The 70,890-nt window shown below is 40.3% G+C and overlaps 5 protein-coding genes across 10 annotated transcripts; all 5 read left to right on the top strand.

Moving 5' to 3' along the window:
* The first annotated feature begins 2,784 nt into the window (after nt 1-2,784).
* Nucleotides 2,785-11,360, top strand: LOC144586082 (alpha-1-antiproteinase-like). Its single transcript, XM_078383750.1, has 4 exons — nt 2,785-3,466; nt 4,928-5,196; nt 8,664-8,811; nt 11,052-11,360. Exons 1-4 carry the CDS (start codon nt 2,831-2,833, stop codon nt 11,235-11,237), a joined length of 1,239 nt encoding a protein of 412 aa, XP_078239876.1. The 5' UTR covers nt 2,785-2,830; the 3' UTR covers nt 11,238-11,360.
* A 3,193-nt stretch (nt 11,361-14,553) lies between these two features.
* Nucleotides 14,554-19,636, top strand: LOC110090684 (alpha-1-antitrypsin). Its single transcript, XM_020814434.3, has 5 exons — nt 14,554-14,689; nt 16,739-17,392; nt 18,268-18,538; nt 18,730-18,877; nt 19,293-19,636. The coding sequence occupies exons 2-5, from the start codon at nt 16,759-16,761 to the stop codon at nt 19,476-19,478; spliced, it is 1,239 nt and encodes a 412-aa protein (XP_020670093.3). The 5' UTR covers nt 14,554-14,689; nt 16,739-16,758; the 3' UTR covers nt 19,479-19,636.
* A 10,314-nt stretch (nt 19,637-29,950) lies between these two features.
* Nucleotides 29,951-38,705, top strand: LOC110090683 (alpha-1-antitrypsin). Its single transcript, XM_020814433.3, has 5 exons — nt 29,951-30,076; nt 33,366-34,077; nt 35,134-35,440; nt 37,159-37,306; nt 38,283-38,705. The coding sequence occupies exons 2-5, from the start codon at nt 33,399-33,401 to the stop codon at nt 38,487-38,489; spliced, it is 1,341 nt and encodes a 446-aa protein (XP_020670092.3). The 5' UTR covers nt 29,951-30,076; nt 33,366-33,398; the 3' UTR covers nt 38,490-38,705.
* A 3,074-nt stretch (nt 38,706-41,779) lies between these two features.
* Nucleotides 41,780-59,121, top strand: LOC110090675 (alpha-1-antitrypsin). Of its 6 annotated transcripts, none has more exons than XM_020814410.3 (5): nt 41,780-47,191; nt 47,928-48,614; nt 52,426-52,696; nt 57,158-57,305; nt 58,744-59,121. In XM_020814410.3, the coding sequence occupies exons 2-5, from the start codon at nt 47,945-47,947 to the stop codon at nt 58,945-58,947; spliced, it is 1,293 nt and encodes a 430-aa protein (XP_020670069.3). In that variant the 5' UTR covers nt 41,780-47,191; nt 47,928-47,944; the 3' UTR covers nt 58,948-59,121. The 6 variants fall into 6 exon arrangements, with proteins under 6 accessions (XP_020670069.3, XP_020670067.3, XP_020670068.3 ...); XM_020814408.3 differs by having other exon boundaries at nt 47,925-48,614; XM_020814409.3 differs by having other exon boundaries at nt 41,780-47,289.
* A 2,163-nt stretch (nt 59,122-61,284) lies between these two features.
* On the top strand, nt 61,285-70,485 carry LOC110090676 (alpha-1-antitrypsin-like). The gene is made up of 5 exons (XM_072986611.2): nt 61,285-61,476; nt 63,827-64,504; nt 65,962-66,232; nt 66,652-66,799; nt 69,382-70,485. Exons 2-5 carry the CDS (start codon nt 63,844-63,846, stop codon nt 69,574-69,576), a joined length of 1,275 nt encoding a protein of 424 aa, XP_072842712.2. The 5' UTR covers nt 61,285-61,476; nt 63,827-63,843; the 3' UTR covers nt 69,577-70,485.
* The last annotated feature ends 405 nt before the right edge of the window (nt 70,486-70,890 follow it).

Below are 70,890 nucleotides of genomic sequence, written 5' to 3'. Positions count from 1 at the left end.
CTCTTCCTTCCTCCGCCTTTTCACTGACAGAGCCCTGTTACTCATTCCATCCAGGGCCGTATTGCCTAAGTGACTTCAGGATTCTTAGGATTACAGCCTTTATGGCTCTGCTGAGACCTACGCACTCAGAAAGCAACTACTGGGCAGTTCATTGATTTCTAAACAGTTCCAAAAGGGAATGGGGAACGTGATGTGACTTGAATGATATTTCTGTTGCAAGGTGGAGCAGGAGGCCAGACGGTGCACGTCTCATGCACCCCATCATTTTGCACAGAACCTTCACTCTTGGGGAGAGAAAGTTCTGGACTTGGAACTCTTGGTCATCCACAAATGCTACTTTTGATCAATATTTGCTCTTTGTGGATCAATTTGCTCAGCTTAATGTTTGTTAAAGAGCATACATTTCTTAAGGGTGCCCCACTGTATAAAGGAAAGCCCAGTGTGAAGAATTTGCACAGCTCCTACCAAAACTCCCTTTTCCATGTAAGTATCAAATTGACTTTTTCGAATCTAATCTAACCTAATCTAATCTAATCTAATCTAAGGAAAATGAATTGCTTACTAGAGTGATCTGCAATTGCATTAATTAATGCTCCTGATTCACCAAAACGTTGGCAATTCCACTGATTGCTGTCACTGTCCTTCCTGCCCCTCCTCCTTATTGTGCCAAAAAAGCTTTCAAAAAATGGATGATTTAAAACAGATCATAAAGCAGGTGGGGGCAATGCATATAGCCCTCCTGGTAGTTTTTGAATAGTAGTGGTTATTCTTGGGTTATTTTTGAAGGAATTGATAGGGGTTTCTGTCTAAGAAGACATGAGTTTGTGTCACATCTTCCTTGAGGTTCACATTCTATGGAATTTACACTTCTGAGGGTATACAGTTCTCTGAGTACAGTGGACCCTCTACTTAAGGAATTAATCCATAGTGGAATGGTGGCTGCAAGTCGAAAAGTCTGTAAGTCGAATCTCCATTGACCTACAATGCACTGAAAACCGATTAATCCCATAACCAGTGGTTTTTATTCTATTTTTATTCCATTTTGGTTTTTTTCTGGTCTGTAAGTCGATTCTCTGGCTGCAAGTCGAATCTAAATTTTGCTGCCAGAGAAGTCTGTAACTCGAAAAGTCTGTAAGTCGAGTCGTCTGTAAGTCGAGGGTCCACTGTATTCAGAAAATTGTCCAATTTAGCATCTAGCTTTCCTTTCCAAAGCCAAATGCTGGTCCTGCCTCCGAGCACAGAGTCCCATCCCATCTCTTCCCTTCCCTCTTCCCCCAAGACCACCTCCTCTACCTTCTGGTTTCTTCCACTTCCAGCAGTGTCATTTGGCCCTTTGGGTTGTGTCAGCCTTATATTTCCGCTCTATAGTCCTTCGGTACACTGTTTCCACTTTCTCTCTCTTCCTCTTCTATTGGACATTCAGCATTCCTAATCTTGGCATGAATTTCCCTTGGATCTTCTGAACGAGATCTCGTTTTCTCCTTTAGTTATTCTCCTCTATTTCTTTGCACTGATTCTTGTAATGGTTTTCTTTGTCACTCTATGTGAGAGTCACTGAAAAACTGCATTCAGGGTTTGGATCCTATTCTGTCACTTTTTAGTCTTGCTTCTTGTCTGTCTTTTGAAATTCTAAGTGTTTCTCCTTTCATTCATTTAGGTTCTTCTTTTTGTTTTACTACGTGAATTGTCTTTTTGCATTTCTCCCTAATAATATTCCTGGCGTCAATCAACAGTTCACCGGTGAAGTTTAGGAATGCAAATTACATGCAAATTGAGTTCAGAGTTGCCAATATCTCCTTTAAATGTACTTTAAATTCATCTGGAATATTCTTTAAATTATATTTTGGCACTATTAGTGTTGAGCTCTACTCTAATATAGAATACGAAAGAGTTCATGATCAGTCCAACAATCTGCTCCTGATCTTGTTTTGGCAGAGAGAATACAGCTTCTCCATCTCCTGCTTCCAATTATGTACTCTATTTGAGTTCTCTATTGACATCTGATGGTTTCCACTTGCACAGCCATCTATTTGGTTGTGTGAAGCATGTACTTACAATAAATATAAGGTTTACAGATTCACAGAAATATAAGAATCATTGATTCATTTCTGTCCCCAAGGCGAAATTTTATTTATTTTATTCTTTAAATTTTTACCCCACCTATCTACTCGCCATACCACAATTGTCTGCAGCTTACACAAACCAAGATTCAATAATAAGCAATGATAAAAAAATCAAATAACATTTGGTGCTACTTTGCTCTCCCTATTTTGCATTTCGGTTGTGGCCGATAATAAGTCTTGTTTTGATGTGTAGTTAATTTCCTTTTAGATGTCTGCATAAAACTTTTATTTTGTCTTCTTCTTAATTGGTAGTTGCATGGTAGAGGTTAAGCATAGCACAAGTAAATGTGGTGAATTGCATTAGTCTACTTAAACAATACAGATGCAATAAAATGTGAAAAATTGAACAGCCCATTGGAAGCTGACCATCAGTGAACAGGATTATAAGATCTTTGTCCTCCTCACACACCCACCCCCATCCTCACTGGGTAATTGTAATTATCTGTAAAGGTCATTTGTATTGGGATAAGCCCCCAATGGACGCTATGGTTTTTCACTAAACAGGCACCCAAAATCATCTCCCCAAATCAAGCCAAAAGAAAGAAATACCTCAAAACCTACAAAAAGAATGGCAGCAAAAGACATACAAATCGCTTCCCCTGTTGATGTGAGGCCACTTGCTGTACAAGGAGAACTGTGATCACATTGCTTTTGCAACCAGTTAATAATGTGATTCTTTCTTTCCAGATTAGTTCCCATTCAACACCATGTCGAATTTCTACCTCTGTTTGCTTCTTCTGGGGATCTGTGGTTTTGCAAACAATCACCATGTCCCTGGCTGTTATGGAAAAGATGTTGATGACCACCATCATCCAACTGAAGCTCCTGACTATTTGTCTTATCAAAAGATCTCCAGAAGCAATGCCAACTTTGCTTTTAAATTCTTCCACCAAATCGTTTCAGAGGCTGGTGACGAGAATGTGTTTTTTTCTCCTCTGAGCCTTTCCACCGCCTTTGCCTTCCTGTCCCTGGGAGCTAAATCCACCACCCTGAGCCAGATTTTGACAGGACTTGGCTTCAACGAGACGGAGATCAGCGAGCAGGAAATCCATGACGGGTTTTGTCACCTTCTCCAAATGCTAAACCTCCCCAGGGCTGAACTTGAGCTGAACATTGTAAATGCCCTTTTCACTCATGACCAAGTGGAACTTGTGGGGAAGTTTGTGAAGGATGCCAAACATTGTTATCAAGCAGAGATTTTTCCTGCCAACTTCACGAATCCTTCTGAAGTTGAGAAGCAGATCAATAGTTACATAGAAAATAAAACCCATATAAAAGATGCTATCAAGGGTCTCCGCCCAGATTCTGTGATGGTTCTTGTAAACCAAGTTTTCTTGAAAGGTATGTCTGGTGGTCTTTATTTTTCTAAAGACATTTCCTTACTTTTTCTATTGGATATTTTTGAAATTTTCCTTTTTTCTGCTGTTATAAATGACTTCATTGTTTAAGCGGTGCCAGAAAACAGTATCCTGCCTGGTAGATTTGTTGACACTTTTTTTCCTGAGCGATAATCCAACCCATTCTAGGGATGAGAAATACAAACCTCTCATTCCTACTTGTAGAGACGTTTTCTAAGCTGAGAAGGGAAATGACACTCTACAGTCTTGTCAATACTGCATCAAGTCAAAAGAATAATATTTTTTGTCATACCTTTAATGTAAATGAAATGTGTTGATTGGGAAGTAAGGATGTGATTACGGGGGTGGGGGCACAGTTTGCTCTGCTGTGATTTACATGTATAGAAATTCAGTTTGTCTGGATGAAATCTCTGTAGTCTTCCAAACAGTTTTCAGGATTCAGCAAGGCAGGGGCAGGTTGCATTGAGCTCCAACACTAAAGGCTGCCTTAAAGTGCTCACAAGAGCAAATTGGCCATTGCCACCACCACCACCACCAATCTCACTTTCTCTTGTCCTATATCCCTCATGATAGCATGGTTCAGTGGTGAGTGAAACCCATCTATTCCCATATTTTTAAGGAAACAGTTTGGACACAGTGGGCACCTGCTTCAGGGAAACATACACTCGTGTGAGCACCCCTTTGCACTGAATCAGGCAATCACAGTGTCAGCAAGCAGACAAAAGGGATGATAAAGAGATGAGACCAATCCTCACCAAATTTAGTCTCGTAGATAATCAAGCATTTGTCCAAATAGGACTTGAATTTTTTTTTACATCCCACACTAACCTTCATGCTTGTGTCTTTTGCTTCCTATTATTATTATTATTATTATTATTATTATTATTATTATTATTATTATTATTATTATTATTATTATTATTATTATTATTATTATTATTATTATTATTATTATTAGTAAGTAAGTAAGTAAGTAAGTAAGTAAGTAAGTAAGTAAGTAAGTAATTTATATGCCGCCCACACTACCCAAAGGTCTCTGGGCGGCTTACAGCATTTAAAATACAATAAAGATATGTACAATTAAAATACAATTAAAATATATATAAAATTGCCATCTGACCCACAGTTAATATTATTTCAGTTAAAAGCCTTCTGGAACAGGAAGGTTTTGACCTGCCGCCGAAATGTCATCAGTGTCGGCGCCAGACGAATCTCAGTCGGGAGGGCATTCCATAGTCTGGGGGCAGCTGCCGAAAAGGCCCTTTGTCTGCAAGCCATCCCTCTTACCTCCTTGAGGGATGGCTCTTTCAAAAGGGCCCCCTGGCTAGATCTTAACTGCCGGGTAGGCTCATATGGAAGGAGGCGGTCCTTCAGGTATCCAGGGCCCAAGCCGTTTAGGGCTTTATATGTCAAAACAAGCACTTTGAATTGGGCCCGGGCAGCAACTATTGGCAAAATCCTTTCAATTCTCAGGCAACCCGTGAAGCTGATTTCTTCGTGGATAAGAAGGCAATGGTAAAGGTTCCTATGATGCACAAAGATGCATATTTTAAGACTTACCGTGATGCAGATCTGTCCTGCAAGGTGGTGGAGCTTCCTTACAAGGGTGGTGCCTCGGCCCTCTTCATCCTTCCTGATCAAGGGAAAATGAAACATGTGGAACAGGCTCTGGGAAAAGACCTTCTGTTCAAATGGGTGAACTCATTGCGAGGAAGGTGAATAAGTCTTGTGTAATAGATCAAATCACAGATCCAGGGTCGTCGTTTAGTCGTTCAGTCGTGTCTGACTCTTTGTAACCTATGGAACAGAGCAGGCCAGGCCCTCCTATCTTCTACGGCCTCCCGGAGTTTGGTCAAATTCATACTGGTTGCTTCAATGACACTGTCCAACCATCTCATCCTCTGTTGTCCCCTTCTCCTCTTGCCTTCACACTTTCCTAACATCAAGGGCTTTCCAAAGGATTCTTCTCTTCTCATGAGATGGCCAAAGTATTGGAGCCTTGGCTTCAGGATCTGTCCTTCCAGTGAGCACTTTGACTTGTTTTCCTTCAAAATGGATAGGTTTGTTCTTCGTGCAGTCCAGGGGACTCTCAAGAGTCTCCTCCAGCACCACAATTCAAAAGCACCAATTCTTCAGTGATCAGCCTTATTTATGGTCCAGCTCTCACGTCCATACATCGCTACCAGAAAAACCATAACTTTGACTATGCAGACCTTTGTTGGCAAGGTGATGTCTCTGCTTTTTAAGATGCTGTCAAGGTTTGTCATCACTTTCCTCCCAAGAAGCAGGGGTCTTTTAATTTCAGGGCTGCTGTCTCCATCTGCAGTGATCCTGGAGCCCAAGAAAGTAAAATCTGTCACTGCCTCCATATCTTCCCATTCGATTTCTCAGGAGGTGATGGGACCAGTGGCCATGATCTTAGGTTTTTTTTTAATGTTGAGCTTCAGACCGTTTTTTGCACTCTCCTCTTTCACCCTCATTACAAGGCTCCTTAATTCCTCCTCACTTTCTGCCATCAGATTGGTATCATCTACATATCGGAGGTTGTTGATATTTCTTCCGGCAATCTTAATTCCGGCTTGGGATTCCTCCAGTACAGCCTTTCGCACAATGTATTCTGCATATAAGTTAAATAAGCAGGGAGACAATATACAGCCTTGTCGTACTCCTTTCCCAATTTGGAACCAATCAGTTGTTCCATGTCCAGTTCTAACTGTTGCTTCCTGTCCCATGTATAGGTTTCTCAGGAGATAGATAAGGTGGTGAGGCACTCCCATTTCTTTAAGGACTTGCCATAGTTAGCTGTGGTCCACACAGTCAAAGGCTTTTGCATAGTCAATGAAGCAGAAGTAGATATTTTTCTGGAACTCTCTGGCTTTCTCTATAATCCAGTGCATGTTAGCAATTTGGTCTCTGGTTCCTCTGCCCCTTCCATCCAGCTTGGTTCCTCTGCCCCTTCCATCCAGCTTGTACTTCTGGGAGTTCTCAGTCCACATACTGCTGAAGCCTACCTTGGAGGATTTTGAGCATAATCTTGCTAGCGTGTGAAATGAGTGCAATTGAACGGTAGTTGGACCATTCTTTGGCACTGCCCTTCTTAGGGATTGGGATGTAAACTATTCTTTCCAATCCTCTGGCCACTGTTGGGTTTTCCAAACTTGCTGGCATATTGAATGTGGCACCTTAACAGCCTCATCTTTTAAGATTTTAAATAGTTCAACTGGAATGCCATCACCTCCACTGGCCTTGTTGTTAGCCAAGCTTTCTAAGGCCCACTTGACTTCACTCTCCAGGATGTCTGGCTCAAGGTCAGCAACCACATTATCTGGGTTGTCCGGAATATCCAAATCTTTCTGGTATAATTCCTCTGTGTATTCTTGCCACCTCTTCTTAATGTCTTCTGCTTCTGTTAGGTCCCTCCCATTTTTGTCCTTTATCATGTCCATCTTTGCACAAAATGTTCCTCTAATATCTCCAATTTTTCTGAACAGATCTCTGGTTTTTCCTTTTCTATTATTTTCCTCTATTTCTTTGCATTGTTCATTTAAGAAGGCCCTCTTGTCTCTCCTTGCTATTCTTAGGAAGTCTGCATTCAGTTTTTGGTAACTTTTCCTATCTCCCTTGCATTTTGTTTCCCTTCTCTTCTCTGCTATTTGTAAGGCCTCGTTGGACAGCCACTTTGCTTTCTTGCATTTCCTTTTCTTTGGGATGGTTTTTGTTGCTGCCTCCTGTACAGTGTTACGAGCCTCTATCCAAAGTTCTTCTGGCACTCTGTCCACCAAATCTAGTTCCTTAAATCTGTTCTTCACTTCCACTGTGTATTCATATGGGATGTGGTTTATATTATACCTGACTAGCCCAGTGGTTTTTCCTACTTTCTTCAGTATAAGCTTGAATTTTGCTATGAGAAGCTGATGATAAGAGCCACAATCAGCTCCAGGTCTTGTTTTTGCTGACTGTATTGAGCTTCTGCATCTTTGGCTGCAGAGAATATAATCAATCTGATTTCGGTTCTGCTTATCTGGTGATGTCCATGTGTACAGTTGCCTCTTGTGTTGTTGGAAAAGAGTGTTTGCGATGACCAGCTGGTTCTCTTCACAAAACTCTATTAGCCTTTGCCCTGCTTCGTTTTGAACTCCAAGGCCAAACTTCCCTGTTGTTCCTTTTATTTCTTGACTCCCTACCTTAGCATTCCAATCCCCTGGAATGAGAAGAACATCTTTCTTTGGTGTCACTTCTAGAAGGTGTTGTAAATCTTCATAAAACTGGTCAATTTCAGTCTCCTCAGCATTGGTGTTTGGAGCATAAACTTGGATTACTGTGATGTTGAAAGGTCTCCCTTGGATTCGTATTGACATCATTCTATCATTTTTGAGATTATATCCCATTACAGCTTTCCCCACTCTTTTGTTGACTATGAGGGCTACTCCATTCCTTCTACAGGATTCTTGCCCACAATAGTAGATATGATAATCATCTGAATTGAATTCGCCCATTCCTGTCCATTTTAGTTCACTGACGCCCAGGATGTCAAAGTTTATTCTTGCCATCTCCTGTTTGACCATGTCCAGCTTCCCATGGTTCATAGATCTTACATTCCAGGTTCCTATGCAGTATTTTTCTTTGCAGCATCGGACTTTCCTTTCACTTCCAGGCACATCCACCGCTGAGCGTCCTTTCGGCTTTGGCCCATCCACTTCATCAGCTCTGGAGCTACTTGTACTTCTCCTCCACTCTTCCTCAGTAACATGTTGGACGCCTTCCGACCTGAGATGCCCATCTTCTAGCGTCATATCTTTTAGATGTCTGTTTCTGATCGTGGGGCATTCTTGGCAAAGATACTGGAGTGGCTTGCCAATTCCTACACCAGGTGGATTGCGTTTAGTCGGAACTCTCCACTATGACCTGTCCGTCTTGGGTGTCTCTGCACGGCATAGCCCATAGCTTCCCTGAGTTACTCAAGCCCCTTCACCATGGCAAGGCAACAATCCATGAAGGGGGGATCAAGGGGTAGACCTCAACTAATGAGACAAGTCCTGAACCAAAGAGTCCAAGGACCACCACACCTGACAATGCTTTCTAACTACTTACACAGAAAAGTTTGGTGTCTGCATTGGCTTTTGCATAACCTACATATATTATATCAGAATGACTCCTTACCACTCTGATTTTCTTTCCACAGGAGAGTAGAACTATTCCTTCCAAGGTTCTCAATATCTGGTAGCTATGATGTTAAGAATACATTACAAAAGATGGGGATAACTGATGTATTCAAAGACTGTGCAGATTTATCTGGAATGACTGGGAAACCTAAGCTGAAGGTCTCCAAGGTATGCTCCCCTGAATTCATCATGTAACAAACATCAACCCAAAGATTTTGTGTTCACTTGCTTTCCAGTTTTGGGGGTACAAGTATAAAGCTGCCTTGAATTAAAAAGGAATATAATGATGATAATAGGAGCAGAGTACTTGCATCTCTTGCTGAGAACTCCTTTACATGAGAAGATATTCTTCATGTGGGGGGGAGGTGAACCCTTCTTACTTTAGCCCTCCTCCTTTGGTAATGCACCCCCCAGATAGCCAGACAATCTGAAAAATGTCCGTCAGCCCCACTGCAAAGTTGAACGGCATTTTTGGTTGGTTTGGGTTCTCAATGAAATGCAGGCCCGCAACTGCATGTCACTCATGGTGCCTGGATATCATGTGAAGTAAAAGAGATAAGAAGATTTTGTAGACTAGTAGAGAATGTGAGATGAAAGGGCCTGCTCCACTCATGTCCAGCAGGCAGGTTTCCCCTAAGTAAAAGGCAGCCATTGGCTTTAAACAAGGTGCTGGACTAGAAAGACCTTTGATCTAGCCTAACTCTTATCTTCTTACACTGAGAGTAATATCAGTGGATGTTGGGACAAATGACAATCAAAGAATCTCTCATTCTGTTCTGAGTATACCTGCTATACTTTGAACGTGTGTACAGAAACATGTACTAGCAGAAATGTTTTAAGCTGATTCAAGAAAGAAAGTGGCTCCCTTGGGAGAACTGGTGGAAACTTAACAAAATTCAGTGCTCTTCCTTTAACTCTGGATGCAAAACTTAAGACAGGTCATACTTAGTTTAGAAAAATAATTTGTATTTACATATATAACTTATAACAATTTATCTTCAGCATAACATGATAACATAACAGCATATCCATATACAGTATCTGGTTATTCACAACCCAGTACAGTGGTGCCTCACAAGACAAATTAATTCGTTCTGCCATTAATGTCTTGCAAAATGCATTTTCCCATAGGAATGCATTGAAATCTTACTAATGTGTGCTTATGGGCAAGCAAAATCAGAACAAATTCAAATTTGGTTCACAAAGGGTTTATGAAGTGTTCTTTAAAGCCATACATATTGTGCAGATGATTTCAAAAATTCCAATAAAAGCTTTATAACTTTTTAAACATCATAGAAAAAAATTAAAAATCAGCAAACATGAGGAAGGAACAAAAAACAGAAAACATTCTTCTTGCGAAGCATGGCCATAGGAACATTTGTCTTGCAAGTCATCAACCCTATTGCCAAAACCATTTGTGTTGCAAGTTTTTTGTCCTGCAAGGCATTTGTCTTGCGAGGCGCCACTGTACAATATAGCAGCATGATTGCTCCTATGCCAGAGCAACCTGACTGCTCCTGAACCAGAGCAGTAAAGTAATGCTCCCACAGAGCTACCTTTATACAGAGAAAAAGCCTCTGTATTAGGCTTACATGTTTTGGTTGTTGTGGGTTTTTCAGGCTCTTTGGCCGTGTTCTGTAGGTTGTTCTTCCTTAAATTTCACCAGTCTCTGTGGCCACCATCCTCAAAGGATAGCACTGAAGATGCCGGCCACAGAGACTGGTGAAACGTTAGGAAGAACAACCTACAGAACACGACCAAAGAGCCCGAAAAACCCACAACAACCATTAGATCCAGGCCGTGAAAGCCTTCGTGCTTACATGTTTTACTTACATGAGTACATCTCATATGTTCAAGATTTTAATTTACAATATAGTGACCTGTTCCATTACAAATACCTTGACACATTAAACATTGCAAACCTACATTTGAAGCACTGCAAAGGAACTACAAAATAAAATCCTAGACCAAGTAAATATTAATCCTTGGTTTCTTTCCTCTCAGCCCCACTTAGTGTTGGTTTGGGTCCTCAACAACAGGTAGGCCCATAAATTGTCTGACAGCCGTGGTGCTTGGAGAGCAGAGAAAAGACATTTCTGTAGACCAGTTGCTTTGGGAATGTGAGATGGCCGGAGGGACTCCATTCGTTTCCAGCTGGCAAGTTTCCCAAAATTACTAGCAGCCACTATCTTTAAATAAAGTGGTGGACTAGAGATACCTTTACCTTAATCTAGTCTAACTCTTATTTTCTTATGTTGGGCAATTAATATCAATAAATCATGGGACATATGAAAAGGAAACAAAACCTCAGAATACATTACATACCTACATTGTGAAACACCACAAATAAACTGTATAATAAAATTTGGGGAAATGTCAATACTAATTATTGCTTTCTCTCCTTGTAGGCTATTCACAAAACTTACCTAAATGTCCAAGAGAATGGCACTGAAGCTGCAGCAACCACCCTGATGGAAATAAGACTCACTTCCGCTCCCCTTGTAATCAGACTCGACAGGCCCTTTTTGTTGTTAACCACTGAGGAGAGAAATATATTATTTCTAAGCAAACTTCAAGATCCTACCAAAAATTAATACCAAGTAGCGCTGCACAAATGCAAACTGTGTGTGAAAAGGTGCCCAGGTGTCTTTTAGTTTGAACAAACTCTCCACGTTACCTGTCTGGGAGAAATAAACCACTGCCATCATCACAAATGTAAGGATTTGCTAATTTATTCTCATGTACAGATGTTCTAACCTAAGGATTGGTGACAATTGCACATAACAAGTTTCTTATTTAAAAGAAACTGAAAAAACACATTGTCACTTGTCCTCAAAAGCAGTCATTCATCTCACTCTTGGTCAGAGACATCAGTTTTTGTGGAGCTTTCTAAATCCTCATATATATATGAGGATTTAGAAAGCTCCACACTCCTCTGTGTGTGTGTGTGTGTGTGTGTGTGTGTGTGTGTGTGTGTGTGTGTGTTTGTGTGTGTGTGTGTGTGTAATCACACATATATGTGGTGTAACCACACAAAGACGTATAATGAATCGAGGCAGTCTAAATTTAAGAGGAGAAGCGATTTCATGAGTATTTTTCCGATCTCTCTTTTAGAAACATATTGGGGAATCCTTCACATAACCGGGTTTTAACCAATTAGAGTAGGGCCAACAAAAAGACCAACAAACTCCACAGAAATTGACTGAGGCAGGGGGTCTTCCAAGCATCCTTATGCAGGAGTAAAATATATGAATCATCTCCAACTCCGATATAAGCCATATGTTTGCAGCTTGAGACCATCTGGCTTCCCCACATTTAGGGAGAACATTCTAGCTCATGACTCTTTTCCACATAGCACCGTGATGTTTAAGGATGGACCATTAGCAAATCTCAAAGAACCGGTCTTTTATTGACCTTTGTGCTCTTACATCAGGGAAATCAAGGTAGGCAGATTTGTATACAACCCCATCAAAACCATCTCTGTGTCGGGGCCTTTTATAAGTGGGTGTGCACAGTGATACTGGTTAGACTGGAAACCTCTTTGGAAGAAGAGGGGCTGCTGTGGATTCCAGAGTTCCAGAATAGAAATAAAAAACTGGTAATGTGGAAGACTGAAGATGATCATCTCGGTATATCTCTGTCTCAAGGGCGACACATACACAATCATAATGAGTCGCTGAACAGACCAGATGGGCAGGATATAAATCAAATAAATAAATAAATAAATGGCTCTTCAAAGGCGATTAATAATATATTTCCTTGTTTGCCTGGGAGTGCTGAGGAAGAGGTTCTCCCAGGAGGCAGTTTGGTTTATGTTAGTGCCCCTCCTGCTGCCTTTCCATCAGGAGGGGCACTAACAAGAAGACTTGACTCTCCCAAGCACTGGATGGCAGGCCTGTACTTGCTTACAGACAACCCCACAATCTCAAGCAATTGTTGACACACAGCAAGTTACACAACATTGATGTAATGATGAGGACCAACCTGCTTACAAACCCAGATCCCAGATCTGCCCCTACATTTGCTCTGATAACAGGATCACAGGATCCAGCTATGTCACATAGACCTTCAAGAGCACTTTTATTTGTCTGTCTGCCCACGTGATCTGTGTCATCTTTTCCCAAAAAAAGCCCCATTGCACTCTCCATATGACAAACGAGACAATCTCTATGCAGAAGAATGAATGGATTTTAATCAGACATCAGAAACTGCACTACACAGAAACTTATGTCAAAATACTTTATAATCTACCAGGATACCCTTCACAAAATATGAACATTTCTATTCCAGAGAAGAAATATTACAGAAGAACCTAGAAAAAACTAGAGGAATCCAGAATAAAGCAGCTGAGATTAGATATATGTACATGCTGGACATACATCTAATCAGACTAAACCATTACCAAATGTTATTTTATGTTGTTGTTACCTTATAGTTATTTTCTTTTCCAAATCATACAGTCATAGAATAATGAATTTGGAAGGTGCCTCTAAGGTCATTGAGTTCAAGCCCCTGCTCAGTGCAAGCACACAAAAAAAACCCATATCTCCCAGGGGCTTCTCTATATTTCTCTTGCTTAATGACTCCAGACTCACCATTTCAAGCTAAGGCTCAAAAGTAAAATCTGTAATTCTTATCATAACCACATGTTGTTTCTGCTTTTGCTTCCTTTAACCATTGTTGCTGTTCACAGAACCAAGTTTCAAAAGAACTAAATACCAAACAGGGGTCTTAATTCATTACTTGGTGTGAAATGCAGCCTAACATCACTGTGTGTTTGTAGTAGAGACTTTCATGAATGATTTACCATATAATCTCTGTATTCTGACTCTTCTGTCTGAAGAAGTGAGCGAGTTCCATAAAAGCTTTCATTAAAATAGAACAGTTAGATTTTAATGTACCACAATGTCATTTCGCTTGTTTGTTTCTTCTTTTATGTTTCTTATTCCTGCGCAGCAGATTCTACTTCTGCTGGTGAACTAAAGTTCTGCTTCCATCCTTGATGGTTTTGATAACGCAAATGTATATGCAAAGTAAAGTAAATCATGACGTTCATCCTTATTCACTCCCACTTACAAGAAGGGAAATACAGGAGTGTGTGGAGTCTGAAGCATATCCTTAACTCATGGAATTCACTGCCTGGACAGACTCATCAAGGTAGACATAGCCAAGGAGATAACTTGGCCCCCAACCCATTTAAGACTTTATAGATTAAAGCCAGCACTTTAGATTCTGGCCGAAACATGGTTACATGATTCCTGCAAGCAGTCTTGGTTTAGCCATCTGGCTGCAACATTTTGGACTCCCTGAAGTTTCCAAACCCTTTTTGAAGGCAATCCCACATGGAATGTGCTCCAGTGATCCACCCAGGATGTGTCCCCATTCCCAGATCAGACCCCTCCATCAATGGGTGCAGCCAGCATACTAGTTGCAACTATGCAATTGCACCCTTGGCCACAGCCAAATGCTTGGCTTCCAGGCTCAGAGATGAATCGTGGAGCACGCCCAACTTGTATACTTGTTTATTCAGAGGGAGTGTAATCCCAACCAGCAGAGGCTGTGTGCCTATTCCTTCCTCCGGCTTTTCACTGACAGCCATATTACTCATCCCATTCAGGGCCATATTGCCTAAGTGACTTCAGGATTCTTAGGATTACAGCCTTTATGGCTCTGCTGAGACCTACGCCCTCAGAAAGCAACTACTGGGCAGTTCATTGATTTCTAAACAGTTCCAAAAGGGAATGGGGAACGTGATGTGACTTGAATGATATTTCCGTTGCAAGGTGGAGCAGGAGGCCAGACGGTGCACGTCTCATGCACCCCATCATTTTGAACAGAACCTTCACTCTCGGGGAGAGAAAGTTCTGGACTTGGAACTCTTGGTCATCCACAAATGCTACTTTTGATCAATATTTGCTCTTTGTGGATCAATTTGCTCAGCTTAATGTTTGTTGAAGAGCATACATTTCTCAAGGGTGCCCCACTGTATAAAGGAAAGCCCAGTGTGAAGAATTTGCACAGCTCGTACCAAAATTCACTTTTCCATGTAAGTATCAAATTGACTTTTTCGAATCTAATCTAACGTAATCTAATCTAATCTAAGGAAAATGAATTGCTAACTAGAGTGATCTGCAATTGCATTAATTAATGCTCCTGATTCACCAAAACATCGCCAATTCCATTGATTGCTGTCACTGTCCTTCTTGTCCCTCCTCCTTATTGTCACAAAAAAGCTCTCCCAAAATGGATGATTTAAAGACAGAGCATAAAGCAGGTGGGGGCAATGCATATAGCCCTTCTGGTAGTTTTTGAATGGGAGTGGTTATTCTTGGGTTATTTTTGAAGGAATTGATAGGGGTTTCTGTCTAAGAAGACATGAGTTTGTGTCACATCTTCCTTGAGGTTCAAATTCTATGGAATTTACACTTCTGAGGGTATACAGTTCTCTGAGTATTCAGAAAATTGTCCAATTTAGCATCTAGCTTTCCTTTCCAAAGCCAAATGCTGGTCCTGCCTTGGAGCACAGAGTCCCATCCCATGTCTTCCCTTCCCTCTTCCCCCAAGACCACCTCCTCTACCTTCTGGTTTCTTCCTCTTCCAGCAGTGTCATTTGGCCCTTTGGGTTGTGTCAGCCTTATATCTCCGCTCTATAGTCCTTCGGTACACTGTTTCCACTTTCTCTCTCTTCCTCTTCTATTGGACATTCAGCATTCCTAACCTTGGCATGAATTTCCCTTGGATCTTCTGAACGAGATCTCGTTTTCTCCTTTAGTTATTCTCCTCTATTTCTTTGCACTGATTCTTGTAATGGTTTTCTTTGTCACTCTATGTGAGAGTCACTGAAAAACTGCATTCAGGGTTTGGATCCTATTCTGTCACTTTTTAGTCTTGCTTCTTGTTTGTCTTTTGAAATTCTAAGTGTTACTCCTTTCATTCGTTTAGGTCCTTCTTTTTGTTTTACTACGTGAATTGTCTTTTTACATTTCTCCCTAATAATATCCCAGGCGTCAATCATCAGTTCACCGTTGAAGTTTAGGAATGCAAATTACATGCAAATTGAGTTCAGAGTTGCCAATATCTCCTTTAAATGTACTTTAAATTCATCTGGAATATTCTTTAAATTATATTTTGGCACTATTAGTGTTGAGCTCTACTCTAATATAGAATACGAAAGAGTTCATGATCAGTCCAACAATCTGCTCCTGATCTTGTTTTGGCAGAGAGAATACAGCTTCTCCATCTCCTGCTTCCAATTATGTACTCTATTTGAGTTCTCTATTGACATCTGATGGTTTCCACTTGCACAGCCATCTATTTGGTTGTGTGAAGCATGTACTTACAATAAATATAAGGTTTACAGATTCACAGAAATATAAGAATCATTTATTCATTTCTGTCCCCAAGGCCAAATTTTATTTATTTTATTCTTTAAATTTTTACCCCACCTATCTACTCGCCATACCACAATTGTCTGCAGCTTACACAAACCAAGATTCAATAATAAGCAAGAATAAAAAAATCAAATAACATTTGGTGCTACTTTGCTCTCTCTATTTTGCATTTCAGTTGTGTCCTATAGTAAGTCTTGTTTTGATGTGTGGTCAATTTCCTTTTAGATGTCTGCATAAAACTTTTATTTTGTCTTCTTCTTAATTGGTAGTTGCATGGTAGAGGTTAAGCATAGCACAAGTAAATGTGGTGAATTGCATTAGTCTATTTAAACAATACAGATGCAATAAAATGTGAAAAATTGAACAGCCCATTGGAAGCTGACCATCAGTGAACAGGATTATAAGATCTTTCTCCTCCTCACACCCCCACCCCCATCCTCACTGGGTAATTGTAATTATCTGAAAAGGTCATTTGTATTGGGATAAGTCCCCAATGGACGCTATAGTTTTTCACTAAACAGGCACCCAAAATCATCTCCCCAAATCAAGCCAAAAGAAAGAAATACCTCAAAACCTACAAAAAGAATGGCAGCAAAAGACATACAAATCGCTTCCCCTGTTGATGTGAGGCCACTTGCTGTACAAGGAGAACTGTGATCACGTTGCTTTTGCAACCAGTTAATAATGTGATTCTTTCTTTCCAGATTAGTTCCCATTCAACACCATGTCGAATTTCTACCTCTGTTTGCTTCTTCTGGGGATCTGTGGTTTTGCATACAATCACCATGTCCCTGGCCATCATGGAAAAGATGCCGATCACCACCATCATCCAACTGAAGCTCCTGACTATTTGTCTTATCAAAAGATCTCCAGAAGCAATGCCAACTTTGCTTTTAAATTCTTCCACCAAATCGTTTCAGAGGCTGGTGATAAGAACGTGTTTTTTTCTCCTCTGAGCCTTTCCACCGCCTTTGCCTTCCTGTCCCTGGGAGCTAAATCCACCACCCTGAGCCAGATTTTGACAGGACTTGGCTTCAACGAGACGGAGATAAGCGAGCAGGAAATCCATGACGGGTTTCGTTACCTTCTCCAAATGCTAAACCGCCCCAAGGCTGAACTTGAACTGAACATTGGAAATGCCCTTTTCACTCATGACCAAGTGCAACTTGTGGAGAAGTTTGTGAAGGATGCCAAACATTGTTATCAGGCAGAGGTTTTTCCTGCCAACTTCAAGAATTCTTCTGAAGTTGAGAAGCAGATCAATAGTTACATAGAAAATAAAACCCATATAAAAGATGCTATCAAGGGTCTCCGCCCAGATTCTGTGATGGTTCTTGTAAACCAAGTTTTCTTGAAAGGTATGTCTGGTGGTCTTTATTTTTCTAAAGACATTTCCTTACTTTTTCTATTGGATATTTTTGAAATTTTCCTTTTTTCTGCTGTTATAAATGACTTCATTGTTTAAGCGGTGCCAGAAAACAGTATCCTGCCTGGTAGATTTGTTGACACTTTTTTTCCTGAGCGATAATCCAACCCATTCTAGGGATGAGAAACACAAACCTCTCATTCCTACTTGTAGAGACGTTTTCTAAGCTGAGAAGGGAAATGACACTCTACAGTCTTGTCAATACTGCATCAAGTCAAAAGAATAATATTTTTTGTCATACCTTTAATGTAAATGAAATGTGTTGATTGGGAAGTAAGGCTGTGATTATGGGGGTGGGGGCACAGTTTGCTCTGCTGTGATTTACATGTATGGAAATTCAGTTTCTCTGGATGAAATCTCTGTAGTCTTCCAAACAGTTTTCAGGATTCTGCAAGGCAGGGGCAGGTTGCATTGAGCTCCAACACTAAAGGCTGCCTTAAAGTACTAACAAGAGCAAATTGGCCATTGCCGCCACCACCACCACCAATCTCACTTTCTCTTGTCCTGTAGCCCTCATGAAACTGTGGTTCAGTGCTGATTAAAATCCGTTTATTCCCATATTTTTTAAGAAAACCGTTTGGACACAGTGGGCACCTGGATCAGGGAAACATACACTCGTGTGAGCACCCCTTTGCACTGAATCAGGCAATCACAGCGTCAGCAAGCAGACAAAAGGGCTGATAAACAGATGAGACCAATCCTCACCAAATTTAGTCTCATAGGTAATTAAGCAATAGTCCAAATAGGACTTGGAATTTGCTTTACATCCCACACAAACCTTCATGCTTGTATCTTTTTCTTCCTAAGCCTATTGGCAAAATCCTTTCAATTATGCGGCAACTCGTGAAGCTGATTTCTTCGTGGATAAGAAGACAACGGTAAAAGTCCCTATGATGAACAAAGATGCATATGTTAAGATTTACCGTGATGCAGATCTGTCCTGCGAGGTGGTGGAGCTTCCTTACAAGGGTGGTGCCTCGGCCCTCTTCATCCTTCCTGATCAAGGGAAATTGAAACATGTGGAACAGGCTCTGGGAAAAGACCTTCTGTTCAAATGGTTGAACTCATTGCGAGGAGGGTGAGCAAGTCTTCTGTAATAGATCAAAGGCTAGACCTCAACTAATGAGACAAGTCCTGAACCAAATGGTCCAAGGACCACCACGCGTGACAGTGTCTGCATTGGCTTTGGTGTCTGCATTGGCTTTTGCATAGCCTGTATATATTATATTAGAATGTCTCCTTACCACTCTCTGGTCTTTCTTTCAACAGGAGAGTAGAACTATTTCTTCCAAGGTTCTCAATATCTGGTAGCTATGATGTTAAGAATGCATTACAAAACATGGGGATCACTGATGTATTCGAAGACTGGGCAAATTTATCTGGAGTGACTCGGAAACCCTACCTGAAGGTTTCCAAGGTATGCTCCCCTGCATTCATCATGTAACAAACAAAGAAATATAATGATGATAATAGGAGCAGAGTACTTGCATCTCTTGTTGAGAACTCCTTTACATGAGAAGATATTCTTCTCTTGGGGGGGGGGGGGCAAAATCTACCTCCTTTAGCCTTTCTCTAGTGGACCAGTGTCTCCTAAGTAATGTGCGGTCACTGTCTTTAAAGGAGGTTCTGTAGTAGACAGACCTTTGCCCTAATCTAGCCAGACTCTTGTGTTCTTATATTGGGAGAGTAATATCAATGGATCATGGGACAAATGACAAAGAAAGAGTGCCTCATAAAACATTACAGACCTTCATTTTGAAGTATTGCAAATAAGAATATAGAATAATATCCTAGACCAATTACGTATTAATCCTTGATTTCTCTCCTTGTAGGCTATTCACAAAGCTTACCTGAATGTTCATGAGAATGGTACTGAAGCTGCAGCAGCCACCCTACAGGAATGGGGACCCCAATCTCAACCCCCTATAGTCATATTCAACAGGCCCTTCATAATCTTAATCACTCTGAAGAATTATGTATTATTTCTAGGAGTAGTTCAAGATCCTACCAAAAATTAATACCTCAAGGCATGTTTTTGTTGCATCACTGACCACGTAGCACTGCACTAATGTAACTGTGTCTGAAAATGTGACCAAGGTGCCTTATAGTTTGCACAAACTTTCCATGTTAATGGTCTGAGAGAAATAAACCACTGCCATCATCACAAACATAAGAATTTGTTATTCTATTCTCATGCATAGATGTTCTAACCTAAAGACTGGTGATAATATAACAAGTTTCTTATTTTTAAAAATCTCTGAAACATTAACAAAAAAATCTGTTTGGTTTATATGAATGATAGAGGAAAAGCCAGTGAATGCATTGAACATAATAGACAGGAAGCAATGTAGGATCCTAATTTGCACCTGAAAGAACACATTGTCACTTGTCCTCAAAAGCAGCTGTACATCTCATTCTTGGCTGGAGACAACAATTCTTGTAGAGCTTTCGATATTCTCTTTAAAAAAAACACCTCTCAATGAATCAGGGCAATCTAAATGAAAGAAGACAAGCAATTTCATAAGTATTTTTACCTTCTCTGTTTCAGAAACATGTATTAGGGGAATGTAGCCATTGTTAAAGTGTTAAAGGTTCCCCTTGACAATTTTTGTCCAGTCGTGTCCGACTCTAGGGGGCGGCGCTCATCCCGCTCTTCAAGCCATAGAGCCAGCGTTTGTCCGAGGACAATCTTTCCGTGGTCACATGGCCAGTGTGATTTAGACACGGAACACTGTTTACCTTCCCACCAAGGTGGTCCCTATTTATCTACTCGCATTTGCATGCTTTCGAACCGCTAGGTTGGCGGGAGCTGGGACAAGCAACGGGTGCTCATTCCGTTGCGTGGATTCGATCTTACGACTGCCGGATCTTCTGACCCTGCAGCACAGGCTTCTGCGGTTTAGCCCACAGCGCCACCATAACTGCGTTTTAACTGATTACAGTAGGTCCAGCAAAAAGACAAACAGATTCCACATAAATTCACTGAGGCAGGAGGTCTTCCACACATTCTTATGCAGGCGTATAACGTATGAATCATCTCTACCTCAGATATCAGCCATTCGATTACAGCTTGAGACCACCCCATATTTAGGGAGCCCTGTTATGTTTAAGGATGGACCATCAGCAAACCTCAAAGAATGGGCCTTTTCCTGATCTTTGTTTTCTTACAAACCAAAGACACCTCTGGAGAACCAAGATCTGTACAGAACCCCATCAAAACCATTATCTCTTTCAGAGGCTTTTATAGGTTGGTGCACACAGAGATATGGGTTAGAGTGGAAACCTGTTTGGAAGAAGATGGGCTGCTGTGAATTCCCGAGTCCCAGAACAGGAATAAAAAACTGTCATTAGTCATTCTGTTGTCCTTTGATGTTTCAATGCCCACTAGCAGAGTTGGGCCGTCATAAATTGTTAACCAAGTACATGAGGCCACAAGGAGACGGAGGAGGAGACTCAGCTGCTTCATAAGGCAAATACCAGACATGGCAAAGGTGAGACATATCTCCATATCCCAGGCCTCTCCAGATCAATTTGGACAAGAATGCTCAAAGCAAAGGGTGAGTAGATGGAGGGTAAGTTGCAAAGGAGTGTTAACACCTTCCTTAAAACAGCAGGCCTTTTATAATGGAATTTCCAGGGATTTTAGAAAGGCAATTTATATAGTGAGGATTTTGCAAATCACACTCAAAATCACCAAAAACCACACTGTACTGAGTCAGCCTTTGTAGCCAGGAAATACGTTTTATGGCAGGGATCCTCAAACGTTTCAAACAGGGGGCCAGTTCATTGTCTCTCAGACTGTTGGGGAGCTGGACTATAGTTTGAAAAAAATATGAATGAATGGATCAAGTTTTAAAAAAAGAACCTGGGTCCTTTTTTTTTTACTTGATAGGGGTGAATTAATTATTTGAATGAGTTTTTAAGTGAAAAAATATATAAAAGACCATAATTTTTTAAAATTTGTAAGAGGGAATTGGAATGTATTTTTAAGTTTTTATTAATAAAAAATCTATTTTAGCTAATTATTTGTCTATATTTGAATATTTTCTTCTGGGTCCATTTTTTTACTTGATCCAAACAAATACTTATGCACACTGCACACATCTTATTTATAGTGCAAAAACACAGGGAAAAATACATATTTAAAATGAAGAACAATTTTAATCAACATAAGCTTATTAGTATTTCAATGGGAAATATGGGCCTCCTTTTGGCTAATTAGATGGTCAGTGTCTGGTTCCATATTTGTCACTGCTAGTCGTAATAAGTGATGCAAGTGTGCATCAGTTAGGCTGGATTTGGTTGGAGATTTTAGATGTTTCATTCGAGAAAAAGTCTGTTCATAGACATAGGTGCTGCCAAAGACGGTTTCCACTTTGGGTGCATGGTTCCTGAGATTAAAATATGTCTCAGAGGAGAGAGATGCATAGAAATTAGCAAGGCTGATTGACTTGAATGCATCTTTCAGAGAGATACAGTTTTGTAGTTCAGCCAGTTCCATTTGGTGAATCGGATCAACAATTTCAATGTCAACAGAAAATGGGTTCCAGAAAAGCTGTATGTCCTGTTCATGGAGATGAAGCTCTTTAAATCTACTTTGAAACTGCTTTTGCAACATTTCCAATGAATCCACACATGTTTTGTTCGGGAATGCATCTGCTGTTTTTTTCTGCCAACAATTTTTGAGTTGTGGGGAGATGGCAGAAGCTTTCTTCACTTGTTTAATGAGGATGTCTAATTTTACTTCAGATGCTTTCACATGTGAATAATTGAGAGGAGGTAACTAGTGGGGTACCTCAAGGCTCTGTCCTGGGCCCAGTGCTCTTCAATATTTTTATTAATGACTTGGATGAGGGAGTGCAGGGAATGCTTATCACATTTGAGGATGATATCAAATTGGGTGGAATAGCTAATACCCTTGAACAGCGGTCCCAAAACGGGACAGACTGATTGAGGGGTGCAGGCCCCGTGCGCAGGTGGTGTAGGTGTAACGGGCAGACATAACATCACCTGTCCGTCACAGCTGGGCAGTGAGTCATCAGCCTATGGTGTGACGGAGGGTGGAACTTAAGGGGAGGAGCTAGTATAAAAAGGGGGTGAAGAGTGTGTGAGGGAGATTGGAGATGAGAGTTTGAGCTGAGAGTTTAAAGTGATTAGTAGTTTGAGTGAGTGAGCCTGTCAGTGGAGAAATAGTCTGTGTGAGCCAGTGTTTATTAACAGTGATTGACTAATTGATTCTTTACCAGTGATTTACTATTTTTATTTTCTGTAATCAATAAACCAGTTTTTGTTTTCAAAGATATACTTGCCCTTTTATGATTTTTAAGGATAAGTTGGTGGCAGCAGAGGTTTTTAAAGTAAAGTAGCAACCATTCTTTGTGGTTTGAGGGTGGCTGTTACAGTAGGCTTTTTCCTTCTAATACTTTTAATATTTTAAGACCGTGGATAAGTGAATCATTGGATAGTGATCCAACAGATATTGGGGTCTTGCAGCTATGACTAATAGTTGGGGTTTTTTTAAAGCTTTCATCTATGGGTCTGTCGAGACTGGTTGTTTTGGGTGTGGGGTGGATCGGGTTACAAAGGTTTGTTGAGGTCAGGGCAAGCCAATGTGCTGTATAACACGCTTCTCCTGGCCAAACAGCAAAGGAGCCCTAGTAGCCCAATCAGCTGTCTTTCCTCTTCTGTGGAGGGTCAGGAGAAGTGAAATTATAATGATAATTTTGTTGTTGTTGATGATGATTTGCTCCTCGCTCCCTCTGTCACTGCTGTTCTCCTTTCGACCCTCCCTGCTTCCCTTCAATCTTACCCGCCCCCACTTTCTCTCTCAAATTCTCCCTCAGAGTCTGTAGCTGCTGGAGGCTGCTATGTCATGGCTAAACAAGCTCAACAATGTATTCTCAAAGGCTTTCATGGGCGGGATCCGATGGTTGTTGTGGGTTTTCCGGGCTGTTTGGCCATTTTCTTAAGATTTTTCTTCCTAACGTTCCGCCAGTCTCTGTGGCCGGCATCTTCAAAGGACAGCACTCTGTCTGTGCTCTATTGCAGTCTCCAACAAACTGCAACAGAACACAGAGTTCTGACTCCTGTCCTCTAAAGATGCTGGCCACAGAGACTGGCGAAACATTAGGAAGAAAAATCTTAAGAACATGGCAAACAGCCTGGAAAACTCACAACAACCATAAGCTCAACAATGCTTAAATTCTGAGAAGTACATAACAAAACCACAGAGAAAGATATGATAAAGCTACAGCTATCCAGAATCAAAAGAGCTAAATGGCCTTGCTCTGGAATGAACTGATGACTCAGATTCCTGGGAAATAATATAGAGGAAAATATATTCAGGTTTTTGGGCTTCAGTGCCTCTATGAGGTGAGCAGTCAGTATTCCCTTCTATATTTATGATTCTTTCTCTAATTTGCAATCAGGTGCTTGGCATTTCATTCATAATAATCATTGGTTATCAGACAAAAACAATTTTAAAAGAGACAAAAGATAAAAATGCTGTGGCACCTTAAAGAGTAACTTTCATCCAGTTCTTCAAACATATGTGGTAGTTTAAAGGTTTCGGCTCAAAAGCTTCTTCCTCATCTTACCCTATTCATGGATTGAAATTTATATCCTTCCTTTCTCCCATTAATGGAATTCACTTCTCAGTTACGATTGTCAGGTCAACAGCATCCCATTCTCTTTACCAAGGTTTCTGGGACCATGGGACATATCCTTGCCATGTCACATGGATAATACTTTTGATGCCACAAAGATCAGTCCCTTCTGATGTCATGGAAGTGGAACCAATTTGGGAGCCAACATGCCACATAAACAGAGGCAAATTTCAGCTGAGCCACTGACCCCTGATGCCAGCTGGAAAACGCCCCTCATGTAAAGACAAGCCCCCCCTCTCTCTCTCACACACACACACACACACACATACACAAAGCAAACTGTTTACTACTTCAGTATTGTTCACATTGAGAATTTGTCAGGATGTGTGTGAAAATAAATCACTTTTAAGTAGCTAGCAGCATCCCGGAAAGAAAATGTAGGCTTTCTCTTCTCCGGAGAGCAATAAAAGATAAGACACAGCGGAACTTCTGCTCTGAGAGATTTCAACAATATAACTCACAGACAAACTGTTGTCTTTCTCAGTGAAGGCTTTCATCTTGTAGTTTCGAGAAAAATATTTACAGCAGCTATTTACAGCACTCCAGACAGCAAACCAACAGCATCACGTGCAGAACTTCAAACTCCAGCCACAGAAGCATGGTACCAACTTGGTTACTTTTATATCCATCTTGCTACCTGGATTGCATCAGATGTACAGTGACTCAGCAGAGTTCCACTGCACATGTCCATCATGTCATAACTTTTCTTAAAGAGACAATAGTCTCTAGTATTCAGACCAATACTCTGACAGAATTGTCCCATTGCCTACATACGACAAAAAGGTTAGCAACTCCCCTGAGAGAAGCTCTGAGACCCAGTAACCATAATATTAATAGTTATATGTCATCAGTTCTGGCTTATGGTGATCCTTTTCTGGGTTTTCTAAGTAGAGGATACTCAAAAGTGGTTTGCCATTTCCTTCTTCTGGGGCACCCTGGAATTGTGCCCAAGGCCACACAAGCTAGCTCTACTTGCAAGAGGCAGAGTGGGGAATTGAACTCCCAGTCTCTGGCTCCATCGTGCTATCCAGTCAGCTGATCTGACAACCGTACTTACAGTAAGATTCAAACAAATAAAAGTAATTAACAGAATATATATAAAAAAATTAAAACACAAATTGTAAAATGCTAGAGAAAAAGAAAATATGAAGAAATCATGAGAACTTGGGAGATGACTTGCCCCAAAGCCTGAAACACTACATGTCCGGAACAGGAGATTTTTGAGTGCACACATTTGAAGATTCTGTTCCCACAGGTGCTTGCTTTGAATGCGGGGGGGGGGGGGCTGAGGAGGAGCCACCTTTCCCACATCACACCCATCACTACAAATGCCTTCCCACTCTGCAGACAGTGTTCCTTTTATTGTATAGACATTCTCTGATCTGCGAGGGGACTCTTCCCATTTTGCCTTGATGCTCAGAGCCACCATTGCAAAAAAAAAAAAAAAAAAAAAAAGGAGACAAACATCATCACCTCTGGCTGTTTCTCTTAGAGTGGCAGGCTTTGTTGGACAAAAGTGCTTCAAGCTTCTTCTTTTCTTCTTCTTTCTTAAGTCCTCTGGTGCTCCCAAATTCTAGAATGACCAATCTAAAGCCCTAAAGGCCATGTGAATTTATTTGCACAGATCCCTGGATCCCAGCCACTAGTACATTAAGACTTTGGCCATCATTGATGTTTCCTCGAATTTATTATTTGCTTCTTCCCGGAAGGCATTTCTCTTTGTTTAACCAAGCTCTGGAAACTCCCGTACTTAACCTTCAATATAATCAAAGGGTTTTACTGCATGCTGTGCTAAGAGATTCTTCTGAAACTAGCAGGATTTCCCAGGTTCACATGGGTTAGAAATGTACAAATCCCCCACCCCACAGTGTTCCTTTTGCCTCTTTATCTACCCCCACATCCCTGTATTTTCTCTCCCTTTACTTATAGATGTGTTCTTTCTTTTCTGTCCCTCACTGCCTACCCAAATTACATTTTGCTCCTTTGACCCTACTGCCTTTTCTCTTTCTCTCTGTATTCCCATCCTTCATTTGTTCCTTTCATACTGGCCTTCTTCTCCCTCTGCCACTATACTCATTCAGTCTTTCCTTTTGTTCACTTCCCTCCCTCCATACCAGGTAGCAGGACACCTACCTTGGGTACCCCAGGTGTTCTTCTACTGCAACTCATAGAAACCCTGGTCAGCACAGCTGATGGTGAAAGTTTCTGGGAATTGCAGTCCAAAAAAGGTTAGGAACCACTGTTCTCTGAGGGGTGGGGCTCCAAACGAGCCTACTGGTTCAGACATGAGAGCCAGAGTCCAGGTTTCTTCTGTAAGTCACCTTTACTGAACTAGATAACAAAGCAACTACAAACTGTTCCAACTATACAAACTCATAGATAATGTGTTCCTGTTAGTCCTCTCTGGGGCATCCTTTAGTCCAAAAAAGGGGAGAGCATCCTCCTCCTCTTGCAAGCTTCTGAAGCTGAGAATTGCCCTCTGCTTTTACAGGAAGATATATGCTGGATAGCTGAGATCTCAGCTTCCAACTACCAGAGACAATTAAATCATCTCTGCCTCATTTAAGATCTCAGCTGAAAGAGCAGAAGTGTCATAAGGTTTGGCTGCTGGTGTCTCCTCTGTGCAATAGTATCTATTGGCCAACTAAAGTGTCATGCTTCCATTTGAAAGGTTGATACTATGGCTGATTTGAAAGATCTAGTAACAGGGGACAGAAACCTGGAAATAAACAATGCTATGTATATGTTATGTTGCCTCTCCTTGAATCTCAATGTACTGAACATTTCTATCCTGGTAGAGTTATGTTTTCTGATCCTTGCTAGATGCATAACCTTGTTATCTTTCAACCTTTAAGCCGGCACCTGTTGTGCTGACATTTACCATCCTATCTAAGCTGTTGATATCTTGTGCTGATCTGCAATACTGTCTGATACACCATATATGTGACATGTTTTAGTAATGGCCAGTATTGATGGCATTGCTATGACATGCTTCTCTTGGTGATAAGATCAAATAGATGATTTTTTTTGTTTGTCAGCTAAATCAGTGGTTCTTAACCTTTTTGAAAGAAACGCCCCCTTGGGCCATTGATGAAGTTATCATTGCCCCCCTCCCCACGGCGATATTTATTTATTTATTTATTCAAGAAAGACACTTAAATCCAATGACTCCTGAAAATAAAATTCAGCAGCCAGCCAGCCACAAGAGGACAACAAGAAAAGCCGGAAAAGCTGCCGAATTCCCACCCACCCAGGATGGACCCGAGCCAGCCCTGTCCCTAGAAACCCTGCCACGCCACCCCAAACCGACCCGTTTCTCTCCACGCTTCCCTTGCAATGGGTGGGAAGGTGGGTGGGAAGGCAGGACGGAAAAACGGGGCTCATCTCTTCCTACCCACCCGGGTGCTACCCTTTCCTTCCACCAAATCCACACTCAGTGCTCCCCTAAGGGAGAAAGGTGAGATGTGGCAGGCAGAAAGAGCTGGATTGTCTGGTGGCAGTGGCACTGGATCCACTGCCAGCACCATGGCTGCAGCCGCCTTCACAGGTTTGGCTTGCTCCAGCGCCCCCCTACCACCCCCCTTTTGTTCCACCGCCCCCATGCCGCCCCTTTTCATTCTACCACCCCCCTGAAAAATGAAATCGCCCCCTGGGGGGCATTATTGCCCACGTTAAGAACCACTGAGCTAAATCTTGCCAAACTATCTTATCACCTAAATCTTGTTGAGCCGACTCCTGCTACCTCTGACCTCAGAATTTCTTCTGAAGCCTCCTAACACAAATGTCGCCAAACCGATTGAGAGGACAGAAGACATCCCCATTCCAGTGCTATCCATCCTTCTGGAAAAAAGGGGAGAAGACTTCAGAGGGAAAGGGTGAGGGAAAGTTCTAGGAAAGGAATGGAGGAAACACCCACAAGGGTGGAGAAGTGGAGAGAGGGAAGGTCCTCAAGGGAAGAGGAAGTCTTGAGAGAAGTGGCTAGACAGAAAAAGCAAGAAGAGAAAGACTAGGAAATGGTCAGGGAAAGGAGGTGGAAAATAAGAGGAAGGAGATACGAAATGAGGAACCTGCAGGAAGCGGATAGAAGCAGGAGAAGCAGATAGAGAAAAGAGAGAACACTTCGCCTTGGTTGGGAGTGGATCTGGCTAGAAAATCCTTGGACCAACTGGTGGGAGAGATTCATGGTACCCTGAGAGGAAGCTGAAAGAAGAAAGAGGGGGATGACAATAAAGAAGCCCTCTTAATGGGGAGAGAAAGAGGCTAGAGAGTGGGGGAGAAGATTCAAGAAGAGAGCAAGCAAAGAAGGAGAGGACAAGATGGATTTATACCCCTGGGGTCAAAAGATACAAAACCCAGTACCTTGGGAGACCTTCAAACCGGGAGAGGGATCGCCAAGAGATGAACTGCAAACCTGAGGAGAAATGTCCATGTTGCCAACACCACACCAGCCATTGCTAGCCAGGTTAAACTTTATGGATGTCTCGAATGTTGGTAAGGAGAGATTGGAAACCCATTTACAGTTCAAGATAAGAACCCCTTTGGTAGCCCATTCGGCATAGATGAGTTAGCATTGAAGTTAATTAAAGTGAATAGTTTTCTAGATGTTCCTGAAATTCAAGTCGAAAGCATGAAAGCAGAACTTGAGTCAGTCTACTATATCTGAGAAGAAAGAGATTGGAAAGGTCTGAAAAGGCCCAAGACAAACCCTCACACCTATGTCTACTTCAAGGTAGCTGGCTGATAAGTGGTTAAGATCTTTGACAAGAAGCCAAACAAAGCCAGCTGGAAACATTTACCTCAGAACTCTAGGTTTTCTGTTCTTGAGGAGAGAAACCTAATTTAATGATCCTCTTACTTTTGAAGAGCTCCCTCGCTCCTGGTGACTGGATATGGCACTGCAGACATACAGTGGTGCCCCGCATAGTGACATTAATCCATTCCAGATTAATCGTCGCTATGCAGAAACATCGCTAAACAGATCGAAAAACCCCATAGGAACGCTTTAAACTTAGTTTAATGCATTCCTATGGGGCCCTAAACTCACTGTTCAGCGATGTTCCTCCATAGCACCACCATTTTCACGTCCTCGGTAAGCGAGGGCAGGTCGCGAAAACACCTGCGGCGGCCATTTTGGGTGTCCGGCGGGCATTTTGGAACCGCCGATCAGCTGCTGTAAAAACATTGCAATGTGAGTTTTTCCCTATCTAAACATCGCAATGCGATCACTTTTGCGATCACTTTTGCGACATCGCTATGCGGATTCATCGTTAAGCGGTGCACTCGTTAAGCGAGGCACCATTGTATTTACATTAGCTATTATGAATCAAAGATGCAGTTTAATAATCAAAAAGTCCCAAGACACCCCCTCAGGCCCCCATGGTGTACACACCAAGTTACCTGTGCCTAGGTTTTACAGTTTTGGAGTCATGGCAGAGAAGACACACTGGTACAGATAATTTTATTGTTATAGAGAAACCTATCCCAAGGCAATGTCAAAAAAGAGTGTTTTATCAAACTACAATGAGTAAAATAAGCTAAAAGCCACCCACCCCCAAATTTCTTTATGTAATGGTCAGTGGCTGAAATCCGGTAGCAAGTCCCAACTAGAGTAGAATGGAGATTTAGTGGGTCAACACCTATCTGAATTCCATTGATTCAATGGGCCTACTCTAGCTGTAGCTGATTACCGGATTTAGCCAAGGAATTTATAACTACCTCTATTAAAAGTGAGTGGTGGAAGAGAAATAAAAAAGGCTTTATTTGGTATAAAAGAGGAATGCCAAGTCTTTCTGGATAGTGTTCCAAATATGTTGCGTCATATTTTGTTCTCTCAAACTGTTTGATAACGTATATTTACTCTGCTTGAACAGTTAATAATGAAACAGAGCATTTTACAAATTTGGTACATAAATACTAAGGAAGGAGTAGCATTCAGATCTTCGGAAGATTCTGTAAGTATTATCTACTTTTTTCCCTACCTTGTTCTTGTGATTTAAATATGATGAACTATTACAATGGGACAGAGTATCTCCAAGATCTCTAGTCCTTAGGATTATCTTCCATTCTCAGTAGAACAGTTTCCAGTACCAACCTGGAAGTCTGGATGTTCTACACAAGATGTTCCATGCATCTCGGAAGAACGCAGTGTCAACACTGGTCAATATACTTATGTGGTCAGAGTAGACAATGCTTCTTTTCTGCTGTGTAAAAGTAAAGAGGAATAGGGTAGGCAAATCTACTCTGGGTGCAAAGTATTGCTCTGGAGGGATGGAAAGCATGTATTTTCAGGTGTCTTGTATAGAAAAAAAAGAACATGGTGTGTTTAATAATTTTAATGAACAACTGAAAACAAATATAAGAGCTGAAGATCTCATTATTGTAATGACATAAGAATAGCTGTTCTTTTATTTCCCATTTAAGGGGTCAAATCCTGTTCACACCAGCAAAGTTATACTGGTGCCAAGGACACATGGCATGACTTACTGTGCAATTTCACAGCACAAGTCCTTGTGCTGGGCATTACATCCAGTAACAAGGACTTGTGCTGTGCAATTGCACAATCGGTCATGTCATGTGTCCTTGGCAAAGCTAATTGTGAAATGTACCAGCGGAAGTACTTTAGGTATTGCACTTCCACCTCCACCCAATTACTGTGGGTGCAACAGGAATTTGGCCGAAATATTATTAATATAGATTTCATTAATGATAATTTTGTAGCTAATTATTGTAATATTGTACCATCAACTTTTATCTTATATTTTTTAACACAGTCTGTTGGCTCAGTTTGGGAGAACCTGCTCCTTTTTCATTGAAATAAGTAGATATCTCAAACAGATAAAATGAGGTTTCAAAATTAATATTGAATATTAATAGTAATAATCTTTCTGGCCACAATTCATTGGGGTTTTACTCTGGAGGAGGTAAAAATGCATAAGTCATGGTGGTAACTGTAGAGTGAATTAACAAGCTGCTGGTTGTGTGCCTTGTTGCATGACTCACATGTGGTTAGATATATGCCTAGGCACACAAACGGCACCTTGTTGGTTAGCTGCAATTCACCACTGCAACCTAAGCTTTGGCCAATATCCTACTGCTAGTCTCAGGCAGTATAGACCGATGGCCTCAGTGAAAGTTACATAAGTGTTGATTTCATTGTCGTTTAGTCGTTTTGTCGTGTCCGACTCTTCGTGACCCCATGGACAAGAGCACGCCAGGCCCTCTTGTCTTCCACTGCCTCCCGGAGTTGTGTCAAATTCATTCTGGTAGCTTCGATGACATTGTCCAACCATCTCATCCTCTGTCGCCCCCTTCTCCTCTTGCCTTCACACTTTCCTAACATCAAGGTCTTTTCCAAGGAGTCCTCTCTTCTCATGAGATGGCCAAAGTATTGGAGCCTCAGCTTCAGGATCTGTCCTTCCAACTCAGGGTTGATTTCCTTTAGAATTGATAGGTTTGTTCTCCTTGCAGTCCAGGGGACTCTCAGGAGCCTCCCCCAGCACCACAATTCAAAGCATCAATTCTTCGGTGGTCAGCTTTCTTTATGATCCAGCTCTCACTTTCATACATCATTACAGGGAAGTGTTGATTTGCCATTGGGTAAATGATTGGTTGATTTACCATCGGGACTAGCAGTGGGATATAAGAGATTTCACTTATTCTGGACTAAAATCTCAAATAGGATTTTGGCTGCTTTTTGAAAGATGAATCTGATAACTGTTTTAAAAAATTAAATGAAAACTGAATTTTGTAAATACACTACAGAAGCATGCTAATCGGTTGAAGAAAAATGCCAACAGCATACATTTCAGCAGTGAATTCTTGCTACAGTAGTTCAGAAGTCAGTATATGCATTGGTTGTTGTGAGCCAAGTAACAGGACTGCTGCATGATATCAAATGGCTATAGTGACTTCTTAAATAGTGGCAGATTGTTGCTGAGATTTACATCAGTGAACTAGGAGCGCATGTGTGAGTAACCAGATTCTGGTCATAGACCTTCAAACAGGTGTTTGATATATAGAAAGACTGAATGCCTACTTTAAAAACCCCATGAAGGATAATAGTAATATATTTGCGAAGGCTTTCACGGCCGGGATCTAATGGTTGTTTCGGGTTTTTTGGGCTCTTTGGCCATGTTCTGAAGGTTGTTCTTCCTAACGTTTCGCCAGTCTCTGTGGCCGGCATCTTCAGAGGACAGCAACCTGTCCTCTGAAGATGCCGACCACAGTGACTGGCGAAACGTCAGGAAGAACAACCTTCAGAACACGGCGAAAGAGCCCAAAAAAACCAGAACAACCACAATAGTAATATTTTTTGATGTTGTTGTTGTTGTTGTTGTTAATGCATATCTAAATTTCATGCTGAAATTTGGGGGTTCTTGGAGAGAAGTGTGAATTATGTTTCTCCACAATTTCCATGTTGTCTAGATCTAGTATAGAGGTATGCATTGGTGTGCATGGTGAATAACTGGGTTTTGACTGATAAATTGGATGTGTGCCAGGACGGTCTGTCAAACTAGTTTGGAAGGGTGGGATTTTAGTTTTGAGGCTACTAGAGTGAAGTCAGAGTTTGTGAGGTAATTAAGAAGTTGTGAGGTAATTAAGAACTGTACTGTTCTTTTTAAAAAGTATCTTTGTTTTTTCAATGGTACTTGGAAAAATGTGTAAAACAATCATCTATATAGACATATATAAAGAACTAAATGTGCTTCATCTATAAGGGAAGAGAGAAGTAAAGTAAATGAGATTTCCACTGTAGGATAAGAATGTAACATCATGTAAATATGAACCACCTCCTTCTTCTTAAGTTCTTCAAAAAATAAATTTCTTTTTTGTTTCCAAACAATGTTCTTCGACTGCAACTCCCAGAAATCCTGACTAGCACAGCTGGTGGTGAAAACTCCTGGGAAATGAAGTCCAAGAACACACAGATTTCCCACTGTTCTAGGGGAAGAAGCCCCTGTTACAAGTTAAAGAGCAACCCCAAAACTAGTAAAAGGATTTGTGGGAAATTGTTTGGTGTCAGGCCACACCAGGTAGAGGAAGGTGGGGTGAGCACCACAGTTTCTTTATTCAAAATGTGAATATATGTTACACAGTTCTATAGATCTAGAGTACAATCTACCATCCTTGCACAAGTACCACTAATTTCTCATGGATTACACTCTTGAGCAAAACTAGTTCCTTAAAGGAGACTGGGCAGAAAAGGTTAATAATGCATTGATCCCTTATTATCTTCTACAGGACCTCATCTTTACACAATCAATATAAATCCCAATGAAGTCCATCATTTACCTCTTACTCTGTTGTGTTCAAATCAACTGCTATCCTCTCTCAGGAGACCAAAACAATCAGGATGATAAGAGAGAAGACAGTGATTTGAAACGTAAACATCCCTTTTTGGACAAAGAAGACAAGAAGCCAACAGACTATGATAAGATTACTTCCATCAATGTTGACTTTGCATTCAGATTCTACAACCAAATCATTTCAGGCACAGCTGATAAAAATGTTTTCCTCTCTCCTTTGGGCATCTCCACAGCATTTGCCATGCTAGCCCTGGGTGCAAAATCTGAAACACAGGTTCAGCTTTTGAAAGGACTCGGCGTCAACCTGTCAGAGATTAAGGAGGAGGAGATACATGAAGGATTTCATTATCTCCTCCACAATCGACCATATGCCAAATCAGAGGTGACCATGTGGACTGAACCAGAGGTGAACATTGGAAATGCCTTGTTTGTTGAAGAGAATTTAAAACCACTGCCAGAGTTTTCCAAGGGTATCAAAGCCTTGTATGAAGCTGAAAGCTTTTCCTGCAACTTCAGTAATTACATAGAAGCTGAAGAACAGATAAATGATTATATAATGAACAAAACTGGGGGGAAAATACCTCACTCAGTTGATAGACTTGATCAAACTACAGTAATGGTTCTTGTGAACTATATCACCTTCAAAGGTGTGTTGAAGTAAGTATCTACTTATTAGATAAATAGGCCAGTAGAAAGTATTTTGTCATCTGTATACATAGCAAAGTGTACTGCTTATATACCAAGCCATAGCGCTTAATAAATGCTATAGGCAGAATACAATTTAATTATGCAGGCTACATATTGCTGCCCCTCCCTGCCCCCCACAACATGCTGGGTACTCAATGTACCAACCTTGAAAGGATGAAATTCAGCAAGAGTGAGCAGAGTCTTGACAGCAGTACTACAGTTTAGCCATTGCACCACAAGACTCATTTGCAAATTCTTCAGAATTATGAAATTGTCTCAACATAATTCTAGGATTATCTTTAAAAATGCAAGGGAAATATTAAGGCACCATTTTCAAAATAGAAATACATAACAAGTCATTGCATTTTTAGTGTAAATCACTGTAAATTGCATTTCCTATAATTGTGGCTCAAAGATTTGATTTAATGTTCTGGGCTTCTAGTGATAGCATGCTTTTTGATGCATTGACCTCATTGTGCAAACATTGCTACGTGATTATGGAATGTCTTGAACTTTTTATTTTAGGAGCCAGCTCTGAATTAGACTGACTATGAGATGGCAGGAAAAAATAGATAAATACATAGTATATAAAACCCTAGGACTGACTCTTTCATGAGGTCCATCTGGACCGCTAGGCATTCTCAGCCATGCCTGCCCCCCATTACACATTGTTTACTGTATTCTTAGCTTTTGTGCAGAGGTTTGCCCATTCTTAATCAAAGACCTGTGAGAATGCTTAGCTTCCACCGTCAATGAGAGCATGAGGTTTGTAGTCACTACTCATACTACATTTTTGCTTGTTAAATCACTTTAACCACTAGTGCTTTTCCCATGTTGTTTTCTGATGACGGTGGTTTCAACAGTTCATTTAATGTTCAGATTTTTTTATCAGACAAATTCCAGGCAGCTTGCCATTAATGGTCACACATCATTAAATGAGTGAGTAAGATACACAGATTTGATTGTTTGAGAATACACATTCACAATACTGTCATATCTAACCCTTGTTTCTGCAGCTGACTGGAAACTGGCATTCGACACAGCTTCAATCACAGAAGAAGACTTTTTCGTAGATGCCAACAGAACAGTGAAAGTCAACCTTATGTCTCAAGAAGGCTACTATAAATACCTCCGTGATGATGTTTTGTCTTCCTGGGTGGTCGAAATTGATTTCAGAGGAGATGGCATCGCTGAAACGTACCGAGATGACATAACCGCATTATTCATTCTACCAGATGAAGGGAAAATGAAATATTTGGAAGGTGCTTTGCTAAAAGAAAGTATCTCTAAATGGGTAACATTTTTCAGAACATCTGCATACGAGTAAGTGTTCTTTGTTTTGTTTTAAAAGCTGCTACTGCAGGATTATTTTTTAATGTAGTATAGTGTAGTGTCATATAATACACTATGAAATCAAACTAATACTATTTAAAATGCATTTACGTGATTCTTGTTCATTATGGTCTTGGAAGAAAAGAGCAAAATGAACCACTGTAAATAACACCCACCCCAATTTCTGCACATGCTAATAGTTATGACCTCTGGAGGAACACGATGGTGGTTTGGATATAGGTAAGAAAAATATGTCACCGTGGCTTTATTCAGTTGTTACCTGCCCAATTCTTAACCAACATGCCAGAGAGGAGCAACTAATTCCTCTCCTCTCCATCACTACTTTCTCCACATAGAGAACAACATGTCTAGAAAGGAGAAACTCCTGCATAGTACGTGTTTAGACTGTACTCACAAACAAGAATCCTTCAAAATATGAACTCACTGCTTATATGTAGAACCTAACAAGTGACTAGGATTTCTCCTCTTTGAAAATGTTGCAGTCTATGTGGAAAGCATGATAACGAGAGGAAGACCTACACTTTGATAACAACCAAGGCGGTAATTACTGAATACTGCTAAGATCACAAAACTCCATCTGATATTTTGGCCAGAAAGATTATGACTTCAGGGCCGGCAGCTGCACATTCTGACATCAACCTGCCTGCAGAGGAATAGAATCCTGCTGTTCAGTTCAAAATGGTTCCTTAATTTTTAAACAGGAAGTTCAGAGGAAGCCCCTCTTCCAAAATCAGAGTTACTAGACCATCACACCACATTATAAACCTTAATGACCTTTCTGGTGAATCCTGTGCTGGAGTTATATATTCTGTGTAGGAAGTGTAACTATCTTATGCTTCCTGGTGTTTCTTCTGCCCTTTCCAGGTCAATCCTGATAGGGAAGATGCCATTCTGTGCAGTATGTTAATAATCTGTGCAATTTATTATTTCTTCTGCCTTTTCTAGTTCCTTTGGAGGAAAGATATTACTCTGTGCAGGTATCTCAATAAACCTGCACAGATTGTTTCCATTAAAAAATGACCTCAAGAGTAAATGAAATTTACAAAAAATGTTCCAAGATTTTATCAAGATTTCTAAGGGGGAAAAATCATGTACAGAAAAATTTTATTATATGTCAAAAGCATGGATCCCCCCCATTCCCAAATTTCTCTCATGGGGAGCCTGTATGGACAATGAATAGTCTCTTTAGACTCCTTGCTATCCATGTGTAGGAAAGTAATGACAGTGGAAACACATGGGGCAAGGCTACAATACTCCCCTCTAACCATGGCAGGTATAAAACTAGAGGAGAGAGTGGGGAAGAGCATCATGTGAGCAAAGACACCACTCAGAGCAGCTGCGATTGGAGAGTATTAATGTTTAAATTCCTCCTTTTAACTGTGTGCATGTCAGGTCAAATTACACATTAAAGGAAATGTGTATTTTTCTATTGCTGCAACATTTTCTGTTGCAGGCAAATAGTTCCTTTCAAGCACAACTGCACTCTTTTCAAGCGTTTTAAGGAGCCGTACAGCTAATCACATGTTAATGGTATTATGCAGCTTTGACCTCAGGAGTCATCTAATGATATTACTCAGTCTTCACAACATAATATTTGTGTTGTTGTTGTTTTTTTGTTCCTTCTTCCACAAAATTATTTTCCACCAATCGTTTAATATCTTCGATGTTCTTTGCCTTGTGCTAAACAGAAACCTACATCTGTCCATTCCAAAATTTACCATTTCCTCTTCCTACGATCTTAAAGACATAATGGAGAAGCTAGGTGTCACTGACATCTTTAATAACGATGCAGATCTCTCTGGAATTAATGGAGAACGAAATCTGAAGGTTTCCAAAGTAAGTACAGGATTGGGGATGAGGACTACCTGGGGATTTTCCTTTACTCAAATATGTCACTCAGTTTCATCGAGGATCATCAGACGCTTTATTTCTGCAGGGGTGAGCAATATATAGCAAGCAAGCTGTGTGTGTCCATAACTATTTTCACAACTCCTGCAAACTTAGCTGTTCAGTAGCATATAGATGAACTTCAGGAGCACAACAGCACATTGATTATAAAAAGTGCATTTTCATGCCAAAAATTGAGAGACTGTAGGAAGCACAGGTTGCCCATAAAATGAGATGCATTTCTCCTTGGAGAAAAAACACAGCCGCAGCCAGTAGCTTGATCACTGAGGCCTGTCTAGGTGTAACTGATGTATAGGGCACTACATCACCCAGGAAAGACAAGACTGTTCTATGAAACTAAGTTGTTTTCATACACAAAATTTCCCCATCTCTGCAACACACTAATGTTCAACATTCAAGCAATACCACAAAGAGTCTTCTCAAGACATTTTTTGGACCCCAATGCCATTCCAGAGGACTCTAGTTAAAAAAAAAGTCCCCCATCATTTTTATTTTATTTTATTTTATTTGAAGTTGAAAGGCCAAGCTTCACTCCTGAAGGCCTATAGGAACAGAAGGGTTCAGCCTTGGGGTCTTGTACTGGATCCCCAAAATCTACCCCAGCCCCCACATGTCTGGAACAGAAACCAGAAGTGGCCATATTTTGTTTAGCTTTCTTTTTAAAAAATAACATGTTGTTTTCTGTCATTTTTGGTCTCTGTGTGGCCTATTGTGGTGTCTGGAGGACAAGAAGTTCACCCCAAGACCCCTTCAGATTTCAAACCTCTGGTCTTAGTACTCTGAAAAGAGTGTTGAGCATGCGTTTAGGCAATAATTTATCTAAGGAGAACTGCGTTCCTCTTTCATTTGTGCAATATTAAAGGTTACAACATATAAACCATACAGAGTTGTTCTTTCCTCACAGATTGTTCACAAGGCTGTACTGGACATCCGGGAAAGTGGTACTGAGGAAGAAAAGGTCACTACTTTATGGAGCTGGCCAGTATTTCATCTGGTTTCATCTACACCTATCATCAAGTTCAACAAGCCCTATATGATGGTCATTCTAGATAAGAGAATAAATATTATCTTTCTAGCAAAAATGGTAGATCCAACTGAAGGAGGGACCTAGCTGATGAATGTCGAAGCCACAGAAGATCAAGCTGAAGGATGTGTATTTTGCAGGAGGCATCCAATTACAGAATTTCCTCACAGCTGCAAAATCTTACTGTTCCATATGCTTGTCTCAAAACAAGCTTTGTTTTTGTACCCCTGTAATCTGTTGACCTAAGGTTTAAAAAAAATCTGCAAAATAATTATACAATTAAAAATATTTTAAAAGAAGAAATCTTGCTGCTTAATCTAATTCTTTTTGAAATCTGTGATATGTTCCTTCTCTACAAAACTGAACAAGCTGCAGCAAAGCAGAGGCCAGTTTGAGCCTCAGACCTCCCTAATAGTCTGTCTGCACTCCTTAAAAGGAGACCAGAAGTGGACACACATCCACTTCCAGTTTCATAAAACCCTTGGAATGGAGGTAGAACAAGGGATATGAGGCTGTTCTTTATTTTAAAAGAGAATTACCACTCCTGGAGGCTTCCAGAAAAGGCCACACTTCTCTTTTTTGATTTTTTCCCCCCTCACTGAGGGTTATCAGAAAAGGCTAGGAAAGGTCCAGTGTTACAAAAGCTGAGAGACTGAATGACAACATGTAGTCCATATGATTCCTCTCCTGGAGTTTGTTGTGTTTTTTTTTTAAACTGCTACAAACAAATTAGTCCCTTGTCATTTTGCATATCTTCATTCAATTGTGTTTGCACACTAAAGCATATTTTCATTTCAGAAATGTTTAGACATGGCTTTGGGTGTTCACTAAGAAAAGAAGTAAATGCCTCACACTTGTATACACCTCCTTCTAGTTCCTCAAGTGATATTGTCATGGTACATAAACCCAAATTATAAGCGCTCTGTACTTCTGTGGAAGAAAGGATGACCCCTTTCCTTGACCAAATAGAAACTCCCTAGTCAAAAAGCCCCTCATCCCATGGAGGTCAAGTCCCTATCAGAGGAGAGCCCATTCTACCATATACTGAGTATGGCTCACATTTTGTCAGAAGTCTGTCAATGAGGTCAGGAAGTTCTCTTTTTGATTCAATTTTGTACAGAAAACACAAGATTTTTTTAAAGGCCTTTGGCAGGTGTCTCAAACCCAGTTTACCTGGGGGCCGCTGGAAACATAGTCTGGGTGAGGCTGGGCCGCATCAGATTTTCTGCCAAGTGGAGCAAGAGCCTGAGGAAGCTGCCCAGGAGTTTCCTTAGCCTGGCTGGGGCTCCAAGGAGGAGGAGGAGGGGTGCGCGAGCCTTCTTGGGAGAGAGCCAGCGAGCGAGGTGAGGCTTTCTTTCTACTCTTGACAGCAGAGGCCGCGTGGCACTTCGTGTTGGATGTGTTGGATGGTCAACCAATCTAACTGTAAATTTGAAAAGGGAAGACCATCCAGTGCACAGACTAACTTGCTAGTACAGTATATAGTTTTTAATACTAACCAATCAGAGGGAAGCTTTAACTGTTACTGGTCTGTAACTGCCTCTGTAACTGCCTCTTCTCTCTCTGAGGTGATTAAACCTCAAACAGACAGTCACTTGTTCTCTCTCAGATCTTTACACATTAGGCTACTGTTTCATATCTTCAAAATGTTTATTATGTAACAAACTGAAACCTTTAAGAATGATAACCTCATGTGAGTAAAATAGAATTCTTTCTTTAATGATAAAAAGACCTCCTGAGTATTTTGTTTATGTGTTAGTGTTTTGTGAGGGGAGATTAACAAAAAGGGGAACTTCCAGTTAATTCTGCCTAACCGGCTGGCACTTCTTGCTGCACATTTTTGGGCAATTCACACGAGTACCACACAACTCTCAACACTTCGGGGGGGGCAGGCAAGGCGGGGGCCACAAACTACCATCCGGCGGGCTGCAAATGGCCCCTGGGCCACATGTTTGAGACCGCTGGCCTTTGGTGTCTCCCACTGAAGTATGAACGTCGGTTTTCATTTTTGAAAATTACCATTCCAATTTTCAATTGTGAGGCAACAAAATCATTATAGTAGCTAACTTTAGGGTAGACTGTTTAACAACCAAGGAGGAACATTGAGTTCTCCAAGCAATTCCATGGAAATCAGAGAGCCTTTTCTGTCCAGTAACAATTATTACTATTTTATGTATCATCAAGTCAATTGCAACTTATTTATTTTATATATTTGTATTATTTAAATGTTGCCTTTCTTGCCATAGGGGATCAAAGGCAGTTGACAACAATTATGACTATGCAATAGTCAGGAGTTTTAAAATATCATATAAACTGTATTTTAAAAACGCTGAAATATTTATCATTAAAAAAGCCAAGATAAAAACATTTTAAAAATATTTTTAAAGTATCTAAATTCAATAAATACAGTATTCCTGAGACCTTTAGTTATTGCTTAAAAGCCGGGCTTAATGTCTTTGCCTGATAATAGAAAAGGCCAACCTGCTTCTTAATACAGGGCAATTCCAAAGCCTGGGATCAACCACTGAGAAGGATCTTTCTCATGTCCTCACCAAGCAAGCTTGGAAAGGTGACAGAACTGTACGAAGGCCCTTCGCAGAGGCTCCCTCTTAAAAGCCAGGGAGGCTCATGTGGAGTGATATGATCCTTCAAATACCCTGGACCCAAGGGCTTCATAGGAAATAATCATCACTTTGAATTGGGCCCAATAGGGACATGGTGGCTCTGCAGGTTGAACCGCAGAAGCCTGTGCTGCAGGGTCAGAAGACCAAGCAGTCATATGATCAAATCCACGCGACGGAGTGAGCACCCGTCACTTGTCCCAGCTCCTGCCAACCTAGCGGTTCGAAAGCATGCAAATGCGAGTAGATAAATAGGGACCACCTTGGTGGGAAGGTAACAGCGTTCCATGTCTAAGTCGCACCGGCCATGTGACCACGGAAGATTGTCTTTGGACAAAAAAAAACGCTGGCTCTATGGCTTGGAAACGAGGATGAGCACTGCCCCTTAGAGTCGAACACGACTGGACAAAAATTGTCAAGGTTAACCTTTACCTTTTGAATTGGGCCCAGAAACAGACTGGCAGCCAGTGAAGCTGTTGTAATAATATGTTCCTTGTAAGCAGTCAGAAGTCTGGCTGCACCATTTTGAACCAGCGGCAGTTCCTTAACATTCTTCAATGACAGCCTCACATAAAGACTGCTGCAGTAATCCAAATGAGCTGTAATTAAGGCATGTGTCACTGTGGGTAGATTGGACATATCAAGGAACAAGCACAGCTGGTATACTAGGTTTAACTATGCAAATACACTCATGCCCACTACTGAGACTCTAGCCGCCTAGAGTGGTCTTACAGGCCAGATGGGTGGGGTATAAATCAAATCAAATCAAATCAATCAATCAATCAATCAATCAATCAATCAATCAATAAATGAGGCCTGTGTGCTCAGGTGTCAGGACTGAATCCAGGAACATACCCAAGCTGTGAACCTGACTGTTTTGGGGGGAAGTGTAACCCCATCCAAGCTGCTGAGTGCTAACATCTGCTTTTATTCTTTTCTATTCAACTTAAAAAATAATAATAAGCTTGGTAAACATCCACAATTTTAATGCAATTTATTTTGTTAGTTCCATTCTGAAGTATATTTCCCATGCAAGCACTGCACAGCAGGGTTGTTGCTGTTTTCCTGGTTTGTTTCCCTCTGCTTTTTGTTTTCAGAGAATCAAAAGCCTGTCTGGATTGCTATTTGGATCATTTTTGTTGCTGTTTGGTTTGAATCAAATTATGGTGTCTGCACATGTTAGAGTGCTCTATCCTGCCCCTTTTTAGAGTTCCTTTCTGGCACAGTACTAGGGCTTTTGTTTCTGACACAATTTGGAATGCTCCTAATTATCCCTGTCATTATAGATCTGTAGGCAGTGTTATCTGAGGTGATAACTCTGTGATGTATTTGGTGGGTTGTGACACTGAAAGAGATGATGGGAACCCCCCTCCTGTATTTTCATCTACTTTACCATTTAATTTAAAAAGCATATTTTCCTATTGATGCAGCAGTACCTTTACCTTTTTATTCTAGATCAGTGATGGCAAAACGTTTTGAGCCCGAGTACCCAAACGGCAACTAAAACTAAATTATTTATTTCGAAGTGCCAACACTACAATTAAATCTGAATACTGTGGTTTTACTTTAGAAAAAACAACTCATACAGTTGTCTAAACTAATCAACACCTTTTGTCTTAAAGGAAAAACACCATAACAGAACTTTCAATGATAAAACACTTTTTTTATTGAAAAATAACCATTAACTCCAGTAAATGGAAAAAATATTAAAGTAATACATTGTACACATAGCCTGAAGCCAAGTAATTTAAACAAACTTTAAAAATGATTATATTCATGCATTTTTTGATAAGAGATACTCGGCATGCTTCAAGGATTTCATTTTCAGAACTACCCACTGTTCTGTCCTTTGTCATCCCTTCACACTCTATTTTCTCCAGTGTTGCACGCAGGTCATAGAATTTATTTTTCCAGATGCAGTTTTCTTGAAATTCCAATAGCTCCATTTCCAGGTTTCCAAAATCTAACCACACTAAGCAGGAAAGATCAAGTTCTTCAAATTTGGCTTTATCTGGACAAGTAAGAAAACACAGGATTGTCTCTATCTTGCGGAACTGTAAAAATCTGTTCCTGAAATTTTCCTTTGCAGCTGCTACAATGCTAGGAAATTCCTTGCAGATTTCCTGATGGCTTGTAGGACTGTTCGTAAATGTTGTAGAATTTTCCAAATGTATTTTTAGATTTCAGCTGCCACTTTCAAGTTTTATCTCAAATGTTCTGATGTCACAAAACATCCTTTCTGCTGTTTTCCCTAAACCTTGCAGTTTTTTGTTCAGTATATTGAAGTGTGCTGTAAAATCTGTAAAAAACATGAGGTTGGTAAGCCAGGCCATATCAGTGAGCTATGGATTCATCCTCTGCTCAGCCACCGGACATTATTGTACATAAATAAAGTATTATACTGTGCCTTGAATGTCACAGAGGAGTTCTTGAAACTGCCGTACATTAAGAGCACAAGCCATGATTTAATTCACCATTTTTGTGCCATCTCTGAGGATATCGCCTAATTTTTTGCTGCTTTCTGTGGCACAAAGAGCTTCTTGATGTATAATACAACGAAACTGAATGATCGGATGTTTAGCTTCTTTAAGAAAGAATTGTATGAAACCAGATGTTGCCCCCCACCATGCAAGGTGCCCTGTCACTAGTAACTGAAACTACTTCTGCTCTTACATCTTGTGACCAAAAAAAGCCTCCATCACAGCATTGCAGATATCTCTCCCTTGTGTTCTTCCAGGGAAAGACAATAGTTTCACCAGCTCTTCTCTCATGATATTATCAACAGTATAATGCAAAATTACTGCTAGCCTTGCATGATTATTTATATCTGTGCTTTCATCCAAGCACATAGCGTAACAGGCTGCCTGTTGTAAATCAGTGGTGAGTTGCTGATTAACATCACTTGCCATACACAGGACTCGATCATTAACAGTATTTATGCTAAATGGCATCTCAGAGATGTGTTGCATAATTTTATCCTTGTTTGGGAAATCATGAAAAAGATAATCCCACACTTCAAGTTACTTCCAGTCAACATGGCCCTTTTGATAAAATCCCCATCGGAGAAGGGCTTACCCAGAAAGACTGGGATTCAGATTTTGGGAATAAACTCTGAAACTCTTGCCTGCTTTGGGGATGAGAAACAGAGAAACGTGATTGCTACACACTTCAGACTTCTACTGTGCTCAGCAGAAACTGCAGAGCTAAATGCAGTGGAGATTAACTTTGGAAGGTTCCTTTTTTCATGGTTTTATGAAATAGTCAAGTCTCTGTGTGTGTGTGTGTGTGTGTGTGTGTGTGTGTGTGTGTGCCACACACACACACACACACACAAATCCTTCTTCCCTCAATCTTCAACAAGCAGTTGCTTCGGTTCACTATGTCCATTTCTTCTCATTCCACTTAAACAAGCTTGATGAATCCACCCATCCCTCTCTCGCTCCTTCCTTCCTGCCTTTTGGAGACTTCTGTTCTGCTTGCATCGGTTCCTTTTTTATAGTTTTGAGTCAGTCTCTCTCTCATACACACACGCACCCTTGCTCCCTCAATTTTTTCTACAATTACATTTAAACAAGTTTGATGAATCCACCCGTCCCTCTCTCATACTTTCCTTCCCGCCTTAATTGGAGCCTTCCGTCCTGCTTGCATCAGTTCCTTTTTTCATAGTTTTGAGCCTCTCTGTCTCTCTCTCTCTCTATCTCTCTCTCACACACAAAATTTCGTACAATCTTACATTTAAACAAACTTGATGAATCCACCCATCCCTCTCTTGCAACACCTTCCCACCTTAATTGGAGCCTTCCCTCCTGCTTGCAATCACCTCCAGCGGAAGTAGTAATTCACAAGCCAGATTGACTGCCCCGGGCTGTTCTACAGCAGTAAACAATAAAGCAGCCTGATCTCCAATCTCTAAAAGAACTGATTTACAAGTGCCACAACTAAGGAAGGTAGCAGGCATAGGGGCTTACAATTGTGCAGTTTGAGGTTCAGCTGCAGGGGTTGGGGATGGGGGTAGGGCTCTGGTGACTTTTGGCTCACAAGCCCATGGAGAGGTCTCCACGTGCCAGCTGTGGCCTGTGTGCCATAGGTTCGCCATCACTGTTCTAGATAAACAAGACACGCTGGTGGTATTTATAATGCATTTTCCTCCTCTTTTTTGCCACAGGATGGATGTCCACTTGCCACAGCCAATTCTACACATAAACACAAACATGCACAAAGTTAGCTAACACAATTTTCCTCCTTCCCTGCCTTGCTTCTTTTACCTATTGATTCCCTGACTTCTCAAACCCAGGATCAAACATTCAGGAGAAAGAAGGAAGAGGAATTAATATGTAAACTAGCAAGTAAGTATGTCTTTTCTTGCAAGAAAAAGCACCACCCTGCCTGAAAAAATAATATGAGGACATGAACTTGTCCTAGAAAGCTCATATTAAATACATGTTTTATTCTTTTTAAAATATTTCTTTTGTTTTTGGATGTTATGCTACCACAGACTAACATGGCTACCTCTTTCAAAAATATTTTTGTTTTAAGTCAAAGTAAATTGCAGGCTCCAGCGACAGTCCTTTCTATATTCTATATAAAGCTTACCAGGGTGCGAACACATATGAAAACCTGATCAAGACAAGGTAATCTATTACAACTGAACCCACCATTTAAAGCTTCAGACTATTACATTGATCATAACCTTTGCTATAGAAAAAACCTTTAACAGTTTAAAGTTGCTGTTGCTGTTGCTCGCCATCAAGTCACCTCTGATGTATGGAAACTAAGGGTACAAAAAATAAAAAAATCTGAACAGTAATTTTGGAAAAGACATCATAATTCGCATGTCGGAGGGATTCCGTAATAAGATCACCAAATCCCACCTCCCATCCATTACTCTTTTCCCTTACCTTCAAGCAATGCATGTAGAAGTGCCTTCATCTCTGGTCATATTTAGTTTTAAAATATTGGCATGATAAACATTTGGCTTAAGTCCGGCACTAAGTGGGTTTTTTTTTTGGGGGGGGGGGTTTCATCTTTTGTTTTTTATAAGTGATTATCAGTTTGAAATTGTGGGGAAAGCAAGAACTGTTGGATTTCCCCCCCTTTTCCTGCCGTGGGAATACATGTATCAAACTAGATGATATAGTTAGCATTTTATTAGAGGAAACACTTCCTTAAAAGGAAAAAAGACTTATCTTCATTCTGAGTTTACCTCACCTTTCATGTTACAAAATGGCTTGATTTCATGATTGGTTACTGAAAAGTAATCAATGGCTTCATTTGCTAGTCTAATTGTTCAAGGAGCTTTAAAGGAAATATAGGCCTGAAAGGGATGGATGGAATTATAGTAGTAAGAATTAGTCATTTCCCTTAATGGGTGATTCAATCTTCAGTCTCTTCTACAAATTCAAGAAGCATTTCCATTCATGGAAAGGGACTTGTTGGATCTAAATGTAAGTAAATAGCTTGCAAAAATAAAGCCACTGAGAGACATGGTAATGATAGAATAGTTTAGGATTCCAAGAGACACGAAAGTTGTAGAACTGCACCAAGTCCCCAAAGATGTATAAAATGAAGGTTCTTTGTTTGAATCCTTTACACCTCAAGGTAGAAGGAGCCACACAGCATTGTTTTTACGCTGGCTTCATATAGCCTTACTGGGTATGGTGAGGTAAAGGAAGTTTGACCTGCCCAGATATTTTACAGCTTCCATCAGTCTCGTTTAGTGTAGTAGCAGTATCCCCACACTTAAAGGGTCTTTGGGCTCTGGAATAGAATACCACTTGAGAGGCTGCATTTGATGTGACACTTTCTTCCACTGCTGCAGCAGAGAAAATTGTGAGGTGTAGAAGCTTTGCTGTCATTAGAGAAGTCAGTTCACAATCTTCTAAAGCCACAGTGAGAAAATGGGCTCCAAAATGAATGGTCTGTGATCACTAAAGTGAGGAATTTATTTAGTTTGACTTTGACCCCTAACTGAGTACTGATACCACTGTTCAAAGGTCGAAAGTAAACTACAAATCAATTGCTTCACATTTTGCTCCGACTGCCTTTGGTAATCCCTGTTTGTTCTGCTTAATAGTTAATAACAAATATTGGGTACAAGTCCGGTATATAAATTACAGATCAAAGAGGATCATAGATGACTAGAGTGACATAGGAAGATTTTGGAAACCTGTAAGTATGGAGGGTGGGTTTCTCTTGCTCTGACAATACCATCTATATGTATCTGCTCAGCATTTAGTCCCATTAATCTGAGTGAGGCTTACTTCCAGGTAAGTGGTTTAATGACTGCAGCCTTACCCTACTGTTAATAAAACTTTTTGCACAATACTCAGCATTAATTCATTCCCTTTTGTGGGTTAACCCCTCCCATTACTAAAATAGCTTCTGTTAGGAGAATAGGGAAGTGAGACTGCCCCACCCCCCTCCCCAGTCTCAGAATTGGCCCTGGTGGTTAGTGGATCCTGTGGAGCATGTCTGCGAGGGTACAAAGGGATTTTCTGTGGTGGCCTAGGGGAGAATAAGAGGAAATCCTTCTAGCGAGAATGTATATTTCCTCGCACATTGTTGGATTTCACCCTAAATCAATCTAATGTTTCGATAAATCAAATTGATCAAATGCATTGAATGGAGCCTCCTATCAAACAAATATTGTTTCAATGTCTAGTTTTCGTTATTGAAAAGACAGTAATCGCGAAATATTGAAAAGAACAATTGTGAATACAGTCTTACACTCAGTATGCAATTCAGTTTCACTAACTTTTAACATTCGTTTTTATGCTACTCACAGGAAAAGTGAATTATTTATGTTGTGTAAATGTATAGATCTAGGCACAGTCCACCGTTATTGCAGAATTCCTATGTATTTCTGGATTGATCCTCTAATGTCTTCTATGGGGACTATTAGCAGAAGACTTTCAAAGCCCAATGAAGTCCATCATCCACCTCTCCTTGTTACTGATTAGTCTTCAAGTCCGTTGTCATCACCTCCCAGGACGCCATGATTATAAAGATGATCATGAAGCCGACATTTCCCCTGAATATCAACATTTGCTTTCGGCAGAAGAACAGGGAGAGAAGTCCACGCGTTATCGTAAGATAATTCCCAGTAATGGTGACTTTGCGTTCAACTTCTACAGAAATATAGCTGCAGATGCAACAGGCAAAAATATATTTTTCTCTCCGCTCAGCATCTCCACAGCTTTTTCATTGTTGGCGTTAGGTGCCAAATCTGTAACCCATGATGAGATTTACAGAGGACTTGCTTTCAACCTATTGGAAATGAATGAGAAGGAGATACATGAAGGATTCCGCCAGCTCATCCGTGTGCTTAACCAACCAGATAACAAAGCACAGGTGAACACAGGCAATGCCTTGTTCATAGAAAAGTCTTTGAAATTCCTGCCTGCGTTTGTGGAGGATGCTCAAGCCTTGTATGAAGCTAACGTCTTCCCTACCGACTTCAACGTCTCCAGGGTGGCCAAAAAACAGATCAATGACTATGTGCAGAACAAAACTCATGGAAAAATAGCCTATGCTCTTGAGGAACTTGACCCATGCACTGTCATGGTTCTTGTGAACTACATCTTCTTCAAAGGTAAGTTGAAGGGCTCATATTTATGCCTCAGCCACCGTTCTGGGATGTGAGCATCACAGTGTTGTTCAGGGAGTTTCAGGAATAAGGAAAGGACAATGGAAAATATTTCTGTCATGCCTCTCTGCCACCTTTCCTTGCAGTGCTACATAGAGAGCTTCCAGGATCCATCCTGAGTGTTTTATGCCCATATATTTGCAGTTCTACAGCCTGAGTAAGAAGCAAATGAGAATAGGTTTCCTTTTTCATTACTATCTTGTGAAGATTGCACAGGGAGTTCTTAAAACCCATACTATGCAGGCTATAAACCTATTTTCCCCATATAGGATATTTATTAGGGACAAAAAAAAAAGCCTTCAGAGAACTCTGCAATCAGGAGTATTTATATGATTCCAGGGTGAATACATGGTCCAGCAAAGATCTGCTGGTCACTCACTCATAGGATGGAGCAGCACTCTCACAGATCCTTCACATTCTACTTGGCATTCATGGGTTTTAAAAGTTTTTCACCAGCAATTGACATTGAAGAAACATATCTCAGGTTTTCCCCACAACACTCTAACCACTGAAGTACTAGGGAGGGCTCAGACTGAGATCGCGGCATGGTGTAGATATTGCAGCCAGCCATGTTTTATAAGTGTAAAGGGCAGGACTTGCATAATGTTCACTAGGTAGGATTTGTATTCTACATTTTCTTTTTTCTTTCTTTCTTAAGAAAGAATTAGTTTACTATGCCAGTTATAAATTTATTTAGAGTTATTTGGCATGAGAAAATAATAAATTTAAATTTATTTCAAACATTTCATGGAATGAAAATAATAGAAATGAATATGAAACAGCCATATTGCATTGCACTCGTTGAACTATATTAACCTCTGTTAAAACATGGGAGGAATGCTTCGATACTCAAGCCCTTGAGAGCCAGGATCCTAGGGTCCAGGCAGATGAAAGGAATAAGATGTTGAGATGTAACCTCTTGAGAACTCAGAGGCTTGGCAAAATTTGTTTTGGCTACTCTGAAAATTCAAGGTTATAAATAAGATAGATTTTAGTCACAGAGAAGACACACAGATTTTTTTTTATTTTTTTTTTAAGGGAAGGGAATCTCTGCCAGGAGGGATAATAATAATGTTAATTAGAGATGGAGGTATTCATATAAGAATATGAATATCCACACACAGGTGGAAATAACGAGGGTCCAGCCCCATTGGGCGGGACTGTCCACTCACGATTTTGCCACTGCCACCAGCTCCACGGAGGCTTCCGATCCTGCTGTTCTCCGCAATGGATTAGCCACTCTCTGACCTAGCAAAGAGGCTTGTCACCCCACCTCCTACCACTGGAGGCAACAGTGCAATAGGAAGCCTTTGCGGAGCCAGCAGCAGCGCCGAAATTGTGAATGGACAGTTATTTCCACTTGTGCGGGGATATTTGTATACGAAGACCTTCGTCTCTATGGTGTGATTTTTGCTTTTATTATATCTAAGGATATGTATTCTAATAGATTTTGAGTAACTTTCTAAAGTGACTTTTGAGACGGTATGTATTTTTCATTTACAACATTGAGAAAATATTTTTGATGGTTGTTGTGGGTTTTTAGGGCTCTTTGGCCGTGTTCTGAAGGTTGTTCTTCCTGACGTTTCGCCAGTCTCTGTGGCCGCTGTTTTCAGAGGACTGGAGTAGGAACTCTGTCCTTGCTCTGTTGATGTTTGTTGGATAGTTGAGTATTTATAGCTGTGGGAACAGCTTTTGTCTTTTTTCAGGAGATAGGGTGATCAGCATGTTTTTGTTGTGACCGGGGGTGGGGGGGAGAGATTATCTGTGGCGGCCCAGGATCTGGAGCAGCAGGCGCTGGTGGTGGATCTGGAGTGGGGTCTTGAGGCATCTCCCTGCCTGGGATTCCCCCTTCCACCGCCACTTCCAATTACACCACTGCCACTTCCAGTTCCACCGCCATCGCAGCCCACTGCCCACTGGTTTGTTTGTTTGTTTTCAGTTTGGGTACTCGGGCCCAAAAAGGTTCGCTGTCACTATGTGAGGGTAATAGTATTTTTTCAAAAATATATGTACACTTGCTGTTAGGTAGTCAAGTTAAGGGACGTGGTGGCGCTGCGGGCTAAACCGCAGAAGCCTGTGCTGCAGGGTCAGAAGACCAGCAGTCGTAACATCGAATCCACGCGACGGAGTGAGCGCCCGTCGCTTGTCCCAGCTCCCGCCAACCTAGCGGTTTGAAAGCATGCAAATACAAGTAGATAAATAGGGACCACCTCGGTGGGAAGGTAACGGCGTTCCGTTTCTAAGTCGCACTGGCCATGTGACCACGGAAGATTGTCTTCGGACAAAAATGCTGGCTCTATGGCTTGGAAATGGGGATGAGCACCGCCCCCTAGAGTCGGACACGACTGGACAAAAATTGTCAAGGGGAACCTTTACTTTTACCTTACTCTCAAGTTGTTTCTGTTTAATGGAAACCTATCATATACAGCCCTGCTAGCATCTCAGCAATGCAAGACCATAGCTTGCTTCATTAAGCCAGTCTGTTTTATGTTGGATCTTCCTGGTTTTGTATTATTTATTTTATTTTATTTTATTTTACTTTTATCCTGTCCAACTAGTAGCAAGGCAATTACTCTGGGCAGCAAACAAATCAAAATAACATAGTATAAACATATAATAAAGCAGTAATAAAATTCAAGTGAAACAGAGTACAGAAAACATAATATCTAAAAATAAAATGATTAATACCAAAAAAAAGGAAATAGCAATTGTAAAAAATGTAGGGTACAAAATATAATAATAATGGGCACTAGATAAAGACAAGTTCATGAGCTGAAAAATACAACTACTCAAAACAAGATTAATCTTGAGTAAGGAAATGAAAGGCTTGTGAAAACATCCCGGTTTTAAATTGTCTGCTAATACCTAGAAGGGATGAGGCTACTTGCACTTCTAATGGGAAGTGTTCCACAGCAATGCAGCCACCACAGAGGAGACCTCGTTTCAGGTGGCAGATTTCTGGGCCTCCCTTGGGGTCATCATCCATAGCATCCCAGTATAAGAGGTGTGGGTGGGATGGGTAGACGTTTTGAAGGAGAGGTTCTCATATAAGTAACAAGGTCCTAAACCTTTTAAGGGCTTTAAATGTCAGGCTAAGCACCTTGAACTAGGCCTGGAAGCATCCAGGCAGACTGTGCAAATGTGCCAACACAGGTGAATTATGATCAAATTGTGATCATAGAATCATAGAAAAGTGAAGTTGGAAGGGGCCTACAAGGCCATCGAGTCCAACCCCCTGCTCAATGCAGGAATACCAGATACCAGCCTGTCAGGTATCATCTTGACTTTTTCTAACCTTATTGTCTTTTCCAGTGAATCTGTCCTTCTGACGATATGTACAAAATAGAATAGTCTCAATCATTTTAGCTTCTGAAATGTTAGTTTAATCATTTAGTTGCTATATCTATTATTGACTAATTTGTTCACTTTGTCCTTGTCATCTTCAAGACTGGATCCAAAATGCATACCTTCTGGACATCTTCTAGCCCATGTTTTATAACTTATTGTTCCTTTTAAAAAAAAAAAACACTAGTTTTTGTACCATCTAGCTTAATAAGGAATTCTGCAGAACTTGAAAGATTGCTCCCAATTATGTGACATTTGATTAGTCATAATAGTGATGTGTCACAGCTATTAAATTAAGACACACACACACCCTTAACCTTTATGGTTAAATGCATAGCTACTGTGTACAACATTGCCTTTCGGATATTAAGTATTCACACTATACTGTTCCTTAATCTTTTTTTTTCCCAAGCTTACTGGGAAAACCCTTTTGATACTCACCTTATCAGGGAAAGAGACTTCTTCATAGATGCGAACACTACCGTGAAAGTCAACCTAATGCATCGAAAAGGCTACTACAAGTTTGTTCACGACGAAGATCTCTCTTCCTGGATAGTGGAGCTTCCTTACAAAGGAGATGCCACCGCATTCTTCATTCTGCCAGATGAAGGAAAAATGGCACATGTGGAGAGTGCTTTGAGGAAAGAAAGTCTAAGCAAATGGACCAAATCTTTTTTGCATGAGTAAGCTCTTTTGCTGTACTATATTTGCAATATTATTAGGGGGTGGTGGTAGGGTTTGTTTGTTTTCTTTTAATATGGTTTTATATGGTTTTAATATTTTGTAAGCCACCCAGAATAGTGGCATGTTCACTTAATGGGTGGTATAAATCTGAATAAATTTACATGTACAGTACACATATACATATGTATACAGGTATATATATTATATGTCTGTGTATATATGTGTGTGTGTGTGTATGTGTGTGTGTATGTATATATATGTACACACACACACACACACACACACACACACATATACACACACACATGATGTAAACACCGTTTTATATACAGTGGTGCCCCGCAAAACGATGTTAATTCGTTCCATGAAAATCACTGTTTTGCAAAAACATTGTCTTGTGAAATGCGGTTCCCCATTGGAATGCATTGAAATCCATTTAATGTGTTCTAATGAGGAAAAATCGTCACCGTTTTGTGAAAATTTGCCCATAGGAAAACCATTTTGCGAGTCGCGGACCTAGCTGTCAAAATCGTCTTGTGAAAAATGGTCCCCAGAAAAACTGTCTTGCGAAGCATGGACCGAAACATCGTCCAGCGAAAATCACCCATAGGAAACACTGTTTTGCGAAGTGCTATAGCGATCACAAAAACTCATCATCTAGTGAATAAACCGTTTTGCGAGGTAATTGTCTAGCGGGGCACCACTGTATATATTAAACAACATTCTTGCTTTTATTTAGCATGGCACAAATTGCCAACATTTCTCTTAAAACCAATATAAAACAGAAAAAAATAAAATTTTATTTATTTATTTATTTATTTATTTATTTATTTATTTATTTATTTATTTATTTATTTATTTATTTATTTATTTATTTATTTATACCCCGCCCATCTAGACACATGTCTACTCTGGACAGCTAACAATAAAAATAGAATTGTTGTTGTTTAGTCATTTAGTCATGTCTGACTTTTCGTGACCCCGTGGACCAGAGCATGCCAGACCCTCCTGTCTTCCACAAAAATAGAATAAAAACAGTATCATAAAATAAAAAGCAACAATTATAATATAGTTCAAGATGGGGGGAAATAAAAAAAATCAATAATCAAGATAATTCAGCTACTGCCTTCCTCAGTTCCTCTGAATAAAAGTATGTTTATTCAACATTATACTAACACACTGATCAGAGTATTCTGAAATAGATGGATGATACCAGGTGTCCTTTAGATTGCAGCTGTGAAACCTAAAAATCTAGAAGTTTTCTTTTTCTAATGACTTAGATCTGATGGTATTTGTAATCCAGTCACTGACAAATCACACAAGTTTTGATGTTCTCAATTAAAGTGCCTGACCATTGGTTGTTCCAGTTTCTTGGATCAAGACTGCAGACTTGTGGTTTCTGATGTGTGTACAATACATTTTGTTGTTGTTTAGTCATTAAGCCATGTCCGACTCTTCGCAACCCCATGGGCCAGAGCACACCAGGCCCTCCTGTCTTCCAGTGCCTCCTGGAGTACAATACATTCACTGTTGTTTTACCTCCATTTTGCAAATGGTATCCAGGTTGTCTGCACTCCGTGGCATAAACTGAATGGAATGGACTATCTTCCTCTGCATCTTCATATGATATGTTGTTCTCAGTGGTGGAACATAGTGGATAGCTTCCAAAAGTGGTCTAGCAAATACCTTGTTCTCAAGCCATTTAGGGCTTTGATAGTCAGTATTAAAGCCTTGAATTGAGAGCAGTAATATATTGACAACCTGGACAATTCTTTCACTGCCTTTGTCATATGGTTCTCAGAGATGTACCTGGAATAATAATAATAATAATAATAATAATAATAATAATAATAATAATAATAATAATAATAATAATAATAATAATAATAATAATAATAATAATAATAATAATAATAATAATAATAATAATAATAATAATGTTGTTGTTGTTGTTGTTGTTGTTGTTGTTGTTATTATTATTATTATTATTATTATTATTATTATTATTATTATTATTATTATTATTATTATTATTATTATTATTATTATTATTTCCCAAGGCCACATACTGTGGGCTGGCTTTTCTCCCAGGCCATGAATTCCCAGTCTCTGACTCTGTAGCCAGATACCTAACCCACTGAGCTGCCACATAGGGCACTTCCTGCGGTATCCATCTTGGAGAACATCTCTATATTTTGTATACTGCAGTAGTTTAAACTGGAGGTTAGCAGTGCATGAACTAGGGAAGCCAGATCATCCCTGTCCAAAAATGGTTGGAGCGGCCATGGCATGATCCATAGGCAATACAGTCCTTAGAATCACAAGGGGTCTTGCGATTCTAGGCCCAGGTTCTAAATTCAGAATTGGTAGCTGCTGGTTTTAAGTAGAGATGGACATGAAACAAAATATGAGCCCAAAAACCCCCATGAACCTGACCAGTTCCTGTTTCATTTCGTGGGCAGTTCAGGGAACCACACTTTCACAAAGCAAGATGTGCTGGGAAGGGGGGTATCAGGAAACAGTTTATCTATTTGTCTCATGTTTTCCCAGAGGCATCTGGTGGGCCACTGTGAGATACAGGAAGCTGGACTAGATGGGCCTTTGGCCTGATCCATCTTATATTCTTAAGATGAAACACCTAATTTTTTCATTCTTGGCATTTTGTTTTGCTTCATTTCCTCTCTTCAGAAAGCCCCCTTCTTGGGCCCCAGCACCTACCTTAACGGTTCTGGGGCTCCTCCTCCTCCTCCTCTCTTCTGCTACTGCTGCTGCTGATCAGCTGAGTAGGACAGTAGACTGTCTGGAGAACTACTTTCTGCCCCAGTGCTTTAGGGCAATGGTCCCCAACCTTTTCCTAACTGCAGAATGGTTGGGGGGTGGGGTCCATGTGTGGGGTGACCCCCCTGCTCACGGGGCGCATGGTGCACTCGCGTGGGTGAGCCAGATACACTCACAGGTGGGGGTGGTGCACTCTCACGCATACGCGGGTGGATGTGGCACACTCACCTGTGAGTAGGGCACACTCATGCACATGCATGGGTGCAGCATGATGCACCTGTGCACACATGCAGGTGGGCGGGGCACCTGGGTGGGCGAGCCGTGTGTGCAGGGGGCGGGAAATCAGTCTCCGTGGCCTGGTCCTGCTAAGGCCACGGACCAGTGGTTGGGGACCCCTGCTTTAGGATACAGTGGTGCCTCGCTTAACGAGGATAATCAGTTCCAGTGAAATCGCTGTAGAGCGAAATCCTCGTTAAGTGGGCTGAAAAACTCACCGTCCAGCGAAGATCCTCCATAGGTGTGGCCATTTTCGGTGCCTGTATAGAGAGGAAACTGTCCAAAAACACAGCGGGGAGCCATTTTACACAGTGGGTGGCCATGTTGAAGCCACTGATCAGCTGTTTTAAAAACATTGTAATGAGAAGAATCAGTTCCCAAAGCAGGGAACTGATCGCCGCGAAGCGGATTTTGCCTATTAAAACATCATTTTGCGATCGCAAAAGTAATCGCAAAACAGTCATTGTATAGCAGTTTCATCGTTTAACGAGGCAATCGTTAAGCGAGGCACCACTGCATTGTGGGAAGTGCAGGCAGTGGGTGGGAGGACCAGGGAGATGGGGGGAGCTACTTCCATGATAGGTGAGAAGAGCAGGAGGCTGGAGGCGCATAAGTGGACAGGCCGGTTCTGAGGGCCAAACCCACATTAGGTGCCCCTGGGATGTGGATATTCATATTTGTTAACAAATACGAATATCCCTATCTCTACAGGGAACCCTCAAAGCACTACAGAATACCATCCCACAATACCCTAAGCCTCCCAGAAAGCATTGAGGCAGAAACCAGGCCCCAGACAGCCTACTGTCCTGTTCAGCTGGTAAGCAGCAGCAGCGGCAGTGGCAGGGAGGAAAGTGAGGGAGGTGCTGTGGCCTATGAAGGGGGGTGCAGGATCGGAAAAGTCATGAAGGGGTGAGCTTCCTGTGCAGCTCAGCTACATAGAAGGTCCCCCCCCACACTTCATTTAGAGATAGGCCTGAACCAAATGAACCACAACCTGGTTTGTTTCGTAAAAGAATTTGTGTGGTTCCTGGTTGTGGACACCAATGAATCACAAACTACCACTGTGCCAGTTTGTGTCCATTTCTAGTTTTAAGATAGCTGTTAAAGTAAACTGTGTAAGTTTAGAGGCTGGCAGAAAGCTACAGGAAGGTAGTGTTGAGTCATTTTGACAGGATGTTTTTTCCAGGTTTCATACAATTGTCCAGGTTTCATCAATAATGCATGCAACGTCAAATTTCTTGATCAGAGCATTGACAATGATAAGTTAGTGTTGTTATTGATAACGGTAACCTGGCTACCAAGTAGGATGGCTGAGTAACAAACACATCATGTTTCTTTTAAAATACAGTATTCTGAGTTCTGCTAAAGACCAACATTTTAATATCTCAGGGATTTTTTTAAAACAGGACTATACGTCTCTTCATCCCCAAATTTTCAATTTCTGCATCATATGATGTCAAAGACTTGTTGCAAAAAATGGGCATTACTGCCGTCTTTAATGACACTGCCGATCTGTCTAGAATTACTGGAGAACTCAACTTGAAGGTTTCTAAAGTAAGTATATGAGTTGTTTCTAACAACTTCCATCCTATTTCCCTTGGAATTAATACTTTTCATCTAGGTTTATAGGGTTTTTTAAACGGTCTGTTAATATAATGTATATTATGAACCTTCCAGAGACTGGCAACGCTAATGGGATGGCATAGTAATGGAAATACATGAATAAATATAAAAACGACCTCTGTTTGTTTCCTACCTACTGAGAACATGGTTTGGTTTGCTGAAAAATGGGGACAATTCCTGGTAGCAAATGAATTTGTTTGTGTCTTTAAACTGGACAGTCCCTGTTCTAACCTGAAATCATAACAATGTACCTGACAGAATCTAATTTTAACATTAGCAGCCGTCTCCTCCCATATTTCATTGTAAAACTTTTCTAACATGGGATCTCTGTGACTTTGAGCCTTATGTTTTTAAGATTATCCATTCCCGGCCACCCAATGCATTAAAAAAATCCCAACAAAGAAATCTTCACAGCTTCATCTGAGCTTTTACAAAAGCATTTGATTAAAACTACTTCTGTGGACCACAAGGAAACATATAACTTATGACTGAAACAGAGGCGTTATTTTGATATTGTTTTGCTTACTCCTTTGTAGTAAGCTATTGCAAATATACAACTGATTATTCTTGTTTCATTTTTCAGTCACAGAAATCTTACAGTTAAATGTGGGGCTCCACCTAGTTCTAGTCTATAACTGTTTCATATATGTTCATTCAGAAGGCTATTCCATCCTCCTTCCACACCAATCTTCTTTTTTTCTTGACAAAAACTTTCATGAACACCCACATTTAAGGATAAACATGTTTTATTTTTCACAAGATACCAAGTTCTATATGCATTATATACGATAACTGGCATTTTGGTACAGCTCAATGAACTTGCATTTGAGTCAACATGGAAAAGATTTCACTGAAAGGAAGAATAAAAATATACTAGTACTTCTACTTCTATTACAGTTGTTGTTGCTACTGCTGTTACTTTGCCTCAGACGTTGGCATTAAAGAAAGAAAGAATTCTTCACCATAAAGGGACTATAGGGTGAGGAGGTGTAATCAAGTGGTGCTTTCATGTTCTCTCTCTCTCTCTCTCTCTCTCTCTCTCTCTCTCTCTCTCTCTCTCTCTCTCTCTCTCTCTCTCTCTCTCACACACACACACACACACACACACACACACACACACACACACACACACACACACACACACACACACACACACACACACACACACACACACACACACACACAATTCCCCCAACATCTATTCAGCCCTATACAGATTCAGGCTTAATGCCTAGATCGGGCTGGTGTGTGGAGTATTTCCTTTGACTAATTGTAACTGGAAGAGTTATCACGAGACTGCCTTTATATTTCCTGAAGAATATTGGAGGGTGTGGCCTGTAGGCAGTCAAATGTTGTCCTTTCCCCACAGGTTATTCACAAGGCTCTACTGGATATTAATGAAAGTGGCACGGAGGCAGCAGCTGTTACCACTATAGAGTTTATGCTTCGTTCTGCTCCATCTTACCCTCTACATACCATCCGATTTGACAGACCCTTCCTGATTATGATTGTTCATCAGCAAACAAGCAGCATCCTCTTCATAGCGAAAATTGTGAACCCAAAGAAAGGATGAGTGTTAGAAGGAAAATGGCAGCTCATTTGGGTGGCTTTAAAAATGGGCTTCTTACATACTGTGCAATTTAACTCACCTAGCCCTAATAGGGCTATAACCATTTGTTTTATGGAGGAATGGGCAAGGCAATGGGAACAAAGCATTTTTATAATAAAAATATTTTTAAATCTCAAATTTGTGGCTGTAATCTTGTAGATTAACTCTGTACATAATTAATTTGAGGCTGAAGCATATCTTGTTTAACCTAAGGCCTATAACAATGCCAGATAATCCCTCTGGAGAGAAATTAGTGGGGCCATAACAGAAAGATTAGGCATAGTTCTCAATGTCTCTGGTTTATTTATTTCATATGGGACAACGTAGATAATATGGAATCAGAAAAATTTTGTCATAAGAAGTATAAAAGAGCAATGTGACAAGCTAATAGCTCTGCTACATGGCTGGCTCTACTATTAGGCAGGGAAACATGGACGACCTCGGCTGCGGGTTTGAGTGTCCTAGAAGGGCAGTGAGTTGTTAGCTATCTGTTTTGTTATTATTGTATGTTTAATGACAGGAACAGGGAGAGGCACTCATGCACCATAAGAACTACTGTAATCAGCTCTACATGGGACTGCCTTTGGAAAGTATTCTGGCATTTCAATGGGCCAAAAATGCCACTGCCAGATTGTTACAGGAGCTAGTAACAGGTATCAAATAATCTCCCAGTAACTCCCAGCTCCACTGGCTGCTGGTGTGTTTCCAGGTACAATTCAAAGTGCTGATTTTGACCTATGAAACACGGAATGACTTAGGACCAAGCTATGTGAAAGGCCATGTCTCCCTTTATTCGCTTGCCCAGGATTCAAAGTCATCAGAAGAGGCCTTTCTCTCAGTCCCACTAACCCCGCAAGTTCATTTGATGAGGACATGAGAGATGGACCTTTTCTGTCGTGGCCCCCAAGCTATGGAACCCCCTCCCCCACTTTCCAGTCTGATTTCCTGTTTGTTGTTTTTCCATAAGACCATTCTCTTCAAATGCAATTCTTCTCAGTAACTGGCTGGTAGGTCTTAAAAACTGGACTGCTGTTTCCCCCCCCCCAAGTTAATTTAATTTTAATACAGTAGTGCCCCGCTAGAAGATGACCCCACAAAACGACAAATCTGCATGACGATGAGTTTTTGCGATCACCATTGTACTTTGCAAAACAGTGTTTCCTATGGACCATTTTCGCTAGATGATGTTTCAGTCCATGCTTCGCAAGACGGGTTTTTTTTTCAGGAGCGATGCTTCGCAAGACGACGATTTTTACAGCTGATCAGTGGCTTCGCAAAATAGCTTCCCTATGGGCGATCTTCACAAAATGACAACTATTTTCCCCATTGGAATGCATTAAACAGATTTCAATGCATTCCAAAGGGGAAACGCTTTTTGCAAGACGATGTTTTCGCTAAACAGCTATTTCAATGGAATGGATTAACATCATCTTGCAGGGCACCACTGTATTTGTTTTAAATTTGTAAGCCACTTTTGGCCCTCTTGAGAAGACAAATATATATGTAAATATATAAAATATGTGTATATATATATAAAACAAAATAACTATGCAAAAAGGGCATAATTCATTTGGGTCAATTGAAGCTTGGGATCGCTCTGAAAAACTTACACAGCTTTAATACAGGGATTTTGCTAGTATTTTTGGGATACTGTCTGACTTGAGGCAACCATATAAAATGTAGAGAGCTGAAAAATATAGTTGGATTGGTTAGCCAAATCATTTCCAACTTTATGTGTCTTTTCTGAAGACAGTATCATCGGTAACTGTGTTATGACAAGAAATATGCGATTATTGCAAAAGTCACTTGTTGGGGCAGTGGTTCCCAACCTTGGGTCTCCAAATGTTCTTGAACTACAACTCCCCAGAAGCCTTCACTACTAGCTGACCTAGCCAGGATTTCTGGGAGTTGTAGTCCAAGAACATCTGGGGACCCAAGGTGGGAACCACTGATTTAGGGGGATTGGGCTGGGGTTCAGCATGCTTGCCATACTGGAGGGAAGTCCCAATGCTGGGACATTGAGAAAGCCTAAGTGAACCCAGAATAAGCATAATTGTGGGAGTCTTGCATATATTTCCTTGCTACCACCAAGGAGAATGACTCTTTCTATATTGTCTCCTTCTGGGGAGAAGACAATTCACAGAATAGGTAAAAAATCACAATCCTAAACTCTCTTTATCTGGAAGGAAGACTCGTTGAACCAATACCTGTAGCATAACAATGATTAATGATTCCTTTTATGCTTCTGTGTCTTTGATTATACTAATGTCATAACCAAAAGATCCCTTATCTTGACAGTAGGTATCATTGCGCAAAACACAGAGACAGGCAAGCAAACTTGCAACATGCTTTGCTCTCTGCCCTTTTGATAACCCATATTTGCTCTGTTTAATGGTTAATACTGAAAGCTGGACATTTATATAAGTCTAGTGTGTCAACAACTAAAACAAGGAGTAGCACAGACCAGCAGAATAAGATTCTTTTGAAAAGAATGTAAGTATGATATATATTTTCTTTTTCTATTTTAGTTCCCTTCCCTACCTCACCTGTCCCTTCACCACTTTATTCATTCACTCAGATTTCTAGCAAACATCAGGGTTGCAATTCATGGCAATCCCAATTAGAAGGTAAACCCACTAACATGTGCAAACATGGCAAAAGCTTTAACCAAAATAACTATTTGTTAGGCAACTTGAGTTCTTTATTCTGAATTCATCAAGATTTGTAATGCAACAAGAGCTTGCTTTCCATTCCCTGTTGCACCATTAACAAAAAAAAGCACCTCCCTGGAAGTTCAGAAATTTGGCAAAATGTGCTACAATATTTCAGCCAAGGATCCAGAGCAAGTAGTGAGGTTTTTTCTTTTGCTTTATGAAAAACAGGTTACTAGGCAGACATTCCTTCAAAGTCAGCTTAGAACCAGCATCTAAGAATCATCATGTCTTGGGAAATAATTGTATAATAACATTGCATTATTTTTGCAATTGCTGCAATCCTTATGAAAAATCTAAAATAGTTTGCAAACAGAACTGCTGGATAGCTCAGTGGTTTAGCCACAAGTTGGGAGTTCAATTGCACACTATGCCTCCCTTCCAGCTCTGCAGTTCTAAGATTAGTATTATTATTTTTAAAAAACAAACAAACAAAACATATCTGAAATTTAGAATAATGCAATATTTTTTTTAATGGGGTAGGTCTTTTGTCAAAATTTCCTTATCATCTTCAGTTTAGTGAAATATAGTGAAATAAGTATCTCATTTATTATTTAGCTAGTTTAAAGCATCTCCGTATCATCTGTGATCTACGATGTATTCATCTCATTATAATTGTTTGATGACTCATCAAATGCCAAAGTGAATAGAAAATGTTTCACACTACTCACATCCATCAAAGTGACTGATCTGTGCCAAGAAAGGGTTAGGTGTGGCCCTCTAGATACTGTTGAAATATAAATCCCATTAACTGTCATCACTGGCTATTATGCTATGGGCCAATCTGTTGTTCCCCACATCTGGTGTATATTGTGTGGGTTGATAGAACAGTAGCCTACAATCCACCATTTTTGTACAAAGGTGACCTAGAAAGACCTTCGATATGGACACATCTGTGAGCACCCAAAGGGAGGTGAGACATCTGTAATATTGGCATGTGGATACAACATAGGTGGTGTGGATGCTCATTTATAGAAGCTCTCCACCCTCTCTTTTTAAAAAATGTTAAAAAAACATTTTAATTAATTTTATAAAATGTACATGTTCAAAAAAAATTCAAAACACTAAATATTATAAAGCGATTATATATATAAAAAAGATCCCATCCACCAGGACCATTTGAAGATATAAGCAGTTTCTTGTCCCCATTCCCCTTGCAAAATTGTATCAGTACAAATCAATATCTAGCCACTTTCAACAGCATTCGCACATAAATGACTTCCCGGCTGATTACCTTTCACTGGCGAACTGCAAATCAGAGTTTTAAATGACTATTAAGTCTCTTAGATGCCTTGCACTGTTTCTTTTTATGTAACCTCTGTATTGAATGCCATGGGATGAGAAACAGTAGCCCAATAGTTGCAGGTAAATTGGGTTAATCTGATCACCTTTGGCTGGGATGTGCAGAATACTGTCATGTAGGGAAAGAGCTGAACAGAATCACACACCAGCAACCATGCCCATGTTGGCTAAGGAATTCTGAGAATTATAGTCCAACCCCCCCCCCAACTTTGTCCATTTCTGTGTAAGAATAAGGTTTGCTGAGAACCAGAAGGGGTTTTAATGGTGGAGACTTCCATAGACTCAAAGCTGTTGGAACCACGGATCAGCAACAAATTTGTGACCTGTCTCATCTTCCTATAATCAATGACTACCTCTCAGAGATTAGGAGTTAAGAAAGATCTCCCCAAGACTCCCTATAACTATAAAAGTAGAGTAGGGGTTGGTACCATTCTTCTCTGTGAACAGAGTCAGACTCATCTGAATAAGTTACAAATCAGTCATCTGTAGGTCCTTGCCCAGGTCTTCTACATGATGCGTCCCTTTTGCAGATCTTATTGCCATGTCAAAAACATCAGTTTATTCAGTGTGATCAATTCATTCATTGTGTTCTACTTCTTAATTTCCAGTTCTGCTGTCAAGTCCAATTCTTTTTTCATGAATTGCACTCTAGAGCAAAACTTAGTTGTTTATTGATTGATTGATTGATTACATTTATAGCCCGCCCCTCTAGACCATGTCCAGTCAGTTTAAATGGAGTGGAGTGGGAGATTTTAAACAGAAAATAAATATTTCAATCTCTGTAGAATTTTTATTTTATAACAATATTTTATTTTAATTTTTTTGTGCAGAAGCATTACAGATCCCCATGAAGTCCATTTACCTCTCCTTCTTACTTATTGTTCTTCAAGTCCATTCATATCACCACCCAAGACACCACCGTAGCCCAGATGGCAATAAAATTACATCTGAAGATCAGCAGCCATCTTTGGATGAAGAACAGGGAAACAAGTTCCCTTACTATCAAAAGATAGCACTCAACAACGCTAACTTTGCATTTGAACTGTACAGGCTCATCGCATCCCACACAACCGACAAAAACATTTTCTTCTCTCCACTAAGCATTTCCACAGCTTTCGGGATGCTGACCTTGGGTGCCAGATCTGAAACCCAAAATCAGATTTTCAAAGGACTTGCCTTTAACCTGTCAGAGATTGAGGAAAATGAAATACACAAAGGATTCCATCAGCTCATCCATGAGCTTAGCCATTCCAGCAACAAAGCCCAGGTCCACATAGGGAATGCCTTGTTCATAGAAGAAACACTGAAAATACTTCCTAAGTTTTTGGAGGATGTCAAAAGCCTGTATGAAGCGGAAGGCTTCTCTTCCAACTTCGAGGATCTTGCCACAGCTAAGCACCAAATCAACGAGTATGTAAGGAACAAAACTCAGGGAAAAATAACTCAAGCAGTTGAGGACTTAGATCCACACACTGTGTTGATTCTTATTAACTATATGTACTTCAAAGGTAAGCAGAACAATAAGTGATAGAAATCAGAGGAAATGGGATGAATAAATGAGGGCAAGGCTACTGATGCAGGAGAGCATCTTAGTGAGATGCTGTAGAAATGGGTGTATCTGCAAAAGCTCACACTGAAATATAGCAGTAACTTTTCAAGGTGCCTCAGTATTTTTGTTTTCTATTTTTTCCCCCGTGATTTATTTTTGTCTGGATGTTGATGAGAACTGTGGTGCTTTCAAGACTACAAAGGAAATAAACCCTACTTCAGTGTGAGCTTTTGCAGACTACAGTCCACTTCCTTTAGGCATGCAGAGCACAATATCTGGGCCACAGGTTTATTTATTTATTTATTTATTTATTTATTTATTTATTTATTTATTTATTTATTTATTTATTTATTTATTTATTTATTTATTTATTTATTTATTTATTTATTTATACATACCCCACCCATCTGGTCTAAAAGACCACTGTTTACATAACAATCTGTCCACACTAGTGCATAGATATGATCTATGGATCATTGAGAGGATGGTTTGGCTTGAAAAAGAAAAGACCAGTCTCCACTGGTGTTCATATTTTTAGACTGAGACATGTGTGGAGGTTGTTGTGTGGTGTGTGTGTGTGTGTGGTTTTGTTTTGTTTTGTATTGCATGCCCTGTTATTTGAGAGAAAGCACCCTCCAGCAGCCTCAGTATCGTGAGTGGGAGAGGGGGATGAAGAAGAAAAGGAAAGCAAGGTGGGGGAAGATGGAAGGGCAGGGAGAGAGGAGCAACGTCAAAAGTACTTTTGCTTCCCCTGAGCAGGGAAAGCTTTTTTAATTGGCAGCTGATCAGGCTACAAGGGCTCATTTGCTGTTGGGACAGGAGGAATGTGCCAAATGGCAAATCGCTCCTCCATACCACCTCAACAGAAAGTCTTGTAGCTCGATCCACCCAACACCCAACAGGGCCAGCCTGGACAGGCCCTTTGATGTCGGGTTGCCAATGGGGCCAAGTGGAATGGGAAACAGAAGGTGACAATGACATCTTGACTCCTGGTAATGAATTTCTAAAGTGACAATGGCATCATTACCACAGTTAGAGGATGCTTAAAAGGTTGACTACATTGCTCTGCCAGCAATCCTGGCAATAAGAAGATGCAACGAGTGTGAGTAATCCACAAAACCTCACAATGAATCTTAAAGTAGAGGTCTTTTTCTGTTTTGTTTTTCAAGGGTGTATAATTCTGCTGGTGTCGCTTTGCATTATCCACTAGAGCTGTTGTCAACTTACTTTCTCTTTTCCAGGTGATTGCCATAGTCCATGTCGTTGCATTCAAGCTTTTTAAAAACATGCAATTCCAAAAAACTGACATTAATTGTACCTATGTTAATAAACCTGTACATAGTGTAAAGAAATTTGACTGTTGGTTAATAAACAATGATATCATTCTGATATTTCCCCCTTTCCCCCCCCTCAAAGCTTTTTGGGAAAACCCTTTCGATGCTGACCTTACCAGGGAAGAAGACTTTTTTCCAGATGCAAATACAACTGTGAAAGTGAACATGATGTACCGACAAGGCTATTACAACATGCTGTATGACAAAGACTTGTCTTGCTATGTTGTGGAAGTTCCATATAAAGGAAATGCTTCTGCCCTATTTATTCTGCCAGATGAAGGGAAAATGCAGCAGGTGGAGGGCGCTTTGTCAATTGAAATTTTGGCTAAATGGAAAACATCCTTTACACTGAGGTAAGGACTGGTTTTGCTGTATTTAAATGTTGCTTGTTTTTTATTATTATTTGTTTGTTTATTTATCTATCCTGTCTTCCTTCCAGAGATGGTACTTGAGGTAGTTCACAATAATCTTGAATAAAAGAAGAATCAATCACATGTGATAAAACTAGCTTTTGAAACAGGGTTAGGTTAAACACAAAATTAAAATCAGTGTTTAAAAACACGTCCCTAAGAAAACTATCCAAAACTGATAACAAACCCTGACAAATGTAAATATCCCATAAAATCAATTTTTCAGCTGAATGTATCCCAACTGTTGCACGTTCTTATGTTTACTGCCAGATGTGGTCTAATTAAAATTATTTGTGCCTCCATGATAACATTTGGATTTCTTTTTTTATTTTTGTTTGCTTGTTTGTTTATTGGTCAATCAGAGAAATACACCTGCTGATTCCAAAAGTATTATTTTCTGCCTCTTATGATGTGAAAGAGCTGTTGCAGAAACTGGGCATCATTGAAGTCTTCACTGACAATGCTGATCTATCTGGAATTACCGGACAACCGAATCTGAAAGTTTCCAAAGTAAGTATGGAAATGTGGTTGGTATTAAATATTGTTACTTTTTTTTGCCTTGGAGCAACCTTGAGCCAGCTACCTGAATCTGTTGTGATCAAATCCAGATTGTAGAGTTTAGTGCAGTTTAACCACTGCAACAGAAAGTAATTGCTGAAATATAACTACTGAGATGCTGGGAGCAAGCAGGAGTCAGTAAGCATCTTGAGCATGTGGTCTGGTGCAATGTCTCATCAAAAACACCAGCTAAAGCTTATCACCACCACAATACTTCCCTGAAGACACACTCCAGCAGTCCAAATGAATAAAAGTTATCCAGTCTTTGACAATGATTTCTAAGGAGGCTTCATTGCTAGCTACAGATGGTGTGAGTGCACATCTTTGGCACCAGGTTCCATTCAATGGACAATGGTATTTTGATAAAAAAGAAGAAGAAGAAGCAAGTTTAAAAAAACATGGGGTCTGCCTTCCCGCTTGAGAGCTCTGATTATGGAGTTTTCTAAATTACATGGAAAGCTTATGAGCATAAAGTAAGGATGTAAAGAATGTTCAAATTTGTCTCATTGTTGAAAATAAATCCTCAACATATCAAGGCATCAAACAAACACTGTGAGATTTTTCTTTGATTTTTGCAAAAAGAGTCCCAAAATTTTTTTAATTAACAGCCGTTGTACTTTCGCCCAGTGCTGAGAAACGTTTTAAGAATTTAATTTTCTGAAAGCCTTCGAGAATACAATTTAATTTTCATTTGCAAGAAAAAAAAAGAAGCCAGGGTTACTCACCTATCTTCAACATCAATTACAATGAGAAGCCTGAATTACTCAGTGGTGTATCCAAGAACTTATGGAATGGCATGAACTGTGTTAAACGTGAAAAGCTAAACCCATCTATCATAAACACAAATACTTGAAGTTACAATGCCTTTTTAAAAAATTATCCACATTGAGAAAATCATGAGGTTTCTGGAAAGTTTCACCTGGGGGGCACAGCAAAACCTTTTTCTTTGTACCTGTAAAGAGGATGACCTAAAGATGTAGACAGAGGTTCATTTTTAAACCTCCCCTTCGCTTATAGTTGTGCCATCTTTGGTAATCTAGTGGCAATAACAGCCAGAGTAAGTCATAACTAGAGTAGACCCATTTAAATTATTGAAACTTATGGAAGGGTTGGATCACCAAATCCCCACTGATTCAATGGGTCTACTCTACAGTACAACTCACTACACTAAACAAAAGAATTTCAGCCAGCATTTTTAACTGTTAAACAAAGGACCACCTGCTGTGACATCACAAAGATCCCAGCTGTCTGCCACCACAAATACACACTCCTGTGCCATCACAGGGACCTGTTGTCTGGTCTCAGGGTTTTGATCCTGAAATCAGGGAATGGGAAATTGCTGACTGGTCACTCTATCCACAGGTTGTGGTTATACCTGAAAAGGTAGAAGTCTTTAAAGATGGGTTAAACTCATTCATGGGTCTGAATCTAACTAGTAGTAGAATGGAGCCATCAAATCAGTGAGACTTATAAAAATGTTGACTCTACCACACAGCACCTGATTCAGTAGGTCTACTCTAGTTGTGGCTACCAACTGGATTGGCAACTCCAAGCATTTCAATATTGGACTCCACAGAACTTGGTACTGCTTATCCTTATGCCAACATGCTAAGAGGTCCTCTTATGGACTGAGAATTGGTTGAGAACCAGGAAACAGAGAGTAGGTGTCAATGGGCAATTTTCACAATGGAGAGAGGTGAAGAGCGGTGTGCCCCAGGGATCAGTGCTTTTCAACCTGTTGATCAGTGACCTGGAGACAGAGATAAGCGGTGAGGTGGCCAAGTTTGCAGATGACACAGAAGGATCTCTCTAAACTGGGAGAATGGGCGGCAGAATGGCAAATGTGTTTCAATACAGTATAAGAAAATGTAAAGTAATGCACATTGGCGCAAAAAAATCAAAACTTTATTGATCAGTTAATGGGTTCTGAGCTGCCTGTGACAGATCAGGAAAGAAATCTTGGTGTGCTAGTGGACGGGTCAATTAAAGTGTCAACCCAGTGTGCGGCGGCAGTGAAGACCAGTTCTATCCTAGGTGTCATCAAGAAGGGAATAGAAAATAAAACAGCCAACATTATAATGCCATTGTGCAAAATGCTGGTAAGGCCACACCTGGAGTATTGCGTACAGTTCTGGTCTCCACACCTCAAAAAAAGACATTGTGGAACTGGAAAAGGTGCAGAAGAATAATTCCATCAAATAATTCCTGACGCCTTTCTTTTCCTCTTTTATTGTTTCTCTCACTCTGTGTATCGCTTTTATTATTTAAATTGTTTATATAATTTTAATTGTATTTTTTATGATTGTTAGCCGCCTAGAGTGGTCCTGACCTGACCAGATAGGCGGGATATAAATGAAATAAATAAATAAATAAAATAAAGAAGAGAGTGACTAAAATGATGACTGGGCCGGGGCACCACCCTTATGAGGAACGGCTACATATATTTCATCTGTCGAACACAGATGAAAGACCAAGTTTTAGGCACTCTTCTCTCTGTTGTGTATATACACTAAACTGCTGTTCTTTCCCTGCAGGCTCTACACAAAGTTGTTGTGGATATTCATGAGAGTGGCACTGAGGCAGCTGCAGTCACTGTTATTGATATAACTCCAAGGTCAAATCCTCATACTACCATCAAATACAACAGACCCAGCCTCCTATTAATTGTTAATAAAGTGACAGAGACCATCCTCTTTGCTGGGAAAATTTTCAACCCGACCAAACAGTGATTGTTTTAGAGATACAGAATTATAGCTTTCCTACCCTGTTTTCACAAAAATAAGCCCTAGCATGATTTTTTCAGGATGCTCGTAATATAAGCCCTAGTTAAGCCCAAAAATAAGCCCTAGTTAAGTGAAACCCCACCCTCCATCATTGTACAGCAACCAGAAGATGACATGACTGTATTTGAATAAAGGTAGATTGTTGGACATGAAAAAATAAAAATAAAACATCCCCTGAAAATATGCCCTAATGCATGTTTGGAGCAAAAATTAATTTAAGACCTTGTCTTATTTTCAGGGAAACATGGTAGATGATTTTTAAAAAGGAAAAGTTTTCCCACTATTCAGTAGAATTGGCTGGATACGAGCAGTGCCATCCCCTCGTATTCTATGATTAAATAAAAGTTCTTCAAAATATCCACTACTACAGTAAAACTGATTTTAAAACTGTGTGACCTGGTGTACACTAACTTCCAGCACCACCATCCGATACCTGCAGCAGTGCTTTGCATCCCATGAAAGGAGGCTGCTACTACATCAATAAATTGCTAGATATATTGGAAGGGAAACATGATTTTCAGTGGCCCCAAGAGATACTCTTGTGAAAGCAAAATTCGGGCAGCCTAAGAGCCCAACAAAGAATCCAGCATTGACATGCTGGCTGTCCAAGTACTCCTTCATTCATAGACATTTGGGGCATTGTAGCTAAAGGAGATTTTTTTAAAGTTAATCTTATTTTGAGGCATCCTGAATTCCAGTTTTAGTTGGGTGACATAAAAAAAGTAAACAACAAATCCATTAACCAATGGACTAATCAATTAATCAGTCATAATTGTTGCATCTTGTTTGTACATCAATGTGAAAGCCGCTTTTGAAAGATTCATTAAAATTCACTTTCTTGAAAAAACACCAAAATGTTTTTTACAAAAACATGCTAGCTTTTTGTACACATCTTAACCATGTTGCCACAAAATATTCGTATGTATTTTCACACTTTTTGTTTTGGACCTCAGTTGCAAATTTTAGAGAAGTCCAAAAACCAACAAGTAAGTGTATTCTAATCCAGGAGATGCAAATCAGGTTGATTTTCATAAGAATTCAGAGGCTGTATTTACCTATAAACAAAGTAAATGATTGTTAATGGTTTACATGTCTAGAAATGAAGGGAGTGCCATCTTGTGGGAAAATATGAACATTTGCAGGAATAGGAGTTAACTGATAATTGAAAGCTCTTTTCAATAAGATGATATAAGAAATATAGGATTCAGAGGAGGAGGAGGAGGGAATAGCTGTGGTTGTTATATGCCATCCTTCTCTGTT

This window comes from Pogona vitticeps, chromosome 1, assembly GCF_051106095.1.
Source record: "Pogona vitticeps strain Pit_001003342236 chromosome 1, PviZW2.1, whole genome shotgun sequence".
NCBI classification, from domain to species: Eukaryota; Metazoa; Chordata; class Lepidosauria; order Squamata; family Agamidae; genus Pogona; species Pogona vitticeps.
The sequence above is the reverse complement of the archived record's forward strand: the minus strand, read 5'-3'. Positions and strand labels throughout refer to the sequence as shown.

Coding starts and splice junctions, on each gene's coding strand:
- LOC144586082 (XM_078383750.1), top strand. CDS start 2,831: ATGTCGAATTTCTACCTCTGTTTGCTTCTTCTGGGGATCTGTGGTTTT. Junction 5,197..8,663: donor GTGAACTCATTGCGAGGAAG/GTGAATAAGTCT, acceptor TTCTTTCCACAG/GAGAGTAGAACTATTCCTTC. Junction 8,812..11,051: donor CTAAGCTGAAGGTCTCCAAG/GTATGCTCCCCT, acceptor CTCTCCTTGTAG/GCTATTCACAAAACTTACCT.
- LOC110090684 (XM_020814434.3), top strand. CDS start 16,759: ATGTCGAATTTCTACCTCTGTTTGCTTCTTCTGGGGATCTGTGGTTTT. Junction 17,393..18,267: donor AAACCAAGTTTTCTTGAAAG/GTATGTCTGGTG, acceptor TTTCTTCCTAAG/CCTATTGGCAAAATCCTTTC. Junction 18,878..19,292: donor CCTACCTGAAGGTTTCCAAG/GTATGCTCCCCT, acceptor CTCTCCTTGTAG/GCTATTCACAAAGCTTACCT.
- LOC110090683 (XM_020814433.3), top strand. CDS start 33,399: ATGAAGTCCATCATTTACCTCTTACTCTGTTGTGTTCAAATCAACTGC. Junction 34,078..35,133: donor GAACTATATCACCTTCAAAG/GTGTGTTGAAGT, acceptor TTGTTTCTGCAG/CTGACTGGAAACTGGCATTC. Junction 35,441..37,158: donor TTCAGAACATCTGCATACGA/GTAAGTGTTCTT, acceptor TGTGCTAAACAG/AAACCTACATCTGTCCATTC.
- LOC110090675 (XM_020814410.3), top strand. CDS start 47,945: ATGAAGTCCATCATCCACCTCTCCTTGTTACTGATTAGTCTTCAAGTC. Junction 48,615..52,425: donor GAACTACATCTTCTTCAAAG/GTAAGTTGAAGG, acceptor TTTTTTCCCAAG/CTTACTGGGAAAACCCTTTT. Junction 57,306..58,743: donor TCAACTTGAAGGTTTCTAAA/GTAAGTATATGA, acceptor CTTTCCCCACAG/GTTATTCACAAGGCTCTACT.
- LOC110090676 (XM_072986611.2), top strand. CDS start 63,844: ATGAAGTCCATTTACCTCTCCTTCTTACTTATTGTTCTTCAAGTCCAT. Junction 66,233..66,651: donor AAAACATCCTTTACACTGAG/GTAAGGACTGGT, acceptor TTGGTCAATCAG/AGAAATACACCTGCTGATTC. Junction 66,800..69,381: donor CGAATCTGAAAGTTTCCAAA/GTAAGTATGGAA, acceptor CTTTCCCTGCAG/GCTCTACACAAAGTTGTTGT.